We start from the raw sequence: 72089 nt of genomic DNA on the forward strand, positions 1-72089 counted from the left end.
TGACGTGGAAATATTATACGTCGTTCATTTTGGAGGGTTGAACAAAAGGACAGAGTTTTATATCAACAGTAAAAAGCTACAGAAGACGAATTGAGTTGAGGTACTTGTGCATGAAACATCGAAAGCTAGCACAAAAGTGCAACCAGTAACCAGGAAGGCAAATGGAATTATGGCCCATATTTCAAGGGGTTTGGAGTATCAGTGTAAGGAAGCCTTACTGCACTGTATATGGTGCTGGTGAGACCGTGGCTGGAGTACTGTGTACAGTTTTCAGCCTGTTATTGAGGAAAAAAAAAATCAGAAGCAATTCAGAGAAGAAACATCAGTATGATCACAAGTGTGGATGAACTGTGTTATGAACTAAAATTACACAGATTGGGAGTCCACTCACTGGAGCGTAGAATAATGAGTGGTGAGCTTATTGAGATGTATTGGATTCTTAAGGAGCTTGACCAGGTAAATGCTGGAGGATCATTCCCCTCGTGGGTGTTGTTTGGCTGTTTCTGCTTTCACCTGAAAATTGGACCACAAGCTATTCTAATAGAAATTCAAAATGAAATTCTCCTTCTCATCATTGTAATCCTTGAAATTCCTGATTAAACTTGTTGTGACATTTTTCCTGTCTGTTCGCTTATGAAATGTCCCAGAGAGAATACTCAAATAGTAAAGGAGTGATGAATTAATTCTGAGATGAGGAGGAATTTGTTCCCTGAGTGGCTTGTGAGTGTTTGGAACTTCTTGCCACAGAGAGAGCTGTGGAGGCAGAATCCTCATTATGTTTCACACTGAGACACACAGATTCTCAATGGCAGTGGCAGACAATTCTCACATTTCAAAATGTCAACTTTTTTGATGGAAGTAAACCACAGAAGAGGAGAATGGGAACATATGAATGAGAAGCTGGAATGGGCCAATTGGTGCTTTGAACTGCTTCCACCTTTCAGAGCGACCATGGTTTGAGTGATCTCCACTGTCCTGCCTGCATTCCATAGCCCTTGAATCCCTTGTGTGTCCAAAATGTATCTAACTCAGTCTTCTAGATTCAGCCACAACTATGTGTACGGGAGGAGGATTCCATGTAATAACCAACCTCTGAGAGAGTGAAAATTTCCTTATCCCTGTTTGTAAGGGGGAATTGCTTATTCTGAAACTGTGTCCTCAATTTTAATCTCCTCCCTCAAGAGAAAACCACTTCCATGTGTTCCACTTTATCCAGTTCCCTCAAGTTGTTAAATGTTTCAATGAGATCACCTCACATCCTTCTGAATTTGACTGGATACAGGCATAAACTTTCTTCACAAAACAAGACCGTAATCCACTTGTGAGACAGGTAAATCCTTTATGATGAAGGGTCTAGGACCGAAACGTCAGCTTTTGTGCTCCTGAGATGCTGCTGGCCCTGCTGTGTTCATCCAGCCTCACATTTCATTATCTTGGATTCTCCAGCATCTGCAGTTCCCATTATCACTAAATCTTCTCTGATCTGTTTCTAAATGAGAAAAAAAAAGTTCGACTGAAATCTGGAGACCAAATGGTGCAAAATCACCTTCTAATTAATTCCAAAACATAGAAAATGCGTTGCTGACGGCACGATGTATCATTGTTATCCAAGACTCTAATTACCAGCAGCATCTCAGAGACTTGCAATTGCTCACCTCATTGGTGCACATATCTGTTGATCGTTCTTTCTTTTTTCAGCGAACCTGACGACACTGTTGATTCTTTCTCAAGGGAAGTGTGGCCTTTTCCAAAGAATCTCTTGCTACATGAGGGCCATGGCAACGGCAGATTTGATGGTACTTGTCTTCACTGTGATTGTGAGCCAGATCATCAGGCATCATTTCCCAGGCTCGCCGATGAACTACACTCCCATCTGCCGACTCAACGCTTTCCTACAAGGGCTGAGCCTCCAGCTCTCCATCTGGTTCACCATAGCCTTCACCTTTGACCGCTTTGCAGAAATTTGCTGCCACAGATTGAAGGTGAGGTATTGCACTGAAAGAACGGCCAATGTGGTCATATCCACTGTGAGCGTGGTTAACATTATAATCAACATTCCCTTACCTTTTCGCTATGAGGCTGCTTATGTTGTGAACAGTGTACAGTGGGGCTGCCACACCATCACCAGTTATCACACTTCACCAGGCTGGGCAGCTCACCGGTGGGTCACCAACATCTCAAACATGTTTCTTCCTATTCCCCTGCTCCTGTTGTTGAATTCTCTCACTGCCCGGCACATCCTAGTGGCCAGCAGATCTCACCGAGCCCTGAAAAGCAGCAGCAGTGGTGGTGCTGGGAAGCTGGGAAGAGACCCCGAGCTGAAGAGCAGGAGGACGTCCATCATTCTGCTCTTCACCATCTCTGGGTGTTTCATACTGCTGTCGATGCCCATCACTGTGATCCATATCTGTGTCGGTGTCACCCAGACAGTGGCATTTGAAGGATCACACTCAGTCTATTTGGCAATCAGGGCGACATTTCTGATGATGTGCACCAGCTCCTGCACAAACACGTGTATTTATGCACTGACCCAGAGGAGGTTCAGTGAGGAGATGAAGAAACTGGTCAAAACTCCCTGTTCTATTCTCTGTAAGCTACATATGTAATTTTCATTTACGGAGGAGTTGATGGTGTAATTATAACGTCACTGGACCAACAATCCAAAATCCAAAAGCTAATATTCTAGGTTCTGAGTCCAAATCCCGCCATGACAAACTTGCATTCATAAAACAAAACTCACCCAACAGTGGCTATGCAGCCATTATTGGCTCTTAAGCTGGAATGTTACTTGCTATCTGAGAACTAACATTGTAAAGGAATTCTATCTTCTTTACCTGCTCTGTCCCACATGCGACACCAGGCCTACAGCCATGTTTTGGACTCTTAACTGCCCTCTGGTCAATAGATGCCAATCTCGCTAATATCTAAATGAACAAAATGTATGTGTCTCTGCATTGAAGCCATCTGACAAACTGTGATCTCCAGCATCTGAGATAGTAGAAGCTGCAGATGCTGGAGAATCTGAGATAACAAGGTGTAGAGCTGGATGAACACAGCAGGCCAAGCAACACCAGAGGAGCAGGAAAGCTGACGTTTTGGGGCTGGACCCTTCTTCAAAAATGGAGGAGTGGAAGGGGTTTCTGAAATGAATAGGGAGAGAGGGGGAGGCGGATATAAGATGAATAGAGGAGAAGACAGATGGAGAGGAGACAGACAGGTCAAAGAGGCGGGGATGGAGCCAGTGAAGATGAATGTATTTGGGGAGTTATGGGGGTGATAGGTTTGCCCAGGGGGAATGGATACATCAAGGGAGTGGGATGAGGCAAGTATGTAGGAGAGGGTGATGGGTCTTGAGGTGGGAGGAGGGGATAGATAGGAGGAAGGACAGGTTAAGGAGGCAGGGACAAGCTGATTTTGGTATACGGTAGGGGGAGGGGAGATTTTGAAGCTTGTGTAAGTTCACATTGATACCATTATGCTGCAGATTTTCCAAGCAAAATATGTGGTGCTGTTCCTGCACACTTCGGGGGCATTGTTGTGGCACTGCAGGAAGCCCAGAATGGACATTTGAGTTTGATAGACGAAGGTTACAGAAATCACTAGCCAGGCTTCGGTACTAAACAAGAAACTACGAATCATTGCAAAGAAATCAGTGTAATCACAGGAAACCAACATATGAAGAATCAAATTATAATTAGTCAGTTCAAATTCTAGCTTTCTCAATCTGTGAAGAGTGGCTTTGATAGGGTAGCTTGTTTGTCAATGTCTTTTTTTCTCAATGCCGTTGCCACCAAACAGCTTTTCAATCATCAGCTCCTTTTTGCCAGCAGTGACTGCGATATATGGACGCGCCTGCAGCAACTCATTAGATTCATCTCGTCCATGTGGATCAATGGAAGATCTTTTGAAGCTTTCTCTCTTTCTCTGTATATTTGCCCCTGTCTTTCTCACCCTCTCTCCCCCTCCGAATGCTCCTCTGTTTCCCTTTATCTTTCTGTCTCTCTATGACCTCACCCACACCTTTGTCCCTCTCCACCTTTTATTTCTTTTCCACTCTCTGTCCTGCACTCTCTGCTGTACCATTTAAACTCCCCTCAGAGTCTCGCTCTCTCCTCTACCTCCTTGAAACACAGAGGCTTCCTGACCTGATGTTTGTTTCTGATATTTTGCCAAAGCGAACTAATCCGAATGTAGAAACAGCATGATTGCCTCCTGAAACATCTGCTCAATGTTTAGCACGAGGTGAACTTCTTCTTCAGGCATCTTCAGCATATTGTAAACCTGTCTATGGAATTAATTTTAACCTGAGTCAAAATAACACACTAAACAAACTGCAGCATTTCTGATTTTTCAACTTTTCCTTCTCGTCAGCGAAAGTGTATCCAAGTTACAGCTGACTTTATGACCTTTTCAAGTCACTTTAGCTGAAAGAAGTGTTCATTTTCCCACAATTGTGAGAATATCATTTATTTTGTTAAAGAATCCAAAGCAGCTCTGAAGGGAGAGAAGCAACTTTCCAACAGATAGGTGAATGCACAATGTCATTGACAAGGTACGGTCATATTATTGAGAGCTTTTCCGAAGAATGTTCACAGAATAGAACGGGAGATGTGAGTATGTCACTTCGTCATCAGCATATACGTAGGCTTTACTGAACTACAAGAAGTGGTGGTCCTTTTTCTGATAAAAATCTGGGATATAAATGCCACACTGGACTAACGAAACGGCAATCTAGTCTCATTAATTTCAGACTCATCGTGAAGGTTAAAGATCCTACATTCAACTTATCTTCCTAATGCCTTGCAAACCTGAAGAATACCATTTATCAAGGTGTACGCAAGAACAATCATATCACTCTGTATCTCAGAACTCCACCAACTCATCATTTATAAAAGATAGTATTTCTCATTCTTGTTGATGAAAGTGACATTCTCTCATGCTCTGTGTGTGGACTTTTACAATGAGGTTATTAAATAGCCCTTTCTTGTTGCATGATGAGGGTGCAAAATAACCTCACCTCTTAGATGTTTTCTCAGAAACGGCTCCAGAAGTCCATCTCATGCACATTCCACAGAGTAATGTGGTAATGTCACGGGAAAGTCATTGAACAAATAACATAGGTTCCTAAATTAATGTTCTGGGTTCAGATATTCCAATTCCCAAATGGCAGTTGTTGTCATTTGAATTCAATAAAAATATACCCTAATTGCAAAGAGATGAGTTCTTCTGACCATTCGGTTCACCGATCTCCTTTAGATATCTGGTACAGCCTACATTTGACCCAGATTGACAGCAGTAGGACTGACTCTAAAAATGGCCATCAAGATAGTCTGTCCATGGACAATTTGTGATAAGTAATAATTCTGGGCCAGCCAGCATTCGACAAATGCATAAAATAAAAATTCCAAGTGTTTGACTCCATTCTGTTGGTATTCATTTGACTTACCCAGGCTGTACATAAATTATCATCAGCCAATATTGTTGCATTCCTTTAGAAACATGTACTTCATGTCCTAAATTAATTTCCTCTGAAACTAGCACTGCTATTTTCTGTTCCATGAGCTCTCCAAACAATTATTATTGCTTATCGTGGTTATGTAGCATTGATACTCCACATCTTTACCTTCTGTTACAAGACCCTCAGTTTCCAACTTGGTCACCCTGCAACCATGTCTCCTTTATGCCAATCAGATCACACATATTTATTCTAAGTGCGCCAGCAATTTACCTGTTTTGCTGCAAATATCGTATTTATTTTACCTCATATTACTGTATATTATGAACCTATTTAATGTTGGAATCCTCGAGAAGAAAATCAGAGGATTAGACTTACACAGCATGGAAACAGACCCTTCAGCCCAACAGTTCCTGCGGCCTAAAATCTCAAATTAAAATAGTCCTATCTGTTTTTGATTGACCAATATCCTTGCAAATATTTCTTATTCATACACTTATTCAAATGACTTTTAAACCTTACAACTGCCCTCTTCACCTCTTCCTCTGTAAGTTCATGCCACATACAAGGCATTGAATGCATCTCAAAAAACCCCAATGTACCTCCTGAAGATGAGGAACGGCTTGGAGTTTTAGATTAAGATTAGGATTGACATTTGTTGGTGGGTCAGGCCCAAGGTTTGTACAAATTAGATTGTCAACATGCATTCTTGGGAGGTCTTGGGGAAAACTGTTTTTTGAGGGGCATCATGGTGAAACGATTATTCAGTTCTGATTCTGTCAGATCATTTGGAATCCAGACCTACTGAAATACTTGATTGGGATATAAATAACTGAATGGCACTCTCATGACCCACTGGGAAAGTGATCTGATGATCAAACTCTGCTGGCGCTGTTTTAGTCCAAAGTTTAAAGGTTTAAACAAACTAGCAAAAAGTTCTCAGTTTGCTTTTCTCATAAACTCACGTTAATAGAAAACACTGAATAGATTTTTGTAGATAATAAGAAACTCCTGTTCATTGTGACGAAATCGGATCTAATCAAGGGAAACCTAAACATAAAGCATCAATTTACCATGTATCAGTTGGAACTCTAGCCCTCTTCTTAATGCACTACACACACATGTACAACAAACAAAGAAAGTGCTCAGGGCATTGAACCCCAATGAATTGCTGTTCACTCCCTGCTCTTATTTGACTGATAAGAGCGCAAGCATTTCCCTTCTGTGAGTTTACACACATTCATCAGACATGCTTCTCTCCATCAGTCCCTCTCTCTCTCATCAGGGGATACGCACAGAAGCTAAGTCTGAAAAAATAAACTGTTACATTTTCCCAGCTGTACTTACACGCGCTGCTACTACAGCTTTTGTCCCAAGTTTGATGACCTGGCTACTGTTAAATCTGTATTTCTTCTGCTGGTACACATGTTTTCTCTTCGAGCTGGACCTCCTCGGGTTCTCTCATAATCAACCTTAATCTGGGTTTTAAATCATTAATTAAGCGCTCAAGCTGAAGTTTAACTTCGTCAGATAGCACGTCTGGTCATTTTGCTTAAGTCGCATGATTTCTCAGAAATGTTTCTTGGTCCATAATTCCAATAAATGATTCTCTGACACTTTGTCTTAGCAAACCACCTTCACAGAATAGAAAACCCAAAACCCAAAATCGTTTAGCTCTTCCTTCCAACTCAATGTGCCCAGATATTAGTGATGCTTTTTCAACATTCCTGACAGGCTCATCAGAAGTCTCAATCTTGATTTGAAGCAGGGCGCACTTTCAAAATAACTAAGTGCGGGTGCTGGAGATCCGAAATGAAAGCAGAGATCGCTGGAGATACTCAGTAGATCTGGCTGTACATTGGGAGAGAAAGCACAGGTAAAATTTCAGGGCCAGTGACCCTTTTCCAGACACTTCTTCAATGGTGGAACTTGTCTGTCAATGCCTTGCTTGTCACTGCCTTTCCACGTAACAGCCATTCCATCAATCACCCAATTTGGTAGCAGAAATTATGATTTTTGAACTATCCTGCTGCAGTTCACTGAAATTCATTCTGATCAATGTGGAAAAATGAAAGATATGATGAATTTTTCACTGTCTTTCTCTCTGTAATGTTGACCCACTTTGCCGCTTCCAGTGTTCACCTGTCATTCTTTCTTGCTTTCTCTGTGTCACTATCGTGCTCTCCCATTACTTATCTATGCTGGATTCCACTGTCTGTCTCTCTCTTTCTTTCTGTCTTCCTTTCTCTTTCTCTTTCTCTGCATCTCTATGTCCTTCTCTCTCTCTCTCTCTCTCTCTCTCTCAGTGTCAACCCGCTCTCTCTCTCTCCATGATGCTTCATAACCTGTGATGTATATATGATATTTTCTGTCGTTATTTCAGATTTTGGTCATTTCACTTTTGTGTAAATTCAACTAATCCGAAAGCAGTAATATATTGCAAATGCTCCAGAAAACACTATTCAATGTTTCACAACTGGCTGAACTTTCTCACTTTTTCAGTCAGCTCGTAGAATTTGGAAATCTGTTTTCCAAAGTGATTGTAACTACAGTCAAAACTACTTAATGAATGAATTTAAGCATTTCTCATTTTTCAACCGTCCCTCCTCATGAGCAAATGCAAATTCTAAGTTACAAATGAGTTTAAAGGCGTTTTCAAATATTTAATGGTGTAATATTCTGATCAGTTGCCACTCTGCATTCAAATTCCCTTGCAATAGAAGAATTATTTTCTTCCCCTACTGGGCCTTGCTTTATGGGAATGCCACTATTTTCAAATTCATATGCTTCCACACCCAAATCCCGCTGCATCTCAGAGCTCTGTCATCTCATTAGAAAGGATGAGATCATTCTTCATTCCTCTTGCCAACACTGACATTTTGAAAGACTTTCATGTAATACTCTGTCTTCTATTTCCGTTGCTTGAGCTTAATTTATCTTTGTAGACTTCTTCTGTCCTAACAATAACTTTTTCTATCTATTTTGGTGAAGCAGCAAAAATAGAAATTGTAAATTTTGTTCATTTTTCAGCAAGTGATTTCTGTAATTTATGAATATTTGAGGCCTCAGAGCTTCTCTCATGATGGACCACTTGTCATAAATTGCCACAACAAAAATATCTATTTATGTCTTCCGCCTGTTTCCAATCAGCCAGATAATCTATTTGTGTGTCAATACGTTATCCACGGCACCATGAGCTTTCATTTTCTGCAGCAGCCTTTGATGTAGCACCTGACCAAATATTTCCTGGCTACTGAAACACAGTATGATCATTAGGATCGCTTCATGGCACAAAATCTTTTTGCAAAGAAGGCCATAAGTTGCTGAAACATGACTTCATTGTCCGAAGCCTGCTTGGATTCTGCACGATCATTTTGAGCTTTTCAATCTGTTGAAATAAAAACGTGCATAAGAATAACTTTTAACGTTCTCTCACATCCGAAGATCCGTGTCTTTGTTCTCAAAGTGTTTAAGATGGCCCTAATTTCCTCATTAATGCTAGTTTTTGAAATAATGAATCCAAGGATTTGTTCTGACTTGGTATCTAAATAGGCTGTTTGGTGTAACTCTCTCAATTCAGGTCCTGAATTTCTATTAGCAAAGATGAACTAAACACGTCAGCCATTCTCTCTTTTCCATCAGCTTCTGTTCTGAGGTTTTTGTTTGATGATTGTGTCAAGGAACTGAATTTCCAATTCATCTCCCTTGTCTGAAGACTCCTCCCCTTCGTTTCTAATTCTATTAAACTAAGGTATAGTTGCAACATCGTCAAGAAGCATCTCAGGTGTTCTTACTTCGACCATTTCACCCTCAGTCAGTCCAAAATATTTGAAACAGCCAGGTCACTTTGTAAGATGCAATCAATCGGGTTACACTATTTCCAGGGTAAATTCACCATTTAAGGTGGCTGTCTGAAAGAAGGCAGAGAGTTCGGATAAAAGGCTCTTTTTCGGAATGGCAACTGGTGACGAGTGGTGTCCCACAGGGTACAATGAAGGAACTGGGGGCATTCTGGCGAAGTTTGCCGATGATACGAAGACAGGTGGACAGGCAGGTAGTACTGAGGAGGTGGGGAAGCTGCAGAAAGATTGAGACATTTCAGGGGAGTGGTCCAGGAAATGGCTAATGAAATTCAATGTGAGTAAATGTGAGGTTTTGCACGTTGGAAAAAAGATTACAGGCATGGACTATTTTCTAAACTGTGAGAAAATTCGCAAATCAGAAGTGCAAAGGGATCTGGAAGTGTTGGTCCTGGATTCTCTAAAGGTTAAATTGCAGGTAGAGTCCGTAATTAAGAAAGCGAATGTAATGTTGTCATTTATCTCAAGAGAGTTGGAATGTAAAAGCAGTGATGTGCTTCTGATGCTTCATAAGGCTCTAGTTAGGCCCCATGTAGAATACTGTGTCAATTTTGGGCCCCACACTTCAGGAAGGACATACTAGCCCCGGAGCGTGTACAGCGGAAATTCACACAGATGATCCCTGGAATGGTAGGTTTCATGTATGATGAACGGATAAGGATCCTGGGATTGTGTTCATTAGAGTTGAGAATGTAGAGGGGAGATTTAATAGAAACTTACAAGATAATGTATGGTTTAAAAGGGGTGGACACTAGGCAGTTGTTTCCGTTAGAAAGGGAGACTAGGACCAGTGGGCACAGCCTTAAAATTAGAGGGGGTAAATTTAAAACTGAAATGAGACGACATTTCTTCAGCCAGAGAGTGGTGGGCTTGTGGAATTCATTGCCACAGAGTGCAGTGGAGCCCGGGACGTTGGATGCCTTCAAAGCAGAGATCGACAAATTCTTGATCTCAAAAGGAAACAAGGACTACGGGGAGAGTGCAGGGAAGTGGTGTTGAAATGCCCATCAGCCATGATTTAAATGGTGGAGTGGACTTGATGGGCCGAATGGCCTTACTTCGACTCCTATGTCTTATGGTCTTATTTAATGATTCCCTCTTTAATGCATCTCAACAAAAAACGATTCGATTGAAGCTGTCTGTTCATCACCCATTCACATTTCTTCTTCCACCCCAGAGGATCAGTGGAATCATCAGTCAACATTACTGACTGATTTGATGCTCTTTTCTTTCTTTACTTTCTTGGTTTAGGGAATTAAGAAAGTCCTCTTGTTTTGAAATAAACATAAAATGCAAACCCATTATTCTTCTGATTCTTTGTATCAACTGACAAGGGAGAATATGCCCTGAACAACACACTTGTGATTTTAATGCCCATTTCCTTCCGAGATACACAGTTTTTGGACGATCCATCTGTCTTTCCCATAACTACAATTGGTGTCCCACTTAAAAGCTAACAATCGGGATCTGTAAACCCAGCATTATTTCAACGGATCCAATCCTTTGTATCATTTTAAGTCGGGGACTTTCAGCTTCATGTCTTTTGCATCCATCTATTTGGTCTCTAAAGCTCATTCAATTCCCAGATATTCTATGCCACCAATCTCCTTCTGATTTCCCACGAGACAAAACACCTACATCCCCTCCATGTGAGACATCATAGGCATCTGCCAAAACTGCAGCTTTGTGGATCTTTGAAACTTGAATTGACGCTTTAGAAAGCAGGCTCAGACGGGATATTTCCTCATGTTGGGCAATCTTGATCAATCACAGTTTCACAGAAGTGACAGCAGGATGAAACCTTGGATGAGGAGAAATTTCTTCCCACAAGGGTCATCATTCAGTAGAATGCACAGAGGATCCTGGGGAATTGAGAATATTTACAGAAAGGACGGACAGATTTTTAATTCGGAACGGCTTCAGGTGTTATGGTCTTTCTGGTGTCTAAGACAAAATACAAAGTTCCATGATATGTTGACAGTCATGGACTTTATCGGACTTTCATTCTAAATTACAGCAGTGCAGGGGCCCCTTACAGAAAAGTATTAAGAAAGGAAAAAATATCAGAATGAACATAGGAGTGGTCGAGGGACATCATGCTTCTTATGCAGAGATCTCTTGGGAAAAAGACGTATTCCTCGACCTTAAAACTACAGGTGTACGCTGATGAGAACAATTTTCATCGACAATGTCAGCAGCAAATATGAATTAAACCAATGTAAGATAAAATACCCTGACTTAAACTCATTTGAATAAAATTTCCTTACTATGCAAGCATTTTAATTTGTATATGTATGTATAATAATCCTCATGGTGTATAGCATCGAAATCATGACAGAAAGAGTGTTCTGCTGGAAAATGGAAAATGTCTCTTTAAGAATGCTTTTATCATTAGTTACTGAATGTATATATTCCAGGTAGGAACAGAAGGGCAATGTTAGAAAGAAGAAATTTGGGCTAATGTTGCACAGCTGTAGGATTCCTCTCTCTGGGCTACAAAGCCTGGGTTGGAATCCCATTTCTTCAGATCCATGTCGCAACAAAGGTTGATTGAAAAGGGTGAAACTTGATTCTTACAATCTACCTCCTGGGCCACGTGATGCCCTGCACCCGACTAGGGTCAGGCCGAGAGAATCAGATCTCTCGTGGCTCTCTCAGAAGTCAGATCTCAAGAGCATGAAAGGCACTGGCCCAAGTTCTTTGGGGATCACAGAGTTCATTGTAAATCCTGCTCAATGTCAGGACATGTTAACTTGTTTTTTTTTCAACATGTTGAGCCTAATGAGATCTGGTCACGTTCCCATGAGACTATTAGCTTGTGTATAAATTGGGTTCTATTCAACATATTGCCTCATTTTGACTGTTTCTGTGTTCAGCCAAAAATGGGATCAGAAGAGCTTCCAATAGAAATTCTCTACCCGATTCTTGCAATCTTTGGAATTCCTGGTAAGTAACGAGGAGAGGCTGTAACATTTTTCTGACCTGTTTTGTTTTGAATTTCTTCTCTTCAACTTGGCAAAATGCCCCCTGAAAGGCAATCCTGCTTATTGCCGAGTTCACCCGTTCTTCATTCCATTGGTTTTGCTCTGAGCTCAGCTCGTCCTGTCCCAACTAACTTGGTTGGAACAATATATCTATTGACTCATTAAAAAAATACGAAAATAGCAGAAGAATTAAACAGATATTTTGCACCAGATTATATGACAGAAGATACTTTGAACATTATATTAATTATAAAGAATGTAGTGGAGGAATTAAGACCCTTCACCATAACCGAGGCAAGTGTATTTGTCAAACTAATAGGGTTAAAGGTGAATATGCTTTCTGCTGTGATGGCTGACAACCTCGGATTGTAAAACAGGCAGCTACACAGGTCGTGGATGCAATCTCTGTAATTTACAAAAATACTAAGATTTGGATTTGGAAAACTGACAGTGTGAAACTATTCTTTAATAAAAAGTGAGGCAAAGTAGATGTGACAAAATCTATTGTTGAAAATGGAATGGAATTAATCAATAGGAATAGGATAAAAAAATTAAGAAAATATTCATCTCATCAAACAGAGTCAGTACCACATAATCAAGTGGAATCGTGTCTGACTAATTTCTGTGAATTCTTTGCAGAAGTCTCAACTAAAATGCATAGAAGGGGATCAATGGATGTGTTGTTTTTGGTTTTTACGAAGGCTTTCAATAAGCTACCTCACAAACAAGTATACCACAAGATCAGAGCTCATGGTGATGGAGGTTTCTTATTGGGACCCATGACCGGTCGGGTTCCATAGGGATCAGTGGTGGTATTGCTACTCTCTACAATATATATTCAAAGCTTGGAGGAAGGGAGTGAATGTACTGTAGCTGAATTTGCAGATGACACCGAATACAGAGGTGAGGGTACATTGTGAGACGGATAGCAGGCGTTTACAGAGATATTGGCAGGTCAAGTAAACGGTCAAAAAGTTGGTAAATGTGGTATAATTGTGGGAAAATATGAAGTAGTTCATATTGGAAGGTAGTACAAAAGAAGAGATTTATTTAAATGGTGAAAAGCTGCAAAAACTGAAACACAAAGGAGCATACGGACAAAAAAAAAGAAAGCTAGTGCACAGGTGCAGCCAGTAATTAGGAAGGCTCATGGAATGTTGGCCTCTTATTTCAAGAGAGTTGGAGCTGAAGAGTAGGGAAGACATACTGCAAATGTACAAGGTGCAAATGCGATCACAGCTGGAGTACTGTGAGCAGTTTTGGTGTGTTCCTGAAGGAGAGTGAAGGATCATCAAAAGGCTGATCACAGGCATGGGGTGACTGCCGTGTGCACAGCAATCAAAGTTTGAGATTCAACCCACTGGAGTTTAGAACAGTGAGAGGTGAAATCATTTACACGTATAGAATTCTTAACGGGATCAACAGGATAAATACCGAGAGGATGTTTCCCCTAATGGGAGAGTCTGCCCGAAACGTCAGCTTTTGTGCTCCTGAGATGCTGCTTGGCCTGCTGTGTTCATCCAGCTCCACACTTTGTTATGTTCTGATTGTTTCTGCTTTGTCCTGAAAATGAGAGCACAGTGTTGTAGAGCCAGCCCCCATTACACTCACAGGAAGGCGATTCCATAAAATAACCAACTTCTGGGAGAGTGGAAGTCTCCTTATTTCTGAATGAAAAAGGAAACTGTTCATTCCTACATTGTATCCCCTTGTTTTTGATCCCTCTCAAGAGGAAACTACTTTCTGGCGTTCCGTTTTATCCTGTCTCATACGATCTGACATGTTTTAATGAGACCACCTCACATTCTTCTGGTACAAAATCAAAGTTGCTGGAAAAGCTCAGCAGGTCTGGCAGTATATCTGAAAGGAAAAACAGAGTTAACTTCTTGGGCCTTCGATGGCCCTTCCTCAGAATGCCACCGGGCCCGAAACGTTAACTCCGTTTTTGCCTTCACAGATGCTGCTTGGCCGGATGAGCTTTTCCAGCAACAATGTTTTTGTTCCTGATTTACAACATCTGCAGTCCTTTCATTTTTCACATTCTTCTCAACTCGAAAGACCTTAATCCCAGGACTCAGGCAAATGAATCCTCACTAGGTTGCTTCTGAAGCAATAATATTTCTTTAAAGGAAATAGTGTAACCACGTGGTGCAATGTGACAAACAAGTGTCTGTACTGATCATGAAAACCCCTGCTGTATCATTTCCATGACAGAGACAATGTGTTACCAATGAGATTTCACTGTCTTCCATTGTTGTTCAAGTCTGGAATTAGCAGCAACACCATCTAGAATTGTTATTATCCCTTTTGACATCCCATACTTCATCCTTGTGCATCTCTGATGGACACTTTGATACCACTCACCATCCGATTTTTTTTCAGCAAACCTGATGACAGAGTTGATTCTTTCCCAAGGGAAGTGCGGCCTTTCCAAAGGAATCACTTGCTGCATGAGAGCCTTGTCAACGGCAGATCTGATGGTCCTTTTCTTCAATGTGATTGTGGGTCAAATCATCAGGTAACACTTGCCAGGCGCGCTGTTAAGCTACACTCCCATCTGCCGGCTTGATGATTTCCTGCAAGGACTGAGCCTGCACGTCTCCATCTAGTTCACCATAGTCATCAATTTTGACCACTTTGTTGCAATTCGCTGCAACAGACTGAAGCCAAGGTACTGCACTAAAAGAACTGCCACAGTGGTCATATCTATTGTGAGCGCTCTTAACATTCTGGTCACCATTCCCTTGCCTTTTCTGTATGAGCCCCATTACATTGTGAATAATGTACAGTGGGGCTGCCGCACTGTCGCCGATTATCACACTTCACCAGTCTGGGCAGCTCGCCGGATGATCATCAACATTTCAAACACATTTCTTCCTATTCCTCTGCTGCTGCTATTGAATTCTCTCCACACCCGGCATATTATAGTGGCCAACAGAGCTCGCCAGGCCCTGAAGAGCTGTAGCAGTGGGACTGGAGACACAGGGAAAGACACCGAGCTGAAGAGCACGAAGACCTCCATCATTCTGCTCTTTGTCATCTCCGCCTACTTTGTGGTCCTGTCGGCTCCCATCACAATCCTTCACACCTGTATTGGCTCTACCCAGGTGGTGGGTTACCAAGGTACAAATTCACTCTATTTAGCACTCAGGCTGACACCCTGCTGTTGTGCACCAGCACTTGCACAAACACTTGTATTTACGCATTGCTCCAGAGGAGATTCAGAGAGGAGATGAAGAATGCGATAAAATCTCACTACTCACTGCCCTGCAAGCGCTGGCAGCCGAGATGACTAGTGATGTAATGATAACGTTCCCGAGTCACTGATCCAGACATTGTCCTGGGATTCAAGTTGAAATTACACTATGCCAAGTGGAGAAATTTCCATTCAATAAAAACCAATCCACAGGGTGATATTTTGCCAATAGTCATTGTCAAATCTGTCCACATAACGGAAAACATGCATCTTATTGCGCCTTTTTTAATATAATTCTCAGCGCCACACATATTATGGTTTTAACAGACCATGCGGTTTCTGAATTTCCCAAATGATTTGAACAATTTGAAATCGGGGGAGGAAACCTGCCAGATATAGATGTGGAGATTAGGGTGATTTATTTCAGTGGCAATGAACATACCTATGATCCTGAAGGAGTGGGCTGAATACCTATTTGCTTCACAGTTGTGTTAGAGCACATCTGCATCGATATATCATTATACATCGTTAAAGTATCGATAAATGTTCAGTCTTAGAATAAATCTGCAACAGACATTGGAGGAACAGAATTGCAGAATTTGATGTTTTCAGAATTACATTGACAGGGTGGATGTAATACTGAGTGCGTAGAAGAGATTCAATGGAGTAATAACAGATGCAAATTCATGTCACGATAAGCAGGTCCTAACACATTTGTTCTTGAATTCAAAGAAAGCTAATTGTACAGATTTGAAAAGAATGCTCAGTTACGTTGATTTAGAAACTGTCCTGCAGGCTGTGGCAGCAAATAAACCGTGGAAAGCATTTAATGAAATAATCCACAAATCAGTGACATGGAAATGTGAGTTGAATGTGACTCTCCTCGATGTCCAGGTTACATTTTTCTAACTGTGAAAATAAAGAACTTGAGCTAAATTTGACTTAATAGTGCTCAGGGGGGAATCCCTGGATGAGCATAGCACAAGGTGGTTCTGGTTGTTGGAGGTCAGTCATCTCAGCTCCAGGACATTTCCGCAGGAAATCCTCAGTCGAGTGGCAAGTAAGATTTGTGCCACACACATCTTAGGTAATCATTATTTGACCCTCCGATATCTAAGTGGAGGACTTGTCATATGACCTTGTGACTCAGAGGTGAGAGGACAGGATCAGCCGTCGCTGTGTTTTAGTTTTAGCAAGTATCTGAAACTGAGGTAGAGGTCTTGGGAAAAATCCAAGGCACAAAAAGAAATCTGTTTATCAAGCTTCTGAGGGAAAGTCTGAAGAACTGTCAGTGGTTCGCATTTCATTATTATTTCATGTGGAACATATCTGATGCTGGCATAGTGATTGGGAAAGTTTCAACAGAAAGGGCGATAGATGCTGCTTGAACAGTAACATTCAGAAGGGCAGATAACAGGAAAGGAGAGACTTGACTCCAGCGATGATGTACTAAATATGGCAATGTTTCAAAGAGCTTCTTCAAATGCAATGTGTTCAAATGGCCCCATCTCCGTGATCCAATTTGAAAAAAAAACCGTGACTGTCTACTGGAAAGTATCAAATTAAATAACCTGGATTTGAGTAACCATCAAGCAAGACCAATGTCATTCACAGCATTGTTTTTCAAGGACAGTATTACAGTTGCAGAAAGGATGTTTGGGGACTCGTCAACTGAGGTAGTATGGGCTGAGGATAGAAACAGGAAAGGAGGGGTCACCCTGATGGGAGTTTTCTATAGGCCTTCGAATAGTTCCAGAGATGTAGAGGAAAGAATAGCAAAGATGATTCTTGATAGGAGTGAGAGAGACAGGGTAGTTGTCATGGGGGACTTCAACTTTCCAAATATTGACACGGAACGCTGTAGTTCGAGTACTATAGATGGGTCGGTTTTTGTCCAGAGTGTGCAGGAGGGCTTCCTGACACACTATGTAGATAGGCCAACAAGGAGCAAAGCCACATTAGATTTGGTACTGTGTAATGAGCCTGGCCAGGTGTTAGATTTGGAAGTAGGTGAGCACTTTTGTGATAGTGATCACAATTCTGTCATGTTTACTTTAGTGATGGAAAGGGATAGGTGTATACCACTGGGCAAGAGTTATAGCTGGGTGAAAGGCAATTACGATGAGATTAGGCAAGATTTAGGGAGCATAGGATGGGGAAGGAAACTGCAGGGGATGGGCACATTAGAAATGTGGAGCTTATTCAAGGAAAAACTCCTGTGTGTCCTAGATAAGTATGTACCTGTCAGGCAGGGAGGAAGCTGTAGAGTGCGGGAGCCATGGTTTACAAAGGAGGTGGAATCTCTGGTCAAGAGGAAGAAGAAGGCTTATGTTAGGATGAGATGTGAAGGCTCAGTTAGCGCACTTGAGGGCTACGAGGTAGCCAGGAAAGACCTAAAGGGAGAGCTCAGGAGAGCCAGGACGAGACATGAGAAGTTGTTGGCGGATAGGATCAGGGTAAACCCTCAGGCTTTCTATAGGTATTTAAAGAATAAAAGAATGATGAACGTAAGATTAGGCCCAATCAAGGATAGTAGTGGTAAGTTGTGTGTGGAGTCAGATGAGATAGGGGAAGCGCTAAATGAATATTTTTCAACAGTATTCACTCTAGAAAACCACAATGTTGTCAAGGAGAATACTGAGATACAGGCTACTAGACGAGGTGGGATTGAGGTTCACAAGGAAGAGGTATTAGAAATCCTTCAGACGGTGAAGATAGCTAAGTCCCCTGGGCGGATGAGATTTATCCTTGGATCCTCTGGGAAGCCAGGGAGGAGATTGCCAAGCATTTGGCATTGATCTTTAACTCGTCATTGTCTACAGGAATAGTGCCAGATGCCTGGAGGATTGCAAATGTGATTCCCCTGTTCAACAAGGGGAGTAGAGACAACCCTGGTAATTATAGACCAGTGAGCCTTACCTCAGTTGTTGGTAAAGTATTGGAAAAGGTTATAAGGGATAGGATTTATAATCATCCAGAAAAGAATAAATTGATTAGGGATAGTCAGCACAGTTTTGTGAAGGGAAGGTTGTCCCTCACAAACCTTATTGAGTTCTCTGAGAAGGTGACCAAACAGGTAGATGAGAGAAAACCGGTTGATGTGGTGCATATGGTTTTCAGCAAGGCGTTCGATAAGGTTCCCCACAATAGGCTATTGTACAAAATGCGGAGGAATGGAATTGTGGGAGATATAGCAGTTTGGATCAGAAATTGGCTTGCTGAAAGAAGACAGAGGTGGTAGTTGATGGGAAATGTTCATCCTGGAGACCAGTTACTAGTGGTGTACCACAAGGGTCGGTGTTGGGTCCACTGCTGTTTGTCATTTTTCTAAATGACCTGGATGAGGGCGTAGAAGGATGGGATAGTAAATTTGCAGACGACACTCAGTTCGGTGGAGTTGTGGATAGTGACGAAGGATGCTGTAGTTTGCAGAAAGACATAGATAAGCTGCAGAGCTGGGCTGAGAGGTGGCAAATGGAGTTTAATTCAGACAGGTGTGAGGTGATGCACTTTGGTAGCAGTAACCAGAAGGCAAAGTACAGGGCTAATGGTAAGATTCTTAGCAGTGTAGATGAGCAGAGAGATCTCGGTGTCCATGTACACAGATCCTTGAAAGTTGGCACCCAGGGTTGACATGGAAAAAAATGAAACATCCTGAAGTTCTCAAGGTGGTCAAAGTGGTGCAGCTGGTATGTGTTGCTGATTTGGGAGTGTCACTGCATCTGTCCCAGCCTTTTGAGGTTAAAGTTGCAATTCCCACTCTCGGCCCGAAATGCTAATAATGGTGAGCTCTGAAAATGCCCAAACAGGTTGATTATTAGTCTGTTTATCCTTCTGACAAATGCCAACAGCAGTCATTCAGGTTAGGAGCTGCTCCCATATCAGCTGGAGCCTCAGCCACCCCGTCCATTGTTACAAACAGCAACAAGCCTGGGCAAACTTATAGAACAAAGCACAAAACCTGCTGGCAATATGGGGAACTGTCCTGACCAATGGGTCACTGACTTTAAACATTGACTCTGTTTCTCTCTCTTTCTCTGCATATACTGAGTTTCTCCAGCACTTTCTGTTTTCGTTCAGATGACAGGCACCCACAGTTCTGCGTTTTTTAAAATTTGATATGTTTATGTTGTCACAGCGACTGTGAGTTCAGAGCAAACAGTGGAATATTGCGATGTGACATGAATTCCTGTCCTTAGAAACAATGTGGAGTCAGTAAATTAAATTATATTTTTCGATCCTAGATGCAACTTCATCCGTCCCCAAGTGAGAGTCTCATAATTACTCAAATCTCAGGTGCAGTGTCGCTAATGCCTTGTACAGCTGCAGCAACAATACCCTTGCGAGTTTTGAGAGGATTTGTAGCTCAGGTTAAGGTTCTGGATGTGAGTTTGCTCGCTGAGCTAGAAGGTTCGTTTTCAGACGTTTCATCACCATTCTAGGTAACATCATCAGTGAGCCTCCGACGAAGCGCTGGTGTTATGTCTCGCTTTTTATTTACCTGGTTAGATTTCCTTGTGTTGGTGATGTCATTTCCTGCGTTGGTGATGTCATTTCCTGTTCTTTTTCTCAGGGGATGGCAGATTGGCTCTAAGTCAATGGGTTTGTTGATGGAGTTCCAGTTGGAATGCCATGCTTCTAGGAATTCTCGTGCGTGTCTCTGTTTGGCTTGTCCTCGGATGGATGTGTTGTCCCAATCAAAGTGGTGTCCTTCCTCAACTGTCTGTAAGGATACGAGTGATAGTGGGTCATGTCGTTTTGTGTCTAGTTGATGTTCATGTATCCTGGTGGCTAGCTTTCTGCCAGTTTGTCCAATGTAGTGTTTGTCACACTTCTTGCAAGGTATTTTGTAAATGACGTTCGTTTTATTTGTTGTCTGGATAGGGTCTTTTAAGTTCATTAGCTGCTTCCTGCCTCCACAGTGTCCAATCCCTTAATAATCTTATACGTCTCAATAGATCCCCTCTCATCCTTCTAAACTCAAGAGTATACAAGCCCAGTCACTCCAATCTTTCAACATATCATAGTCCCGCCATTCCGGGAATTGACCTTGTGAACCTACGCTGCACTCCCTCAATAGCAAGAATGTCCTTCCTCAAATTGGGAGACCAAAACTGCACACAATACTCCAGGTATAGTCTCAACAGGGCCCTGTACAGCTGCAGAAGGACCTCTTTGCTCCTATACTCAATTCCTCTCGTGATGAAGGCCAGCATGCTATTAGCTTTCTTCACTACCTGCTGTCTGCATGCTTGCTTTCTTTGACTGATGTACAAGAACACCTAGATCTCGTTGTGCTTCCCCTTTACCTAACTTGACTCCATTGAGATAGTAATCTGCCTTCCTGTTCTCGCCACCAAAGTGTATAACCACACATTTATCCACATTAAACTGCATCTGCCATGCATCCGTCCACTCACCCAGCCTGTCCAAGTCACCCTGTACTCTAATAACATCCTCCTCACATTTCACACTGCCACCCAACTTTGTGTCATCAGCAAATTTGCTAATATTACTTCTAATGCCTTCGTCTATATCATTAATATATATCGTAAACAGCTGCGGTCCCAGCACTGAACCTTGTGGTACCCCACTGGTCACTGCCTGCCATTCCGAAAGGGACCCATTTATCACAACACTTTGCTTCCTGTCAGCCTGCCAATTTTCAATCCAACTCAGTATTTTGCCTCCAATACCATGTGCCCTAATTTTGTTCACCAATCTCCTATGCGGGACTTTATCAAAGGCTTTCTAAAAGTCCAGGTACGCTACATCCACTGGGTCTCCCTTATCCATCTTCATAGATACATCCTCAAATAATTCCAGATTAGTCAAGCACGATTTCCCCTTCGTAAATCCATGCTGAAACTGACCTATTCTGTTACTGCTATCCAAATGAATCGTAATTTCATCTTTTATAATTGACTCCAGCATCTTTCCCACCACTGACGTCAGGCTAACCGGTCTGGAATTTCCTGTTTTCTCTCTCATCCTTTCTTGAAAAAAGAAGCCTTGCTGCTACTGTACTTGGTGCTGATGAGACCACCCCTGGAGTACTGTGTGCAGGTTTCAGTCTGTTATTGAGGAAAAGAAAAAAAAATCAGAAGCAATTCAGACAAGGACCATCAGAATGATCACAAGTGTGGAGGAAATGTATTATGAGCAAAAATTAAACAGATTGGGACTCTACTCACTGGAGTGTAGAAGAATGAGAGGTGACCGAATTGAGACATACTGGATTATAAAGGCACTTGACCAGGTAAATGTTGGATGATTGCTACCCTCATGGGAGTTCTTCGGCTGATTCTGCTTTCACCTGAAAATGGGGCCACAAGATGTTCTCATAGAAATTCTAATGGAAATTCTCCTTCCCGTCATTTTAATCCTTGAAATTCCTGATTATACCTGTTGTGACATTTTTCCTGCCTGTTCTCTTATGAAATGTCCCAGAGAGAATACTCAAATAGTCAAGGAGTGATGAATTAATTCTGAGATTAGGAGGAGTTTGTTCCCTCAGTGGGTTGTGTGTTTGGAATTTCTTGCCACAGACAGAGCTGTGGAGGCAGAATCCTCATTTACTGTTTCACACTGAGATACACCAATTCTCGATGACAGTGGCAGACATTTCAGACATTTCAAAATGTCACTTTTTTGATGGAAGTAAACCACAGAAGAGGAGAATGGGAACATATGAATGAGAAGCGGAAATGGGCCAATTGGAGCTTTGAAATGCTTCCACCTTTCAGCAGGACCATGATTTGAGTTATCTCCACAGTCCTGCCTGCATTCCATAGCCCTTGAATCCCTTGTGTGTCCAAAATGTATCTGACTCAGTCTTCTAGATTCAGCCACAACCATGTGTACGGGAAGAGGATTCCATATAATAACCAACCTCTGAGAGAGTAAAAATTTCCTTATCCCTGTTTGAAAGGGGGAATTGCTTATTCTGAAACTGTGTCCTCAATTTTAATCTCCTCCCTCAAGAGAAAACCACTTCCAGGTGTTACACTTTATCCAGTTTCCTCAAGTTCTTAAATGTTTCAATGAGATCACCTCACATCCTTCTGAATTCGAATGGATACAGGCATAATCTTTCTTCACAAAACAAGAACTTTATCCACTTGTGAGGCAGGTAAATGTTCTCTGATCTGTTTCTAAATGAGAAAAAAAAAAGTTCTCCTGAAATTTGGAGAGCAAATGGTGCAAAATCACCTTCTAATTAATCCCACAATACAGACAATGTGTTCCTGGTGGCACGATGTATCATTGTTATACCAGTCTCTAATTACCAGCAGCATCCCAGAGACTTGCAATTACTGACCTCATCTGTGCACATATCTACTGATCATTCTTTCTGTTTTCAGCGAACCTGTTGACACTGTTGATTCTTTCTCAAGGGAAGTGTGGCCTTTCCCAAGGAGTCACTTGCTACATGAAGGCCATGGCAACGGCAGATTTGATGGTACTTGTCTTCAATGTGATTGTAAGCCAGATCATCAGGAATCATTTCCCAGGATCGCCAATGAACTACACTTCCATCTGCCAACTCAATGCTTTCCTGCAAGGGCTGAGCCTCCAGCTCTCCATCTGGTTCACCATAGCCTTCACCTTTGACCGCTTTGCAGTAATTTGCTGCCACAGATTGAAGGCGAGATATTGCACTGAAAGAACGGCCAATGTGGTCATATCCACTGTGAGCGTACTTAACATTATAATCAACATTCCCTTACCTTTTCGCTATGAGGCTGCTTATGTTGTGAACAGTGTACAGTGGGGCTGCCACACCATCACCAGTTATCACACTTCACCGGGCTGGGCAGCTCACCGGTGGGTCACCAACATCTCAAACATGTTTCTTCCTATTCCCCTGCTCCTGCTGTTGAATTCTCTCACTGCCCGGCACATCCTAGTGGCCAGCAGAGCTCGCCGAGTCCTGAAGCGCAGTGGTGGTGCTGGGTGGGTGGACAGAGACCCCGAGCTGAAGAGCAGGAAGACCTCCATCATTCTGCTCTTCACCATCTCTGGGTGCTTCATGGTGCTGTCAATGCCCATCACTGTGATCCATATCTGTGTCGGTGTCACCCAGACAGTGGCATTTGAAGGTTCACACTCACTCTATTTGGCAATCAGGGCGACATTTCTGATGATGTGCACCAGCTCCTGCACAAACACGTGTATTTATGCACTGACCCAGAGGAGGTTCAGAGAGGAGATGAAGAAACTGATCAAATATCCCTGTTCTGTGTTCTGTAAGCTACAGATGTAATTTTCATTTACAGAGGAGTTGATGGTGAACTGATAACCTCACTGGACCAACAATCCAAAATCCGGGGCCAAATCCCTCCATGACAAACTTCCATTCAATAAAAATAAACTCACCTAATGGTGACCATGCAGCCATTATTGATTCTTAAGCTCAGAAGTTACTTGCCATCTCAGAACTAACATCCGCAGGGAATTTTATCATCTTTGCTTGGTCTGTTCCACCTGCGACATCAAGCCTGCAGCCATGTTTTGGACTCGTAATTGCCCTCTGGTCAATAGATGACAATCTCGCTAATGTCCCAATGAACAAAATTTATGTGTCTCTGCATGCAAGCCACGTGAGAAACTGTGATCTCCAGCATCTGAGACAGTAAGGGAACTGCAGATGCTGGAGAATCTGAGATAACAAGGTGCAGAGCTGGATGAGCACAGCAGGCCAAGCAACACCAGAGGAGTAGGAAAGCTGATGTTCTTGGCCTAGACCCTTCTTCAGAAATGGGGGAGGCAAAGGGGGTTCTGAAATGAATAAGGAGAGAGCGGGAGGTGGACATAAGGTGTGTAGAGGAGGAGATTGGTGGAGAGGAGACAGACAGGTCAAAGAGGCGGGGATGGAGCCAGTAAAGGTAAGTGTAGTTGTGGAGTTATGGAGAGGATAGGTTAGCCCAGGAAGGACAGGTACGACAAAAGGGTGGGATGAGTCTAGTAGGTAGGAGATGGTGGTGGGGCTTGAGGTGGAAGGAGGGGATAGGGAGGATGAAGGAAATGTTAGGGAGGCAGGGACAAACTGGGTTGGTTTCGGGATGCAGTAGGGGGAGAGGATATTTTGAAGCTTGTGAAGTCCACATTGAAGCCATTGGGCTGCAGGGTTCCCAAGCAAAATATGAGGTGCTATTCCTCGAAATGTCAGGTGGCATCATTGTGGCACTGCAGGAGGCCCAGGATGGATATTTGAGTTTGATAAACTAATGTTACAGAAATCACTGACCAGGTTTCAGGACTGAAAAAGAAACTATGAATCATTGCAAAGAAATCAGCTGTAATCACAGGAAACCAAAATATTAAGTATCAATTTATAATGAATCGGTTCAAATTGGAGCTGAGTCAATCTGTGAAGAGTGGCTTTGATAGGGTACCTTGTTTGTCAATGTCTTTTTTTTAAATCAAGCCGTTGCCACCAAACAGCTGTTCAGTCAACAGCTCCTTTTGCCAGCAGCGACTGCGATATATGGACGCGCCTGCAGCAACTCATTTAGATTCATCTCGTCCATGTGGTTCAATGGAAGATCTTTTAAAACTTTCTCTCTTTCTCTGTATATTTGCCCCTGTCTTTCTCACCCTCTCTCCCCCTCCGAATGCTCCTCTGTTTCTCTTTACCTTTCTGTCTCTCTGTGACCTCACCCACATCTTTGCCCCCGACTACGTTTTTTCCCTTTTCCATTCTCTGTCCTGCACTCTCTGCTGTACCATTTAAACCCCCTCAGAGTCTCACGCTCTCCTCTACCCCCTTGAAACACAGAGGCTTCCTGACCTGATGTTTGTTTATGATATTTTATGTCATTATTTCAGATTCTTGTGAATTTTGATTTTTGCAAAATTTAACTCATCTGAATGCAATGACATAACGATAGCATCGTAAAACATCTGCTCAATGTTTAGCACGAGGTGAACTTCTTCTTCAGGCAGCTTCTGCATATTGTAGACCTGTCTGTGGAATTAATTTTAACCAGAGTCAAAACAACACACTAAACCAACTGTAGCATTTCTGATTTTTCACCTTTCCCTTCGCCTGAGCAAAAGTACGTCCAAGTTACAGCTGATTTTATGGCTTTTTCAAGCCATCTTAGCCAAAAGAAGTGCTCATTTTTTCCCATAATTTGTGCGGGTAACGTTTATTTTGTTAAAGAATCCAAAGTAGCTCTGACAGGACATTAGAAACCTTGCAACAGATAGGTGAATGTACAGTGTCATCGACAAGTACGGTCATGTTATTGAGAACTTGTCCAAGGCATGATCACAGATTAGAACTCGAGACGTGACTGTGTCACTCTGTCATCAGCAAAACCATAGGCTTTGTTGAACTATAAAAAGTGGTGGTTCTTTTTCTGATAAAAATCTGGGATGTAAATGTCACACTGGTATAATGAACCGGCAATCGAGTTCCATAAATCTCAGTCTCATCGCGAAGGTTAAAAATACTTCCTTCAACTTATCTTGCAAATGCCTTGTAAACCTGAAGTATACCATTTATCAAGTTGTACGCAAGGAGAACCATATTCCTCTGCATCTCAGAGCTCTCCCAACTCATCATTTAGAAAAGATGGTCTTTCTCATTCTTGCTGCCGAAATTAACAACTTCTCATGCTCTGTCTGTCAAAGTCTGTTTTCCTTTCATTGCCAGAGCTTAATTTATCAACATTTCTTTGTGGCCTTCTTATACCCTCAAAACAGCTTATTTTTATTCCTTTTTTTTAGGAAAAGCAAGGATGACAACAATAACTGTGGTCCATTTCACCAATTCGTTTATATAAGTCATGAACAGTTGAGGCCTCAGAACTGATCCCAGTGGTGCACCTCTTGTCAAATATTGACACCCAGAAAAATACCTATTTATGTCGACTCTCTACTTTCCTGTTAGCCAGTCAATCTTCTGTCTATATCAATGTTAATCCCGCCAACATGAGCTTTCTTTTTCTGCACAAACGTTGTTGTAGCATCTTATCAAATATCTCCTGAATATCAAAATGCAGTAAAACTCTTCATAGCACACCGCCCTTTCTTAATGAAATCCAACAAGTTCTGAAAGCATGATGGCTTTGTCCCTAACCATCTTGGTTCTGCCCAATCACTTTCATCTTTTCTATCTGTTTTGCAAAAATGTAAATAATCCTAACTTCTAACATTATCTCCCACGCAATGGTTTGTGGCTTCGTCCTCATGGTACTTAAGATGCAATTCATTTCCTCAGTAACACTTTGTCAAAGAATAGCACTTCGGGATTTGTTCTGACTCAGCATCTGAGTGGGCACTTTGGTGAAAGTGTCTCAATTCAGGATCTGAATTTCCATCAGCAAAATGAATTAAGTTGTGTCAGCATCTCCCTCTCTCTCTATCTCTCTCTCTCTCTTCCACATCTGATGTTATGAATTTGTCATTGAAAATTGCCAGAGAACTCAATTTCCAAGTCATCTACCTTTTCTGAAGACACTGCGCCCCTCCCCGCTCCCCCCCACCACCACCACTCCATGTTTAATTCTATTGGCCTGACATATCATCACAATACAGTCAGGAAGCATTTCAAGTGATCTTATTTCTTTGGGTTCAACCTTAGTCGGGCCATTATTTTTGAACCAGCCAGGCCATTTTGCGAGATTGAATCAAGAGGGATTTCTTGTTCTATTCCCATGACAAATTCACCATTTGCCTAGTCACTCTTTACTTCAATTCTATATAATGGGATTAATTTGTAATCTCCACGATTGTCTCCAATTCACATTTTCTCTTTCACGAACCCGACTGGAAGATAAGTTGTATCATCAGTCAACATTAGTGATCGAACAGCTCCGGTTTTTAAGCTTATTGATGTGCCGTAGAAAAAGAAAGTCCCTTTTTGTAATAACAGATGCAAACCCTCCATTCTTCTGGTTCTTTTTGCAAACAGCTGAAAAATAATGTGTCTAGTGTAACAGCCTTGTGGTTTCAACACTCATTTCTTTTCTATATTCACCACACTCTGAATATTCCTTAGATATTCTCACCACTGCAACTGGTTTCCAAATTAAAGTCCAATAAAATCTTTTGCATGCTGTGCACTATTTCAATGGATACAATGTGTTTCTTTTATGGCATTGTAGGTTCATGATTTTCAGCTTTCTGGTCTTTGCATCCTTCCTGGTGCTCATTTAAACTCATTCTATTCCCAGATATGCCATCCCTCCAATATCCTTCTGATTTCCCACATGACCAAGTCCCCATATTTAACAGTCAGGATGAGACATCATAATTGGCATGTGCAAAAACTGCTGTTTCTTGAATTTTTGAAGCTTGACACAATAGTTTCCTCATGTGGGGCTATCTAGAATGAGGTGTCACCGTCTTCAGGTAAGTATGGTGGCTCAGAGTTTCATACTGCTTGTTAAACAGCACCAGGGAACCAGTTTTGATTCCAGCCTTGGGCAATTGTCTGTGTGGAGTTTGCACATTCTCCATGTGTCTGCACAGATTCGTCTCGGTGCTCTGGCCTTGTCGCACAGTCCAAAGTTATGCACGTCAGCTGGTTTGACCGTGCTAAATTGCCCAATCGTCTGGAGTGGGTCTGGGCAGGATGCTCTTTGGAGGGTCAGTGTGGACTCGATGAGCCAAATGGCCTGCTTTCACATTGCAGGCCTTCTTTGAAAATTAGTAGCAGAGGGTGAAAACAGAGATGAGGAGATTTTTTTTACCACAACGGGAATGAATCTGTGCAATGTGTGATGCATGCTGCAACATTAAATAAATTAGTGAGGACATAGACAGATTGTTTGATTAGTAACGGGTTAAAACGTTAGACTTTTCCTGGTTCCTAAGGTGAAAAGCAATTTTCTTTTTAAACACAAATAGATTTTATCAGAAGTTCATCCTTAACTTCAACACGGACGTGGCTCCTTCCAGAAATGTGTTGGAAAAAAGGAAATCCATTTGAGTGAACACAGGAATGTGAGAGGGGGTGTGATAACTTGAAACTTCTGTTGACAATCACATTTGCTCTCAGCAAATTTAAGTTTTGAGAAGCCATGCAAAGTGACTTCTGATGCCAGCAAAAATTGATGGGAGTGTCATTTTCCAGAGATAGAAGCAGTCACAATGCCAAAAGCATTATAGCACAGAAGAAGACCCAGTGGTCCAACTCCTCCATGCCAATCAGATTGCCTAATCTTTACTAGTTCCATTTGCATGCATTTGGCCCATATCCCACTAAAGCTTTCCGAATTCAATTGCCTGTTCAAGTCTCTTTTCAAAGTTTGTAATTTTACTCGCTGTTCATCATCACCTGCTCTGGCCAAAATATGGTTGACTCCGGACTGACATCGAGGTTATAAATGCTGGCCCAGCCCTCATCCTTAACTGAACAAAGAGGAAAAAAGAACTCTTCAACACAATCTGTATTACCCTGAAACTGCCAAAACCACATCAAACTCTGCAAATGTTGTCTCATTAACATCAGGTATAAAATTACTGGAAGTGTCAATATTTTCAGATAGTTGAACCAGCCTGGTCATCTGTATAACACTACAACTGTGAAACAAGTGGAGCTTAGTCCAAGCTTTCACGATCAGATGTGTTGCATCAAAAATTATTTTTTAAAAAATGCTGTAAAAATGTATTTTTTTCATTTGGAGACATTGTCATGACTGACGAGCTTGCTATTTATTGGGCCCGATGTCACGGGTGTGTAGACCAAACTGAGACAGCAGAATTTCTTCCCGAAAGGGCATTAATTCTGAGATGACAATTAACTTTCAGTCTTGACGATCACAATTGACAATTAACATTTGCGTCTCCAATGCCAGGCAAAGCGATCTTCAGCAAAGCACAATCTAACCACCATCCCCTGAATTTCAACAGCAATACCGTCGCTGAATATTCGCTATCAACACCCTCGGGGTTACCATTGACAATATTTTCAACTGGGCTCACCATAACCATTCTAACATACACACCGTGGCCACAAGAGCCAGTCAGAATCTAGAATACTATGGGAACTAACTCACCTCCAGATTCCCCAAAGCCTGTCCACGTCTAAAAGTTACAAGTCAGGAGTGTGATGGATTATTACCACTTTCAGATGCAAAAACAATCAAGAAGCTCAACATCACCCAAGACAAAGTGGCCCATTCATTGGCATCATACACACAAGCACCCAGTCCCCCCAAACACCGACACTCAGAAGCAGAAGTGCGGACTATCTACAAGATGAACTGCAGAAATGTCAACATCTTGGAACTCCCTCCCGAACAGCATTATGGATGCCCTGCATCTCAGTGACTGCAGTAGGTCAAGCAGGCAGCACAACGCCACGTTCTTCAGGCTAGGTATTGATGCGTAATATATGGTGGGCGAGTTTTAAATACTTGACATTGCATGAATGAATAAAAATAAAACAACATTAACCTGAAGAGGATATAATGTTTAATCTTGCTGTAAGACTCTCAGACGTTCCCTCAATATTGTACAAGAGTTCCACATTTCATCAATGGGTTGAATGTGTCAATGACTTGTGACTCAGAAGAGAGAGGACTGTGTCAGCTGGCAATGTGCTTTATTTTCATGAAGTATTTCAAGGGAAGGGACAGGTAAGATGAAAATTCAGGATGAGAAAGGAAGTCATTTTATCCACCTTCAAACTGAAATGCAAAAGCCCATCAGTTGCCCTCATTGGATGATTATTACATGTTGAACATGTCTGATGGTAACATAGTGATTGGGAAAGTTTTAACAGAAAGGGTGATGATCCCTGCTTAAACAGCAAGTTTCAGAAAGGCAGGTAACTGGAAAGGATAGACTTGGCTGCAGCAATGAGGCATTAAATATGTCGACTTTTCAAACAGCTTTGACAGACACAATGTGTTCAAATGGTCTGCTCAGTCTTGCAATTTTTGAAAATCTGTAAGTTTGTCCTGCGAAGTATTAAATTAAAAATCCTGGATCTGAATATTAAGCATGCCACATGTCTGTGTGTGGAAGGAATAACTGAAAATGATTCGTATCGGGGGCAGGGAGATAATCGTTGACCATGATTTTGACATCACCTCCACATTGCTGAATATCTTGATAATCCTTCATCCACTTTATAATCAAGAATCTACCTTTCTGCAGTTTAAAAACAGTTTAAGATTCTGCATCCACTGCTTTTAGAGGAAGGGGATCTCAAAGGCTGTCAACCCTCCGAGAGAAATCTTTTGTTGTCATCTCTGTCTTAAATGTGCAAAGCCTTAATTTTAAGCTATGGATCCAAGCTCTGGTGTGATGGTCAGGGTGTTTTAGGGCCATTCAGTAATTTTGGGAAGAATACTTTCTCATTTCTCACTGGATACATAACTAAAGGGAGGAAGAGAAGGATAAGATTGGAGTGGTGCGATTGTGGGCTCATGTACCATTGTGTTATGATTTCTTTTCCCGGGCTAGAAGGCATGGGTTGAAGTATCACATTCACCAGAGTCGCACAGTTTGATTTAAAAGTGTGAAATCTGTTTCTTTGTACCTCCCTCCTGGATTACCTTAAGGTCTACAATTAATTAAGGTCAGACCAGGCTGCCAGGTCCCTCATGACCCTCTGAAAGTCAGAGCTGTTGAACCTGCAGACACTGGCCCTGATTCTCTGGTGATTACAAGGCCTATTGTAAATATTGCTCAAGGATGTGAGATATTAGCTTGTTTGTTAAAAATGCTCTGTTGAATGAGATCTGTTCACTCTTTCACTGGAGGATTGGCTTGTGTTATAAATTGAGTGTGTTTCAATGCATTGCCTCATTTTGAATGTTCCTACTTTCACCTGAAAATGACACCAGAGGCACTTCCAGTAGAAATTCTCTTTCCCATTCTTGCGATCTTTGGAATTCCTGGTAAGTCGGTAAAAGCCGCTGGGACATTACTCTTACCTGTTCGGTTTTGAATTGAGTCTCTGCAATTTGCACACCCACCAATCAAATGGATATCCTGCTTGTTGTTGAGTTGTCCGGCTCTTCATTGCCATCACTTTCAGATTGAGAGCAACTAGTCCTGGCTGGGTTGTAAACTACTGTGCGTAATCTAAATAAAGAATACGAGAAAATGGCAGAGGAGTTAAACAGGTATTTTGCATCAGTCCTTACGTTTGAAGATGCTTTTGAGCATCTTACAATGCGACAGAGTATGATGGAGTATGTCAGCCCCATCTGCATCACTGAAGAAGGAATATTTGGAAAATGAAGGGAGTTAAAGGCAAATATGTTCCCTGCCCCGACACAATAAGAGATAGCTACAGAGATACTGAAGTCATTGGCTGTAATTTATTAAAAATCCTTGAATAATGCAGAATTAGCAGAGGTTTGGAAATCTGACAATGTGATACTGCTATTCCAAAAGAGCATTACTTTGTAGATTGTTGAAAATATTTTGGAATCAATTAATAAAGATGAGATAGCGGACCATTTGGAAAATCTTAATCTCATCAAGCAGCGTCCGCACAGCTTCATGAGAGGAAAATTATGAGTAATTTATTGGAATTTTTTCAGGCAGTCTTAACTAGAATGGAGAGAGCGGAATCACTAGATGTGTTTCAATTGGGATGTGAGAAGGTGTTCAACAATAGTCCTCACAAAAGGCTGAGTCATAAGAGCCCATGCTCTTGGAGGTGACTTATTGGTCTGGATTGAGATTTGTCCAATGGCCAGGAGACTGCGAGTGCTGATAAAGTATTTGTTTATAGCTTAACCATCCGTGACCGATGTAGTTCCACAGAGGTCAGTGCTGGGATTGCTATTGTTTACAATATATATTGACAATGCTGTGGATGGAAATGAATGTACTGTAGCTAAATTTGCAGATGATGCCAAACATGGGTGGAAATGGAGATTGTGAGAAGATACTGCAATTTGTAGGGAGATATTGATAGGTGAAGTGAAATATTAGCAAATTCAGAGACATGTGGAAATATATCACATTGTTCATCTTGGAAGTTTAACAAAAGAACAGAGTTTTATTCAAACAGAAAAAAGCTGCAGAAAGCTGGAACACAAAGATAGTTAACGTACTTGTGCATGAAACATGGAAAGCTAGCACAAATGTGCAGCCACTAATCAGGAAAGCTAACAGAATGTTGGTCTATATTTCAAGGTTGTTTGAGCATCAGTGTAAGGAAGCCTTCCTGCAAATGTGTATGGTACTGGTGAGACCACACCTGGAGTACTGTATGCAGTCTTCGAACTGTTATTGAGGAAAAGAAAGTAAAAACCTTCAGAAGCAATTCAGACAAGGAACATCAGGATGATGACAATTGTGGAGGGACTATGTTATGAGCAAAGATTAAACAGATTGTGACTCTACTCACTGGAGTGTAGGAGAATGAGATGTAACCTCATTGACACATATTAGATTCATAATGGGCTTGACAGGGTAAATACTGGATTTCCCCTCATGGGAGTTCTTTGGCTGTTTCTGCTTTCACCTGAAAATGTGACAACAAGCAGTTCTAATAGAAATTCTCCTTCCCATCATTGAAATCCTTGAAAATCCTGATCATTTTTTTGTGACATTTTCCTTGCCTGTTCAGTCATGGAATGCCCCAAGGAGAATAATCAAAGAATAAAGGAGTAATGAATTGATTCTGAGATGAGGAGGAATTTGTTCTCTCAGTGGGTTGTGAGTGTTGGAACTTCTTGCCACAAACTGAACTGTGCAGGCTGGATCCACATTTATATTTGACCCTGAGTCACAGAGATTCTTGATGGCAGTGGCAGACATTTTAGACATTTCAAAAGGGCAACATTTTTGACAGAAGTTAGCTGTAGAAGAGAAGAATTGGAACATATGATTGAGAAGCAAGAATAGGTTATTTGGCCCTTTGAACACCCCCCACCTTTCAGTGTGATCCTGGCTGATCTGAGAGATCTCCGCTATCCTACCTGCATTTCATCGCCCTTGAAACCCAGGTGTATCCAAATGGTACTGAACGTGGCCTTCTAGACTCAGCTGCAACTATGTTTAGGTGAAAAGGATTCCATATACTAACCACCCTATGAGAGAATAAAAATCTCCATATCACGGTTTGAAAATGGGAAACTGCTCATTCCTAAACTGTGTCCTCTAGTTTTAATCCTCTCCCTCAAGAGAACATCACCTCCAGGTGTTCCACTTTATCCACTGCCCTTGTAATCTTAGATGTTTCAATGATATCACTTCACATCCTTCTGGACTCAAATGGATACAGGCATCACCTGTCTTCACCAGAAAAGACATTAATCCCAGGAATGAGGCAGGTGAATCTTGTGTGATCAGCTACGAAGTTTGAAAAAAAATGGAGTCCAAGCCGTATAAAATCACCTTCTAATTAATTCCACGGCACAGACAATGCATTGCCTCTGAGAGGCCACTGTTTTTCATTTTTGCACAAGTCTAGAATTACCAGCAGCATCCCTGACCTCATCCATGCACATATCTACTGAAAGTTTGGTATGTCTCATGTCTGGATTTTTTTTTCAGCGAACCTGGTGACACTGTTGATTCTTTCTCAAGGGAAATGTGGCATTCCCCAAGGAATCACTCACTACATGAGGGCCATGGCAACGGCAGATTTGATGGTACTTGTCTTCATTGTGATTGTGAGCCAGATCGTCATGAATCATTTCCCAGGCTCGCCGTTGAACTACACTGCCATCTGTCGATTCATTGTTTTCCTGAGAGGGCCAAACATCCAACTCTCCATCTGGCTTACATTAGCCTTCACCTTTGACAGCTTTGTAGCAATTTGCTGCCACAGATTGAAGGCGAGGTATTGCACTGGGAGAATGGCCAAGTTGGTCATATCCACTGTGAGCGTGGTTAACATTATAATCAACATTCCCTTACCTTTTCGCTGTGAGGCTGCTTATGTTGTGAACAGTGTACAGTGGGGCTGCCATACCATCACCAGTTATCACACTTCACCGGGCTGGGCAGCTCACTGGTGGGTCACCAGCATCTCAAACGTATTTCTTTCATTTCCCTGCTCCTGTGTTTGAATTCTCTTACTGCCCGGCACATCCCAGTGTTCAGCAGAGCTCGCCAAGCCCTGAAGAGCAGCAGCAGTGGTAGTGCTGGGAAGTTGGGCAGAGACCCCGTGCTGAAGAGCAGGAGGATCTCCATCATTCTGCTCTTCACCATCTCTGGGTGCTTCGTAGTGCTGTCGGTTCCCATCAGTGTGATCAATATCTGTGTTGGTGTCACCCAGACAATGGGTTTCCAAGGATCAAAGTCACTCTATTTGGCAATCAATGCAACATTCCTGATGATGTGCTCCAGCTCCTGCACAAACACTTGTATTTCAGCACTGACCCAGAGGAGGTTCAGAGAGGAGATGAAGGATCTGGTCAAATCTCCCTCTTTTGTGCTTTGTAAGCTACATAAATAATGTCTATTTATGAGGGACCTGATGGTGTAATGATATCCTCACTGGGCCAACAATCCAAAATCCAAAGCTAGTATCCTGGGTTCCAGGGCCAAAGCCCGCCATGACAAACTGAAGTTTCCATTCAATAAAAAAGCTCACCTAATGGTGACCAGGCAGACATTATTGATTATTAAACTTGAAAGTTACTTGCCATCTAAGAACTAGCGTACTAAAGGAATTCTACCATCTTTACCTGGTTTGTCCTACATGCGACATGAGACCTACAGTCGTGACTGTGACTGTTAACAGCCCTGCGGTCTATAGATGGCAACCTAGCTAATGCCCAAATGAACAAAATAAACGTGTGTCATGCATGATATCTGACAGTCTGTGATCTCCGGTATCTACTGTTTTCAGTACAAATTCCTTGTGTCTACAATAATTTTATCAAAAAATACATGCGTACTGGGTCTATTTCTGTTTTTATAATTCTCTGTGCAATACATCTTTGGTTCAGGAGACCCTTTTGGTTTCTTAATTCTCCAAAAAATTTGAACAATTATAAGTGGTGTGTGGAGAGGTATAAGATGTATATGTTGTGCATTGAAATTGTACCTATCTTTTATCCTGAAGGCCTGGGCTAAACCTCATCTGTTTCAGAGATGCATTATAACACAGCAGACACAGTTGTTTCAAGGATTTATATATTCTGGGACTTCTACTAAATTGACACCAACTGTTAGTAAGATTACAGTTGCAGAGTATAGTGTAGTTTTGGGAGTCACATCGACAGGCTGGGGTTAATACTGACGGTGTAGAAGAGTTTCACTGGGAAAATGCTAAATACAAATCCGTGTAACTATGAAGCAGAATCTGACACATTGTGTTTCTTTTCAGTCTTAATCCAAGTGACCAAGTGATAGAGGCAGATAGAACGATAGAGGGTTAGCTCAGAGTGGATAGGAGCCATGATTTATTGGTCTAGAAGCAGGGGACGTTGACGTGGAGATGATTGGAAGGACATCTGGCTGACAACAGATGATCTTGGTGACTATTGATCAACTGAAACTGCGAGATAGAATGTCAGAGTTATTGAGAGAAACAGTGACAGACCAATGTTGAGAATGAGTGAAGACTGAGAAAGCGATATTTCTTGATTGGGTGACATTGAAGGATTGGCAATATATTTCCAAGCCAGTTCGTATGGTTTGAAAGGGAGTTTACAGCAGAGGTGTTCTCTAATATCAGCTGTCCTTTATCATTTGAAATGGCAGATTTTTTTAGATGCTGTCCTAGGAGCCTTGTTAAGTTGTTGCAGTGCATCTTGTAGATTGTATATATTTCAACTCGTGCTATGGTGGGAGATGGAGTGAATGTTGAACATTTTAGATGATGCCTCATTGCTTGGCTCTTATCAGGAGAAGCTTCAATGTTGTAAAACTCTTGTTACAGATTAACATGAGTGGCACATGGAACTTCATTTAGAGAGATGCGAGGAATTGCATTGAGGTAAGATGGCCACGGTAGGACTTATGCATTTAATTATCGGACTCTAGTCAATGACCTCAAACAGCGAGCCTGAGGGGGTGACCTAATACGGGTTTATGAAATCATGAGGGGTGTAGCTTGGTTGAATAGATGAGGTCTTTTCAACAGCATAGACTCGAGGGCATAGGTTTAAGGAGAGAAGGCCTTAAAGCGGCTTGAGGGCAACATTTTCACACAGAGGGTGGTACGTATATGAAACCAACTACCAGACGAAGTGGGAGAGCTCAGTACAATTACAATTACAACAACAAGCAGGATATCCATTTGATTGGTGGGTGTGCAAATTGCAGAGACTCAATTCAAAACCGAACAGGGAAGAGTAATGTCCCAGCGGCTTTTACCGACTTACCAGGAATTCCAAAGATCACAAGAATGGGATAGAGAATTTCTACTGGAAGTGCCTCTGGTATCATTTCCAGGTGAAAGTAGGAGCATTCAAAATGAGGTAATGCATTGAAACACGCTCAATTTATACACAAGCCAATCCTCCAGTGAAAGAGTGAACAGATCTCATTCAACAGAGCATTTTTAACAAACAAGCTAATATACTCACATCCTTGAGCAATATTTACAATAGGCCTTGTAATCACCAGAGAATCAGGGCCAGTGTCTGCAGGTTCAACAGCTCTGACTTTCAGAGGGTCATGAGGGACCTGGCAGCCTGGTCTGATCTTAATTAATTATAGATCTTAAGGTAATCCAGGAGGGAGGTACAAAGCAACAGATTTCACTCTTTTAAATCAAGCTGTGCGACTCTCGTGAATGTGGGACTTCAACCTATGCCTTCTAGCCCGGGAAAAGAAATCATAACACAATGGCACATGAGCCCACAATCGCACCACTCCAATCTTATCCTTCTCTTCCTCCCTTTAGTTATGTATCCAGTGAGAAATGAGAAAGTATTCTTCCCAAAATTACTGAATGGCCCTAAAATACCCTGACCATCACACCAGAGCTTGGATCCATTGCTTAAAATTAAGGCTTTGCACATGTAAGACAGAGATGACAACAAAAGATTTCTCTCGGAGAGTTGACAGACTTTGAGATCCCCTTCCTCTAAAAGCAGTGGATGCAGAATCTTAAACTGTTTTCAAACTGCAGAAAGGTAGATTCTTGATTATAAAGTGGATGAAGGATTATCAAGGATATTCAGGAATGTGGAGGTGATGTCAAAATCATGGTCAACAATTATCTCCCTGCGCCCGATACGAATCATTTTCAGTTATTCCTTCCACACACGGACATGTGACATGCTTAATATTCAGATCCAGGATTTTTAATTTAATACTTCGCAGGACAAACTTACAGATTTTCAAAAATTGCAACACAGAGCAGACCTTTTGAAGACATTGTGTCTGTCAAAGCTGTTTGAAAAGTCGACATATTTAATGCCTCATTGCTGCAGCCAAGTCTATCCTTTCCAGTTACCTGCCTTTCTGAAACTTGCTGTTTAAGCAGGGATCATCACCCTTTCTGTTAAAACTTTCCCAATCACTATGTTACCATCAGACATGTTCAACATGTAATAATCATCCAATGAGGGCAACTGATGGGCTTTTGCATTTCAGTTTGAAGGTGGATAAAATGACTTCCTTTCTCATCCTGAATTTTCATCTTACCTGTCCCTTCCCTTGAAATACTTCATGAAAATAAAGCACATTGCCAGCTGACAAAGTCCTCTCTCTTCTGAGTCACAAGTCATTGACACATTCAACCCATTGATGAAATGTGGAACTCTTGTACAATATTGAGGGAACGTCTGAGAGTCTTAAAGCAAGATTAAACGTTATATCCTCTTCAGGTTAATGTTGTTTTATTTTTATTCATTCATGCAATGTCAAGTATTTAAAACTCGCCCACCATATATTACACATCAATACTTAGCCTGAAGAACGTGGCGTTGAGCTGCCTGCTTGACCTACTGCAGTCACTGAGATGCAGGGCATCCATAATGCTGTTCGGGAGGGAGTTCCAAGACGTTGACATTTCTGCAGTTCATCTTGTAGATAGTCCGCACTTCTGCTTCTGAATGTCGGTGTTTGGGGGGACTGGGTGCTTGTGTGTATGATGCCAATGAATGGGCCACTTTGTCTTGGGTGATGTTGAGCTTCTTGATTGTTTTTGCATCTGAAAGTGGTAATAATCCATCACACTCCTGACTTGTAACTTTTAGACGTGGACAGGCTTTGGGGAATCTGGAGGTGAGTTAGTTCCCATAGTATTCTAGATTCTGACTGGCTCTTGTGGCCACGGTGTGTATGTTAGAATGGTTATGGTGAGCCCAGTTGAAAATATTGTCAATGGTAACCCTGAGGGTGTTGATAGTGAATATTCAGCTTCGGTATTGCTGTTGAATGTCAGGGGATGGTGGTTAGATTTTGCTTTACTGGAGATCGCATTTGCAGAGTTTGATGTGGTTTTGGCAGTTTCAGGGTAATACAGATTGTGTTGAAGAGTTCTTTTTTCCTCTTTGTTCAGTTAAAGATGAGGGCTGGGCCAGCATTTATCACCCAGACGTCAGTCCGGAGTCAACCATATTTCAGCCAGAGCAGGTGATGATGAACAGCGAGTAAAATTACAAACTTTGAAAAGAGACTTGAACAGGCAATTGAATTCGGAAAGCTTCAGTGGGATATGGGCCAAATGCATGCAAATGGAGCTAGTCAAGATTAGGCAACCTGATTGGCATGGGGGAGTTGGACCAATGGGTGTTCTTCTGTAGTATAATGCTTTTTGGCATTGTGACTGCTTCTATTTCTGGAAAATGACACTTCCATCAATTTTTGCTGGCATCAGAAGTCACTTTGCATGGCTTCTTGAAATTTAAATTTCCTGAGAGCAAATGTGATTGTCAACAGAAGTTTCAAGTTATCACACCCCCTCTCACATTCCTGTGTTCACTCAAATGGTTTTCCTTTTTCCAATGCATTTCTGGAAGGAGCCACGTCCGTGTTGATGTTCAGGATGAACTTCTGTTAGAATCAATTTGTGTTTAAAAAGAAAATTGCTTTTCACCTTACGTACCAGGAAAAGTCTAACGCTTTAACCCATTACAAATTAAACAACCTGCCTATGTCCTCACTAATTTATTTAATGTTGCAGCATGCATCACACATTGCACAGATTCATTCCCGTTGTGGTAAAAAAATTCTCCTTATCTCTGTTTTCACCCTCTGCTACTAATTTTCAAAGAAGGCCTGCAATGTGAAAGCAGGCCATTTGGCTCATCGAGTCCACACTGACCCTCAAAAGAGCATCCTGCCCAGACCCACTCCAGACAATTGGGCAATTTACGACAGCCAAACCAGCTGACATGCATAACTTTGGACTGTGCGACAAGGCCAGAGCACCCAGACGAATCTGTGCAGACACATGGAAAATGTGCAAACTCTACACAGACAATTGCCCAAGGCTGGAATCAAAACTGGGTCCTGTTGCTGTTTAACAAGCAGTATGAAACTCTGAGCCACCATGCTTATCTTAAGACGATGACACCTCATTCTAGATAGCCGCACATGAGGAAACTATTTTGTCAAGCTTCAAAGATTCAAGAAACAGCAGTTTTTGCACGTGCCAATGATGATGCCTCATCCTGACTGTTAAATGTGGGGACTTGGTCATGTGGGAAATCAGAAGGATATTGGAGGGATGGCATATCTGGGAATAGAATGAGTTTAAATGAGCACCAGGAAGGATGCAAAGACCAGAAAGCTGAAAATTATGAACCGACAATGCCAGAAAAGAAACACATTGTATCCATACAAAATAATGCACAGCATGCAAAAGATTTTGTTTGACTTTAATTTGGAAACCAGTTGCAGTGGTGAGAATATCTAAGGAATATTCAGAGTGTGGTGAATATAGAAAAGAAATGAGCATTGAAACCACAAGGCTGTTACACTAGACACATTATTTTTCAGCTGTTTGCAAAAAGAACCAGAAGAATGGAGGGATTGCATCTGTTATTACAAAAAGGGACTTTCTTTTTATATGGCAAATCAGTAAGCTAAACAACGGGAGCTGTTCGATCACTAATGTCGACTGGTGATTCGACTTATCTTACAATCGGCTTTGTGAAAGAGAAAATGTGAATTGGAGGCAAACATGGAGATTACAAGTTAATCCCATTATATAGAATTGGAGCAAAGAGTGACTCGGCAAATGGCGAATTTGTCCCGGGAATAGTACAACGAATCCCTCTTGATTCAATCTTGCAAACTGGCCTGGCTGGTTCAAAAATATTGGCCCGACTGAGCTTGAACCCAAAGAAATAAGATCACCTGAAAAGCTTCTTGACTGTATTGTGATGATATCTCAGGCCAATAGAATTAAACAGGGAGTGGTGGTTGGCGGGGTGGGGGGGGGGGGTGCGCAGTGTCTTCAGAAAAGGTAGATGACTTGGAAATTGAGTTCTCTGGCAATTTTCTATGACAAATTCACAACATAAGATGTGGAAGAGAGAGAGAGAGAGAGAGAGGGAGGTGCTGACACAACTTAATTCATTTTGCTGATGGAAATTCAGATCCTGAATTGAGACAAACAGCACACTCAGATGCTGAGTCAGAACAAATCCCTAAGGGCTATTCTTTGACAAGTGTTACTGAGGAAATGAATTGCATCTTAAGTACCATGAGGACGAAGCCACAAACCATTGCGTGGGAGATAATGTTAGAAGTTAGGATTATTTACATTTTTGCAAAACAGATAGAAAAGATGAAAGTGATTGGGCAGAACCAAGATGGTTAGGGACAAAGCCATCATGCTTTCAGAACTTGTTGGATTTCATTAAGAAAGGGCGGTGTGCTATGAAGAGTTTTACTGCATTTTGATATTCAGGAGATATTTGATAAGATGCTGCAACAAAGTTTGTGCAGAAAAGGAAAGCTCATGTTGGCAGGATTAACATTGATATAGACAGAAGATTGACTGGCTAACAGGAAAGTAGAGAGTAGACATAAATAGGTATTTTTCTGGGTGTCAATATTTGACAAGAGGTGCACCACTGGGATCAGTTCTGAGGCCTCAACTGTTCATGACTTATATAAACGAATTGGTGAAATGGACCACAGTTATTGTTGTCATCCTTGCTTTTCCTAAAAAAAAGGAATAAAAATAAGCTGTTTTGAGGGTATAAGAAGGCCACAAAGAAATGTTGATAAATTAAGCTCTGGCAACGAAAGGAAAACAGACTTTGACAGACAGAGCATGAGAAGTTGTCAATTTCGGCAGCAAGAATGAGAAAGACCATCTTTTCTAAATGATGAGTTGGGAGAGCTCTGAGATGCAGAGGAATATGGTTCTCCTTGCGTACAAATTGATAAATGGTATAATTCAGGTTTGCAAGGCATTTGCAAGATAAGTTGAAGGAAGTATTTTTAACCTTCGCGATGAGACTGAGATTTATGGAACTCGATTGCCGGTTCATTATACCAGTGTGACATTTACATCCCAGATTTTTATCAGAAAAAGAACCACCACTTTTTATAGTTCAACAAAGCCTATGGTTTTGCTGATGACAGAGTGACACTGTCACGTCTCGAGTTCTAATCTGTGATCATGCCTTGGACAAGTTCTCAATAACATGACTGTACTTGTCGATGACACTGTACATTCACCTATCTGTTGCAAGGTTTCTACTGCCCTGTCAGAGCTACTTTGGATTCTTTAACAAAATAAACGTTATCCACACAAATTATGGGAAAAATGAGCACTTCTTTCGGCTAAGATGGCTTGAAAAAGCCATAAAATCAGCTGTAACTTGGACGTACTTTTGTTCAGGCGAAGGGAAAGGTGAAAAGTCAGTAATGCTAAAGTTTGTTTTGTGTGTTGTTTTGACTCTGGTTAAAATTAATTCCACAGACAGGTCTACAATATGCAGAAGCTGCCTGAAGAAGAAGTTCACCTCGTGCGAAACATTGAGCAGATGTTTCATGACGCTATCGTTATGTCATTGCATTCAGATGAGTTAAATTTTGCAAAAATCAAAATTCACAAGAATCTGAAATAATGACATAAAATATCATAAACAAACATCAGGTCAGGAAGCCTCTGTGTTTCAAGGGGGTAGAGGAGAGAGTGAGACTGTGAAGGGGTTTAAATGGTGCAGCAGAGAGTGCAGGACAGAGAATGGGAAAGGGAAAAAAGAACCTAGAGGGGGGGCAAAGATGTGGGTGAGGTCACAGAGAGACAGAAAGGTAAAGAGAAACAGAGGAGCATTCGGAGGGGGAGAGAGGGTGAGAAAGACAGGGGCAAATATACAGAGAAAGAGAGAAAGTTTCAAAAGATCTTCCATTGAACCACATGGACGAGATGAATCTAAATGAGTTGCTGCAGGCGCGCCCATATATCGCAGTCGCTGCTGGCAAAAAGGAGCTGTTGACTGAACAGCTGTTTGGTGGCAACGGCTTGATTTAAAAAAAAGACATTGACAAACAAGGTACCCTATCAAAGCCACTCTTCACAGATTGACTCAGCTCCAATTTGAACCGATTCATTATAAATTGATACTTAATATTTTGGTTTCCTGTGATTACAGCTGATTTCTTTGCAATGATTCATAGTTTCTTGTTCAGTACTGAAACCTGGTCAGTGATTTCTGTAACATTAGTTTATCAAACTCAAATGTCCATCCTGGGCCTCCTGCAGTGCCACAATGATGCCACCTGACATTTCGAGGAATAGCACCTCATATTTTGCTTGGGAACCCTGCAGCCCAATGGCTTCAATGTGGACTTCACAAGCTTCAAAATAACCTCTCCCCCACCGCATCCCGAAACCAACCCAGTTGTCCCTGCCTCCCTAACCTTTCCTACATCCTCCCTATCTCTTCCTCCCACCTCAAGCCCCACCACCATCTCCTACCTACTAGACTCATCCCACCCGCTTGACATACCTGTCCTTCCTGGGCTAACCTATCCTCTCCATAACTCCACAACTACACTTACCTTTACTGGCTCCATCCCCGCATCGTTGACCTGTCTGTCTCCTTTCCACCTATCTCCTACTCTACCGATCTTATATCCACCTCCCCCTCTCTCCTTATTCATTTCAGAACCCCCTATGCCGCCCACCCCCCATTTCTGAAGAAGGGTCTAGGCCCAAAAAGTCAGCTTTCCTACTCCTCTGGTGTTGCTTGGCCTGCTGTGTTCATCCTGCTCTCCACCTTGTAATCTCAGGTTCTCTAGCATCTGCAGTTCCTACTGTCTCAGATGCTGGAGATCACAGTTTCTCAGATGGCTTTCATGCAGAGACACATACATTTTGTTCATTTGGACATAAGCAAGATTGGCATCTATTGACCAGAGGGCAATTACGAGTCCAAAACATGGTTGCAGGCTTGATGTCGCAGGTGGAACAGACCAAGCAAAGATGATAAAATTCCCTGCGGATGTTAGTTCTGAGATGGCAAGTAACTTCTGAGCTTAAGAATCAATAATGGCTGCATGGTCACCATTAGGTGAGTTTATTTTTATTGAATGGAAGTTTGTCATGGAGGGATTTGGCCCCGGATTTTGGATTGTTGGTCCAGTGAGGTTATCAGTTCACCATCAACTCCTCTGTAAATGAAAATTACGTCTGTAGCTTACAGAGCACAGAACAGGGATATTTGATCAGTTTCTTCATCTCCTCTCTGAACCTTCTTTGGGTCAGTGCATAAATACACGTGTTTGTGCAGGAGCTGGTGCACATCATCAGAAATGTCGCCCTGATTGCCAAATAGTGTGAGTTTGATCCTTGGAATGTCATTGTCTGGGTGACACCGACACAGATATGGATCGCAGTGATGGGCATCGACAGCACCACGAAGTACCCAGAGATGGTGAAGAGCAGAATGATGGAGGTCCTCCTGCTATTCAGCTCGGGGTCACTGCCCAGCTTCCCAGAACCGCCAGTGCTGCTAACTTTCAGGGCTCGGCGAGCTCTGCTGGCCACTAGGGTGTGCCGGGCAGTGAGAGAATTCAACAACAGGAGCAGGGGAATAGGAAGAAACATGTTTGAGATGTTGGTGACCCACCGGTGAGCTGCCCAGCCCGGTGAAGTGTGATAACTGGTGATGGTATGGCAGCCCCACTGTACACTGTTCACAACATAAGCAGCCTCATAGCGAAAAGGTAAGGGAATGTTGATTATAATGTTAACCACGCTCACAGTGGATATGAGCACATTGGCCGTTCTTTCAGTGCAATACTTCGCCTTCAATCTGTGGCAGCAAATTGCTGCAAAGCGGTCAAAGGTGAAGGCTGTGGTGAACCAGATGGAGAGCTGGAGGCTCAGCCCTTGCAGGAAAATGATGAGTTGGCAGATGGGTGTGTAGTTCATTGGCGAGCCTGGGAAATGATTCCTGATGATCTGGCTCACAATCACATTGAAGACAAGTACCATCAAATCTGCTGTTGCCTTGGCCCTCATGTAGCAAGTGACTCCTTGGGAAAGGCCACATTTCCCTTGAGAAAGAATCAACAGTGTCAACAGGTTCGCTGAAAACAGAAAGAACAATCTATAGATATGTGCACCAATGACGTGAGTAATTGCAAGACTCTGTGATGCTGCTGGTAATTTGAGACTTGTTTAACAATGATACATCGTGCCATCAGCAACACATTTTCTGTGCTGTGGGATTAATTAGAAGGTGATTTTGCACCGCTTGGTCTCCAAACTTCAAGAGAACTTTTTTTTTTCTCATGTAGAAATAGATCAGAGAAGATTTCCCTGTCTCACAAGTTGATTACGGCCTTGTTTTGTGAAGAAAGTTTATGCCTCTATCTACTCAACTTCAGTAGGATGTGAGGTGACCTCATTTAAACATTTAAGATCTTGAGGGAACTGGATAAAGTGGAACACATGAAAGTGGTTTTCTCTTGAGGGAGGAGATTAAAATTGAGGACACACTTTAGGAATATGCAATTCCCCCTTTCAAATAGAAATAAGGAAATTTTTACTCTCTCAGAGGTTGGTTATTATATGGAAACCTCTTCCCCTACACATGGTTGTGGCTGAATCTAGAAGACTGAGTCAGATAGATTTTGGACACACAGGAGATTCAAGGGCTATGGAATGCAGGCAGGACAGTGGAGATCACTCAAACCATGGTCCTGCTGAAAGGTGGAAGCAGGTCAAAGTGCCAATTGGCCCATTCCAGCTTCTCATTCATATGTTCCCATTCTCTTCTTCGGTGGTATACTTCCATCAAAAAAAATGTCATTTTGAAATGTCTGAAAAGTCTGCCGCTGCCATTGAGAATCTGTGTATCTCAGTGTGAAACATTAAATAAGGATTCTGCCCCCACAGCTCTGTTTGTGGCAGGAAGTTCCAAACTCACAACCCACTGAGGGAACAAATTCCTCCTCATCTCAGAATTAATTCATCACTCCTTTACTATTTGATTATTTGCTCTGGCACATTTCGTGACTGATCAGGCAAGAAAAATATCACGACAGGTTTAACCAGGAATTTCAAGAGTTACAATGAGAGGAAGGAGATTATCTGTTAGAATTTCTATCAGAACAGGTTGTGGTCCCATTTTCAGGGGAAAGCAGAAACAGCCAAAGAACTCCCATGAGGGGAATGATCCTCCAGCACTTATCTGGTCAAGCTCCTTAAGACTCCAATATGTCTCAATGAGGTCAACTCTCATTCTTCTACATTGCAGTGAGTAGAGTCCCAATCTGTTTAATTTTTGCTCATAACACAGCTCCTCCACACTTGTGATCATCCTGATGCTCCTTGTCTGAATTGCTTCTGATGTTTTTTTTTAACTTTTCCTCAATAACAGGCCGAAACTTGCACACAGTACCCCAGGGGTGTAATCTATGGGTTGAAATATGGTCCAATATTGCGTGACCCTTCCAGTTGACTGGTTGCACCTTTGTGCTAGCTTTTGATGTTTCATGAGCAAGTACCTCAACTCAATTCGTCTTCCAGCTTTCTGTAGCTTTCTACTGTTGACATAAAACTCTGTCCTTTTGCTCTCCCCTCCAAAATGAACAACATGACATGTTTCCACATTACTCTCCATTTGACAATGATTTGTTTAACCTATCAATAAATTTCTGTAAAACATTGTACCTTCTCACAATCTACTTTTCCTAGTATGCTTGATGTCACCTGAAAATTTAGCTGCAGTACATTCATTTCTTCCTCCAAGTTGTGAATATGTACTGTAAACAGTAGCAAACCCAACAATGATACCTGTGGTATCCCACAGATCATGGATGGCAGAACTGTAAATGAGTACATCATCAACTCTCGCTGTCTCTTGGACAATTGTCCATCTTAACCAATAAGCTACCTTCCAAGAAAATTGGCTGTTATGACTCGATCTTCTGTGAGGATCATTGTTGAAAACCTTCGCAAATCCCAGTTAAAACACATCTCCTGATTTCCCTCTATCCATCTAGATGAGGCTTCATTTTCCAATAAATTTGACAGTCACAATATTCCTTTCATGGAGCTGTACTGACTCTGCCTGATCAGATTAATATTTTCCAAACGGTACGCGATCTCATCTTTATGAATTGATTCCAATGTATTTTCAACAATCGATATAATAACCCATGTTTTGCCTTCCTTTCTTTTGGAATGGCAGTGTCACGTTTTCAGTTTTCCAAACCTCTGGTAATTCTCCACAACCCAAGGATTTTAGGAAATTACAGCCAAAGCATCCAGTATCTCTTTTTGGATCAGACCCAGGAACATATTTTTCTTTAGCTCCAATAATTTTTCAAATATTCCTTCTTCAGCAATGGAGATAGGACTTAAATAATGCACCATACTCTGTAGCAATGGTAAGAGGCTCAAAGTATCATCCATCGTAAGGAATGATGCAAAATATCTGTTTCAGTCCTCTGTCATTTTCTTGTATTCTTCATTGAGGTTAAGCACAGTCATTTCCAACCCAGGCAGGACGAATTGCTCTCAAACTGAAACTGATGGTAATGAAGAGCAGACAAACTCAATAATCAGGAGGAGATTCATTTGGTTGGAGTAGGTCCAAATTGCAGAGACTCAATTCAAAACCGAACAGGCAAGAATAATGTCATAACGGCTTTTACCGACTTACCAGGATTTCCAAAGATTGCAAGAATGGGAAAGAGAATTTCTATTGGAAGTGCCCCAGGTGCCATTTTCAGGTGAAAGCCGGAACAGTCACAATGAGGCAATGCCTTGAAACGCGTTCAATTTGTGCACAAGACAATCCTCCACTGAATTTCATTCATTAAGAATTCATTAATCTCAGAATTTTTAACAAACAAGTTAATATCTCACATCCTTGAGCAGTATTTACGCTGAGCACTGTGACCACCAGAGAATTAGGGTCATGATCTCTCCGCTTTGGCTTCTCAGAGGGCCATGAGGGAGCTGCCTGCCTCGGCGTGACCTTAATTGATTGTGAAGAGTAAGTTAATCCAGGAGGGAGGGACACAGCTTCGAGTTTCACCCATTTCAATCAAACTGTGTTACGATTTGAACCTGGATAATGTGGTACTATAACCCAGTCCTTCTTGCTCTGGAAGAGAAATCATACAACAATGCCACATGAGCCCACAATCACAACATTCTAATCTTACCCTCCTCTTCCTCCCTTTCATTCAGTATCCAGTGAGAAATGAGAACGTATTCTGAACAAAGTTACTGACTGGCCTTAACCCACCCTCACCCTCACACCAGAACTAGGTCCATTGCTTAAATGTAAGATTTTGCCGATTTAAGACAGAGAGGACAACAAAAGATTTCTCTCAGAGGGTTGACAGCCCTTGAGATTCCCTTCCTCAAAAAGCAGTGGATGCAGAATCTTAAATTATTTCCAACTACAGGTCGGTAGATTCTTGATTATAAAGTGGATTACAGATTATCGACGCCATTCAGGAATATCGAGGTGATGTGAAAATCATGATCAACGATTATCTCACTGAGCAGCAGGACAGACTGAAAGGGCAAGTGGCCAACTCTTTTATTTATGCTTGTATTTTCAATTCCAATCTCACATTCACGTGGTAAAATGATTCAAGTCAATTCGCTGACATCAATAAGCAGTGAGAACTTCTCATTCTCATGACAAGTGTGGTTGTCCACGCAACTTCCAAGCTGTCAACATCCCTCTAACACTCCTGTTTCATTCAAGTAGCTTTCCGTTCTTCAAGAAATTTCTGGAAGGAGCCACCACCTTACAGAACATTAGAATAAAGTTCTGGTAAAACCAATACATGGCAATGTATCACAGAATTTTACTTTTTGTCTTAGGCACCAGGAAAACCATAACACTTTATACGATTACTGATTTAAAATGTGTTCAACTCTTTTGAACATTTCCTCGATCAGCATTCACTGCACATTCCTCAGATACCCTTGTGGGAAGAAATGTCTCTTCATCTCTGTTTTCAATCTGTGACCTGTTATTCTAAAATGATGAGTCTTGTTCTGGATTTCCACACATGAGAAAACACTGTTTCTGTGTCTACTTTGTCAAGTATCAAGCCGTGTGTCAAATATACATGATGCAGTAGTTTTAGCAGGTGCCGATGATGTGTCACATACGTCATTACATGTTGCCTGATGGTTAGGTTGGAATTCCGAAGTAGGTAGGAGGGCCAGAATATCTGGGGATGGGATGAGTGTTTGGGAGAAAACTGAAGGATGCAAAGCTCATAAAACTGAAAATTCTAAACCAAAATTGACATCAAGAAGATGACATGCATCCATTGAAATGATGCTTGAAATACAACTGTTGGAGTTTCAGTGGGACACCAATTGTAGTGTTGGGAATTTTGAAAGAATCCTCAGAAAAGAGGGCAGTTGGAAATGAGATAGTTATTGAAACCCGTAAGTGTGTTAAACATATTTTTCCTCAATTATTGATAAACGGAATCAAAGGAATCAAGGTTTTTGCAGCTCTTATTTCAAAGTCAAGAGCTCCTGAAATGATAGAAAAACATCAGATGTGAAATGCAACAGGCCTGGAGTGATCCCAAAATCTTGATTGGAGTGAACTGGAAGCTGCAGGCAATAGGAGGAAGAAGAACAAAAGTGGAGGAGAACTAAGGAGCCCAGCACTGCTTCCATTATTTTCAGGAACGACGTGCTGATTATGAACAGACCATTGTACAGAGCTGTCACTGAAGCATCAGATAAAGGTGACTGGTGGGACAACAATATGAATATTCTCATGAACAGTGCTGAGGAGGTTCCACAGCAGCCCATCATTTTGCAGAAGACTGTGCTTCTGGAGCATTTTTTGTTTGTTCGCTGCTGTAAGATGCGAATTGGTGGCTAAATCCTCCAAGAAAATATGTAGAATTCCACTGGAGGAAATGTAGAGTTTTGGCAGAATTATCTCTGAAAGTTGTGCTCCAAATGGTGAGTGGACTGTTCAGTAAATGTGTTGGAGAAGTCAATGTTGCATGTGTTCCTTCATGCCTAACAACAACTGTGTACATCGTGATTTGCAAGTGAATTTGTATTACATTTGGTTTCGATGTGAGGAAATAATTGTTAAAGTGTGATTTATTGTTCATTTCACATTGTGTCATTAAGTGAACTCCTTTCTTTTGACATCCTAACCTCTACGTAATTCAAAACAGCACATTCAGTGATAGTTCTTCAGTTTAAAATTGCAGTCATTTTGAAATTCTGGGAATCACAATTTTATCCACCTCAGGATCCCTTTCTTGCTTTCCCCTGACACTGCTTGATCCCTGTATCCCTATGAACAAAATTAATTTCTACTTGAGGACACTTGATGTTTTCACCTCAACCTGTTCCTGTTGCAGGGAATTATAGAAGCTCACCACTCTTTAGGTGAAGAGGTTTCTCATCATCTCAGACCTGAATACTCTACTCTGTTTCCTAAGACTGTGACGACAGCCTCTGGACTCCCTGATCTTGAGAGCATTACTCCTATGCTTGCTTTGAGCAGTCTTTTTAGAGCTTTATATAATTTTTAGATATATGTACACCGTACTCTGCCTTTCCTATAGGCTCCGGCGAATATACATTTGAACGATCTAATCTGTCTTCATAGATCAGCCCTGCCATCCAAACAGCTGGTTAAAATTCTCAATACTCCCTCCATCGTTAAAACATCATTCAGCAAATGAAGAGTCCAATACTTCACCAATAGTTTCAGTGTGGTCGCACCAAGGATTTAGACAATTGTAGCAAGACATCCCTGTCACAATATTCAAATACTCCCGCTCTGTCAACGTCATTTTATTTCCTTTCTTCACTACCTGCTGCTCCTGCATTCTTACTTTCAGGAATTAGTTGACAAGGGCATCCAGGAAGTTTTGCAACTCCTTACTGCAAATGTATCACCATTCAGATAATAATCCATCTGCCTTTTCATTTTATCAAATTGGATAACCTCACTTTGATCCACCCGCCATCTCAATCCACCATGCATTTGCCTATCCTCACAACATAGAAACATAGAACATAAGACATTGAACTGTACAGCACAGCAGCGGGGTCTTTGCCCCATGATCTTGTGCCGAACAGGACACCATTTTAAGCTAGCCCTTTCTGCTGGCCCTTGGTCTGTACCCTTCCACCGCTTGTCTGTTTGTGTGCTTATCTAAAAGTCCCTTTAATGCCCCTATTGTATCTATCTCGACCACCTCCCCTGGCAGTGCGTTGCAGATTCCTGCAATTCTCTGTGTAAAACAACGTGCCCATCATATCCCCTTTGAACTTGCCCCCAACCTTCAATGCACGCCCCCCAGTATTAGACATTCCAACTCTGATATAAAGATTCTGAACGTGAGCCCTATCGATGCATTTTAGAATTTTATACACTCCTAACCAACCACAGCAATCAGATTGGTAAAATGTCTTGCATGACCTCCACAGCTAGAACGTCCCTCATCTGATTATAACTAGGAGCAGTATTTTAAGATTGGCCTCACAGCTACCCAATGCAGCCACACTATGACATTACAATTGTTATACTCAGTGCTCTGACTAATGAAAAAAACACATGCCAAACATCTTCTTTACCATGTTGTCTACTTTGAACTCCACTGTCAAAGAACTGTCCAGCCGCACCCCCCGAGGTCGCTTTGTTCAGGAAGAAAGAGGCTGATATCAAGTCTGCATTTGTCTGACTGTGGAATCAAAGAGCGCAAGAAAAATGTAATCCATGAGTCTCAGAGGGCAAACATTCTGGTAGTTGGAGATGTACCAGACACAGAGGAAGGTCGTCATAGTTGTTGAAGGTCAGTTGCCTCAGCTCCAGGAGACCTCTGCAGGAGTTACTCAGGATTGAGTCTGAGGCCCGACCATCTTCAGCTGCTTCAGCAATGACCGTCCTACAATCTTAAGATTAGAAGTGGGGATGTCTATCAATGATTCCACAGGGTTCTCAAGTGGAATATGTGGTGCTGTTCCTGCAGGTGGCATCGATGTGGCACTGCAGGATGCCCAGGATGGACAGGTCATCTGAGGAATGGGAGGGGTAGTTGAAATGGTTTCGCGACTTGGAGGTGCAGTTGTTTATTGTGAACCGAGCGGAGGTATTCCCCCAGCAGTCCCCAAGCCTCCACTTGGTTTCCCCGATATCGAGGAGGCCACAATGAGAACAGTGGATGCGCTAACCACACTAGCAGATGTGCAGGTGCTTGATGTGGAAAATCTTCCGGGGGTCATGGCTGGGGGTGAGGAGGGAGGTGCAGGGACAGGTGTAGCACTTCCTGCAGTTTAAAGGAAAAGTGGTGGGTGTGGTGGGGCTGAAGGGGTGTGTGGAGCGGACAAGGGAGTCATGGAGAGAATGGTCCATCTGGAAAGCATATGAGGGCGGGAGGGAATAATGCTTTTTGTGGTGGCGTCGAATTGCAGATCGCGGAAGTGTTGGAAGATGATGTGTTGGATCTGGAGGTTGCTGGGGTTGTACATCCGGATGAGGGGTATTCTGTTTTGTTTGTTATTGTGGGGATCGGATGTGAAGAATGGTTTATGAGAACTGCAGGAGACACTTTCAAGGGCATTCTCCACCACTGATGGGGGGAAGTTGTGGTCCTTGAAAAACGAGGACATCTGAGATGTACAGGAGTGGAATTCCTCATCCTGGGAGCAGGTGCGGCAGAGGTGAAGGAATTGGGAATGGGGGCGACATTTTTGCTGGAAGGTGCGTGGGAGGAGGTGCATTCTCAGTAGCTGTGGGAGTCGGTGGGCTTAAAATGGATATTGGTATCTAGATGATTTCCAGAGACAGAAACATAGAGTTCCAGGAAGGAGACAGAGGGATTAGAAATGACCCAGGTGAACATAAAGTTGGGGTGGAAGGAGTTGTGAAGTGAATGAACTGTTTGAGCTCCTTGTGGGAGCATGAGGCGGTATCAATACAGTCATCAATGTAACGGAGGAAGAGATGGGGTTTAGGGCCAATGTTGCTGCCGAAGAGGGATTTTTCCACGTAATCTACAAAGAGGCAGGCATAGCTTGGGCCCATGCGAGTACGCATGGGCACACCCTTTGCCTGTCGGAAGTGGGAGGAATTGAAAGAGAAGTTGTTGAGGTTGAGGATGGGTTTGGCTCAGCATGTGAGTGTGTCAATGTTCAGGCTTGCGGGACAGGAAGAAGCGGAGGGGCTTAAGGCCAAGTGTGTGGGGAATGCAGGTGTATAGGGACTGGATTTCCATGGGAAAGAGGAGGTGTTGGGGACCGCGGAACTGGAAGTTCTGGAGGGTTTGGAGGGGGTAGGTAGTGTCATGGATATAGGTAGTGAGTTTCTGGACCAAGGGGGACAAAACAGAACTTTTCTCTGTCTTGATTACAGCCAGAAGCTGGGGATTCTCTCTGCTGTGGCATTACCTGTGAAAAGAATCTTTTTTTTTGGAATTTGCTTTTTTTTCCAAAGGGTGTTGCTATGTTGGAACATTAATAATTCATACTGTATCTATCACTCTGTGAAGATTTCCAAGAGATTTAATCTATTCTAACTTCTTTCTTTGGTTATATTTTAAAAACAGCATATAAAAGAATTGTATCGCTTAACATTGAGTAGATGGACTAATCACATTGCATCTGGAACTTCACTTTTGTCTTGAAAAACAGAAAAAGTTAGGTTTCTGGCTACCTTCTTAAAATATTTTGAGGAGGTCTGGTCTGGTCCATAACATGTCATGCAGCTTTGAAACAGACCCTTTGGCCCAAATCATCGATGACAACCAGGTTTTCTCAACGGAATGAGCTCATTTGGCCGACATTGGGTCCAGATCCGTCTAAAACATTCTCATTGAAGGGTGTGCCCAAAGGTCTTTTAAATCTTGCAGTTGCATTGATCTCTACCATTTCATCTGGGAGTTGGTTCCATAGACATGCTGCCCTCTGTGAAAATGTTGCCCGCCGGTCGCTTTTAATTCTTTCTCCTCTCTCCTTAAACCGATGCTGTTGAGTTTTGGGCTCCCACGTCCTGGTGGAAAGCCCTCATCTACTCACCCGAGCTACACTGCTCCTGATTTTATAAACCTGTATGAGGTCACCCGCCAGCCTTCTGGAGTCCAGGGGAAAATGGCTGTGTCCATCCAACTTCTCTTTAACTCGAAACTTCCAGTCTTGGTAACATCATGGTAAAACTTTTCTGCACATTTCTTCTTTTCTACAGATTCTACTTTTGCACAGCAAACAGAATTGTATGCAATATTCCTAATGTGCCCTTAGAGTTTAGATGACATCCTATCACAGATACTCAATGTTCTGATCAGTGAAGAAAAGCCGGCTTCAGTGAAATATCTATCTGTGATTCCACATTGAAGAGACTATGTACCTGCACCCCTACGGTCTCTGTTCAACGACATTGCCCAGGGACATATCATTAAATGTGCAAGTCCTGTTTTGGCCTCTCTTACGACATGTAATTCCTCACATCCATCTAAATTAAATTCCATGTGTCACTCCATGTCAATATGTAGCAAGAGCTGGACAACATTGAAACTTTGACTGCAAAGTGGCAGGTATTGATGCATCATCAAAAACTTTCAACAATCACTCCTCCTACCACGATGGCACATGTGCAGCAATGTGCACCATCTACAAGATTCACTGCAACAACTTTCCAAGGCTCCCAGCACAGCATCTTCCAAGCCGGCCATTGGAAATGACAAGGACAGCAGATGCAAGGAAATGCCACTGCTACAAGCTGCCTTTCAAACCATACAATCCTCACTTGGCAAGATATTGTCATTCCTTCACTGTTACCTGATCAATATATCTCCTTGACTCAGTCTTCGCTCATTCTCAATATTGGTCTGGCTGTTGCTTCCCTCAATAATTCTGACAACCTATCCCGCAGTTTCAGATAGCCAATTGTCACCACGTTCATCTATTGTCTGCCAGATGTCCTTCCACTCATCTTCACATCAATGTCCACTCCGTCCAGACCAATAAATCATTGTTCCTCTGCACACTGACCTAACCCTCTATCATTCTAACTGCCTCTGTCAATGTTGTCACTTGGATCAAGAATGAAATGAAACACAATGTGCCAGATTCTGCTTCATTGTTACAGGGATTTGTATTCAGTATTTTCCCAGTGAAACTCTTCTACACCCTCAGTATTCATCCCAGCCTGTTGACGTGACTCCCAAAACCACTCCAAATTCTGCAACTGCAGTCTCATGATCATTTGGTGCCAATTTACCATAAGTCCCAAAACATACAGATGCTTGAACCAACCCAATCAGCTGTGTGAAAATACATCTCCGAAACAGGTGACGTTGAGCCCAGTCCTTCAGAATAATTGATAGGGGCAATACCACTGCACACCATGAACACTACCACGACATTTACATCTTCTAACTCTCGCCACCCCTAATAATTCAAGTCTTTTGGGGAATTCGTAAATCAAGTGGGCACTTCTAAACTGTAAGTTGTTGCATTGAGAATTACAAAAACTAACATAGACACAGAACAAATGTATTTTTGAAACAAATTACGGCAGATGCTGGAAACTGTACTCTGAGCAACAAATGCTGGAGATCGCAGTGTATCAGATGGCATCCATGCAGAGACACATGTATTGTTAGAGTCAAAAACATGGCCATAGGTCTGATGTCACATACAGGACAGACCAGCGAAAGATGGTAGAATTCCTTTGGGACATTAGTTCTTTGATGGCAAGTAACTTTCAAACTTAGCAATCAATAATGGCTACATGGTCATTCTGAGGTGAGCATTTTATTGAATAGATAATTCACTGTTTGTATGGTGCGATTTGACTCTGTAACCCAGGGTATTAGCTTTGCATTTTGGATTGCTGTTCCAGTGAGTTTATCCTTCCACCGGGAGCTCCCCGGTAAATGTAACTTACTTGTGTAGGTTACAGAGCAGAGAATAAGGAGATTTTGCCAAATTCTTCATCTCCTCTCTGAATCTTCTCTGGGTCAGTGCATAAATACAAGTGTTTGTGCAGGAGTTAGTGCATGCCATCAGGAATGTCACCCTGATTGCCAAATAGAGTGAGTTCAAATCCTGGAATCTCAATGTCTGGGTGACACCGACACACATATCGATCACAGTGATGGGTGCCGAAAGTATCACAAAGCATCCAGAGATGGTAAAGAGTAGAACGATGGAGGTCTTCCTGCTCTTCAACTCGGGGTCACTGCCCATCTTCACAGCACCAGCACTGCTGCTGCTCTTCAGGGCTCGGCGAGCTCTGCTGGCCACTAGGATGTGCCGGGTGGTGAGAGAATTCATCAACAGGAGCAGGGGAATAGGAACAAACGAGTTTGAGATGTTGGTGACCCACCGGTGAGCTGCCCAGCCTGGTGAAGTGTGATAATTGGTAATGGCATGGCAGCCCCACTGTACACTGTTCACAACATAAGCAGCCTCGTAGCGAAAAGGTAAGGGAATGTTGATCATAATGTTGACCACGGTCACAGTGGTTATGACCACATTGGCCATTCTTTCAGTGCAATATCTCGCCTTCAATTTGTGGCAGCAAATTGCGACAAAACGGTCAAAGGTGAAGGTTATGGTGAACCAGACGGTGAGATGGAGGCTCAGCCCTTGCAGGAAAATATTGAGTTGGCAGATAGGAGTGTAGTTCAACGGCGAGCCTGGGAAATGATTCCTGATGATCTGGCTCACAAGCACAGTGAAGACAAGGACCATCAGATTTGCCGTTGCCATGGCCTTCATGTAGCAAGTGATTCCATGGGAAAGGCCACAATTACCTCGAGAAAGAATCAACACTGTCATCAGGTTCGCTGAAAAATAAAGAAAAAAGGCAGATCATGAGATGTACCAAACGCTCAGTAGATATGTGCATGGATACGGTCAGGAATTGCAAGACATTTGGAAGCTGCTGATAATTTTAGATTTGCACAACAATGAAAGACAGTGCCAGCTTATTGGCAACGCATTGTCTGTATTGTGGAATTAATCGGAAGGTGATTTTGCACTGCACGGATTCCATATTTTAGGACAACACTTTTTTTTTTCTAATTTAGGAGCAGATCAGAAAGAAATTACCTGCCTCACCCCTGGGAATCATGTCTTGTTTGGTGAAGAAAGGTTAAGCCTAAATTCATTTGAGTCCAAGAGGATGTGAGGTCATCGCATTGAAATATTTAAGATCTTGAGGGCACTGGACAAAGTGGATAATTGGAGTTCTCTTGAGGTGAAGATTATAACTAGAGGGCGCAATTTAGGAACAAGCAATTTGCCATTTCAAACAGAGATAAGGAGATTTTTATTCCCTAAGAGGGTGGTTAGTACATGGAAAACCCTCTTCCCTTCAACATCGTGGCAGCTGAGTCTCGAAAATTTAGTTCAATATATTTTGGATACAGGTGGGATTCAAGGGCAATGAAATGCAGGAAGAACAGCGGAGATCTCTCAGATCAGCCATGATCCTCCTGAAAGATGGCAGGTGTTCAAAGGGCCAACTGCTTTTCATTCCGATGTTCCGATTCTCCTCTTCTATGGCTAACTTCTGTCAAAAATGTTGTCATTTTGAAATGTCTAAAATTTCTGCCACTGCCATCAAGAATCTGTCTGCCTCAGCGTTAAATATCAATGAGGATTCTGCCTTCACAGCTCTGTCTGTGGCAAGAACCACCAAACATTCACAACCCACTGAGAAAACAAATTCCTCCTCATCTCAGAATTAATTCATTACTCCTTTATGATTATTCTCTCTGGGACATTTCAGAACAGAACAGGCAAGAAAATGTCACAACAGCTTTTTCTTTCAAAAATTTCAAGGATTACAATGATGGGAAGGAGAATTTCTCTTTGAGCTGCTGGTGGTCCCATTTTCTGTTGAAAGCAGAAACAGCCAAAGCACACCCATGAGGGGAATCTTCGTCCAGCAATTACCTGGCCAAGCCCCGAAAGAATCCAATATGTCTCAATGAGGTCACCTCTCATTCTCCTACACTCCAGTGAGTAGAGTCCCAATCTGTTTATTTTTTGCTCATCAGACAGTCCCTCCAAATGTGCAATCATCCCGATGCTCCTTGTCTGAATTGTGTTCCAAGATTTTATTATTTTTTTTCTTTTCCTTAATAGCAGGCCAAAACTGCACACAATACTTCAAGTGTGGTCTTACCATCACCATGGACAGTTGCAATAAGACTTCCATAAACTGATATTCCAATCCTCTTGAAAGACGTACCAACATTCCATAAGTCTTCTTGGTTGCTGGCTGCAGCTTTGTGCTTGCTTTCTCTGTTTCGTACAAAATACCTTAACTCCCTTTGTTTTCCAGCTTTCTGCAGCCTTTGTTTTCTGTTTAAGTAAAACTGTTCTTTTGATCTACCTTCCAAAATGCACAATGTGACATTTAACCACACGACTTTTGACAATGTTTCACTTCACCTTTCAATATTTCTCTGTAAACCGCTGTACCTTCTCACAAGAGATAACAAGGTGTTGAGCTGGATTAACACAGCAGGTCAAGCAGCATCGAAGGAGCAGAATCTGCTTTTCCACCTGTGTTTGGTGTCATTTGCAAATTTGGCTCCAGTACATTTATTTCTTTTCTCCAGGTTGATAATATTTATAACAACCAGGAGCAATTCCAGCACTGATCCCTGTGGAACCTCAAAGGCCATGGATGGCTATGCTGTAAATGAATACCTTATCAATACTGACTGTCTCCAGGCCATTGGAAAATTCTCTATCCAGACCAATAAGTTACGTCCAACAGCATGGGCTCTTATGACTCAACCTTCTGTGAACACCTTCTCAAAGCCTAATTAAAACACGTCTACTGATTTCCCTCTGTCCATTCCGGTTGAGACTTCCTTCAAATTTTCCATTAAATTAGTCAGTCACAATTTTCCTTTCACGGGCCTGGGCTGACTCTGCTTGATGAGATTAATATTTGCCAAATGACACACGATCTCATCTTTAACAATTGATTCCAATATATTTTCGACAATCGAGGTACTAACCCATGTTTGACATCACTTGCTTTTGGAAAAGCAGTGTCATTTTGTCGATTTTCCAAGCATCTGATAGTTCTTCACAATCCAAGGATTTTAGTAAATTACAGTCAATATATCCAGTATCCCTGTATCTGTCTCTTTTTTTTTAAGATCAGGGCCTTTAGCCCCATTAGTTTTTTGAATATTCCTTCTTGAGGAATGGAAATAGAACTTAAATCATCTACCGTTTTGAAATGTCAGCTTTCCTGCTCCTCTGATGCTGCCTGGCCTGATGCCTCCATGCAGCTCCACACCTTATTATCACATGACTGTTGAAACTGCAACCTCCATTACTGAACTGCCATCAGAAAGTCTTTCTGCAACCACCTTCGATTTTGACCTCGTTTCTATCTCAACTGGCACTGTTCGACAGGCTGAGCAGTCAAGTATTTTCTGCTCACACACACCTCCGTGCTCATTCCTTTGGACAAGGGTTCACTCCCCATCCCACGGACCTCTTTGCCCAACTCCAACATTCGCCCTCCACCTGTACACCTCCCTCCAGCCATTTACCAGCACTTGATCTGCATTGAGAACTGTCGACTTGACATTACACCCAGCCATATCACTGTCCCCTCAACAAATCCAACCGAACTCTCTCCGAACTGATTGCACTCCATGCACTCAGATCGAACCCTCACGTTGTCATCAAGCCTGCGGATGAGGGTGGTGCTGTTGGAGTCTGGCGTACTGACCTCTACCTTGCTGTTTCCATGTTGTATTACTCTCAGAAACTCTCACCTTTCTTGATAGGAATTCCTTCAGGTAATATCAAGCAGTGAGAGATTGTGTGATATTTCCAGCCATGTCGGTGCATTGGTGACACAAATAGAATAAACAATTTTGAACTGATTGCCATAACGGAGTGTGACCAAGATAGGAAACTGAACTTTCTGCAACAACGGATCAGGGTGATTACTATGAATCCTACAGAACGGTAAAGGGTAAGAATAATTGATTGGAGGTGGCAATGTTGCAAATGTGATCCCACTGCATAAAAAGATTGGAGAGTGATAGCACAGAACACCATTTATTTTTAAACTGATACGAGTGGTCAGGAAAATCCAAGCATATACTTCAAACAATATGAAGATTGGGCTGTATCACCAGAGATCTATGGAAATCACTTTCACAAAGTAATCGAGCTATTTGAGGATGTTGCCAGCAGATTGGCGAAGCAGGGTTGTGAACAGCTGGCTGTTTTTTGATGCAGATTTATCAGATTATGAATGGCATGGGGATAGAGGAAAGTATTAAGCACTTCCCCAGGGTGGAGGGGTCAATTACGAGGGGACGCAGGTTGCAGGTGCGGGGGCAGGGTGGGGGAATCTTTCACACAAATGGTGGTGAGTGCCTGGAACACACTGCCATAGTACGTAGTGGAAGGAAGCACAAAAGTCTCATTCACAGATGAACCTGGAAGAATACGTGAACAGTAATGCAAGAGAGAGACACAGCTCCTGTGAGTGAAGGAAGGGCAAAGGTGTTGGCGCAGGCTTCAGGGACTGAAGGGCCTGTTCCTGTGCTTTATTTTTCTTTGTTCTTTGTTCAGTGATGCTAGCACTGGGCCATTCATCTAGAGGCAAAGACAATGTTATTCAATGTTTAAAAACAAGTCTGAAATGGAATTTCTAACCAAGACAAAGAATCCATTGTCTATTGTTTGAAAGGCTCATTTGTTTTGACTAATGACCTTCAGGGATGCACCTTGTTGTTCTTCAAGATCTGGCTTACATGTGACTCCAGATGTGGCTGCCTCTCAACTACCCTTTTGGCAATAAAGGATAAACAATAAATGCTGGCCTGGACAGTCATTCCCACATCCTGGAGTAATTCTAACACTCAATGCAGTGCATCGTCATTTTTAGAATGCTTTTTGATAAATTCTATTTGAGTTTAGAGCAAATCTACAGCACATGGTTGAAGAAGGTGGATTGAGGATTGCTCAGTTAAAAGGGAACAGACAACAGAACTGTGATAACAAGGCATAGAGCTGGATGAACACAGCAGGCCAAGCAGCATCAGAGGAGCAGGAAGGCTGACGTTTTGGGCCTGGGCCCTTTTCCATAAAATGGCATATCAGACAATAGAACTGTAAGGGCCATTCTCAGATTTGCAAGCTGTGATGAGTTATGTACTGCAAGGAATACATCGTGGATCCCAGCTGTTCATAATCTATGATTTGGATTTGAAGGAATGTATTGAATACAATCGACAATAGGTGCAGGAGTAGGCCATCTGGCCCCTTGATCCTGCCCTGCCATTCAATAAGATCATGGCTGATCTTTTTGAGACTCAGCTCCACTTACCCGCCCACTCACCATCACCCTCAATTCCCTTACTGTTCAAAAATTTATCTAGCCTTGCCTTAAAAACATTCAGTGAGGTAGCTTTAGCCGCTTTACTGGGCAGGGAATTCCACAGATGCACAAACACTTGGGTGAAGAAGTTCGTTCTGACCTCAGTCCTACATCTGCTTCCCTTTATTTTGAGGTTATGCCCCCAAGTGTTAGTTTCACCTGCTGGTGGAAACAACCTCCCTGCTTCCAGCTTGTCTGTTCCCTTCATAATCTTCCCTGTTTCTAAAAGATCTCCCTTCATTCTTCTGAATTCCAATGAGTATAATCCCAGCCTACCCAGTCTCTCTTCATAATCTAACCCTTTCAACTCTAAAATCAACGAGTGAATCGTCTCTGCTCCCCTTCCAGTGCTAGTATGTCACTTCTCAAGTAAGGAGAGCAAAACTGCACACAGTACTCCAGGTGTGGCCTCACCAGGATCCTCTGCAGCTGCAGCATAGCCTCCCTGTTTTTAAACTCCATCCCGAGAGCAATGACAGACAAAATACCATTTGCCTTTTTTTATTGACTTGCTGCACCTGCAGTCCTACTTTTAGCGATTCATGCACGTGGACTCCCAAGTCCCTCTGCAAAGTAGCGTGCTGCAAAATGGATGACCTCACACTTATCAGCTTTGTACTCCATCTGCCAAGTTTGATCAACTTGTTTGAAAACCTTCAGAACTCACCATCGTTAGTTCTGTGTCTGAGAGTAGGACTTGAGCCTCAAATGTCTGGAGTAGAGGCAGTGCCACTGATGTCTCTGCCTTTTTCGCCCACTCTGAGACATTTGAAAATTTGTCTGAGAATGTGAAACTGTATCGCAGGATGTGGTCTGGGTTAGGGACTTAGTGACGCTATCATTACACCACTTGTCACCTCCCCAACCAGCCCAAGAAATTCAAATATTGAGTTAGTTTACAGATCAGAAAATGGGGAGATTTCACCACATTCTTCATCCCCTGTCTGCATCTCCTCTGGAACAGTGCGTAAATGCAAGTGTTTGTGCAGGTGCTGGTTCAACACAGCGGGGACGTTGCCCTGAATGGTCAGTAGAGTGAGTTTGAGCCTCGGTAATCAACCACTTGAGTAAAGCCAAGACAGATGTGAAGGATAATGATGGGCATCGACAGGACCACGAAGTAGCTGGAGATGACAAAGAGCAGAACGATGGTGGCCTTCCTACTCTTCTATTCGGGATATCTCCCTGTCTCTCCAGTCCCACTGCTGCTGCTCTTCACGGCCCGACGCATTCTGTTGGCTACTAGAATGTGCCCAGTGATGAGACAATTCAAAAGAAAGAGCAGTGAAATAGGCAGAAACTTGTTTGAGATGTTGTTGATCAACCGGTGAGCTGCCTAGACTGGTGAAGTCTGATAATCAGCAACGATGCGGCAGCCCCACTGCACATTATTCACAATGTTATAGGGTTCAGAAAGAAAAGATAAGCGAAAGTTGACCAAAATATTCAGAGCGCTCACCATGGAGATGACAAGGATGGCTGTTCTTTTAATGCAATGTCACGCCTTCAATCTGTTGCAGTAAATTGCAAAAATGCAGTCAAAAGTGAAGCCTATGGTGAACCAGATGGAGACTTGAAGGCTCAGTCCATCCAGGAAGGCATCGAGACAGCAGGTGGCAGTGTAGCTCAAAGGCGAGCCTGGGAAATGATGCCTGATGCTTTGCCCTCCAATTCCATTGGAGACAAGGACCTTCAGACCTGCCGTTGCCATGGCCCTCATGCAGCAAGTTACTCCTTTGTATCTAAGATATCAATTGGATCACCCACTGGATCTTTAGGCTTGGAGGTAAAATGGCTTTATTCGTGATGTCATGGGGAGCCAACAAAAGTTCAGGTCAGTAGCCCCCCCGAGTACAAAATCAAGGCAATACATATATGTGATGTTATATTTTGACACAGTTGTTGCAAGCAGATAAGCATGTACACAGTTCAACACATCCCCTTAAGGAAGGCCCTATGCCATGTTGTACATCATGACTCCACATTTGCAGTTGCTGACATGTTATCTTTAAGCAGAACATGTCCAGGGCTTTGGTTGAACATTGAACAACAGGCTCTAAGCTTTCTACAGATGGGCAACAATTTGTCGCATATCTCTGACGACTTATTTCGCCATCATTCCAACCTTCTAATTTTAAGCTTCAGCTGCATTCTACAACTAATTTCTATTGGCACTCTAATTATCCTTCCACACTTTGGAAAGTCCTCACTTAGCTTGGAAAAGAATCAACACTGACTTCAGGTTGGCTGAAAAAAACATCAGATCGTGAGATGAATCAAAATGTCCAGCAGAGATGCACAAGGATGAAGTCTGGGATTCCAAAAGGAGGAATAACAAGACTGTATGGTTTGGTGGTAATTCCAGACTTGAACAACAATGGAAAACAGTGAAATCTCATTGGCAGCCCATTGTCTCTGTCATGGAAATGATACAGAATTGGATTTCAGGGGCAGTATGCACAATTGTTGTCACATTACACCATGTGGTTGCACTGTTACCAGAAAAGAAATATTATTGCGTCAGAAGCAACGGAAAGAGGATTCACTTGCCTGAGTCCTGGGATTAAGATCTTTCGAGTTGAGAAGAATGTAAAAAATGAAAGGACTGCAGATGATGTAAATCAGGAACAGAAACAAAGTTGCTGGAAAAGCTCATCTGGCTGGGCAGCACCTGTGAAGACAAAAACGGAGTTAATGTCTCAGGCCCCGTGACATTCTGAGGAAGGGCCATTGGACCCAAAACATTAACTCTGTTTTTCCCTTCACATCTGCTGCCAGACCTGCTGAGCTTTTCCAGCAACTGAGATTTTGTACCAGAAGAATGTGATGTGGCCTCATTGAAATGTATCAGATCATGTGGAGACAGGATAAAATGGAACACCAGAAAGTAGTTTCCTCTTGAGAGGGAGAAAAAAACAAGGAAATACAATGTAAGATTGAACAGTTTCCCTTTTCAATCAGAAATAAGGAGATTTCTATTCTCCCAGAAGGTGGTTACTGTATGGAATTGTCTTCCTGTGAGTTTAATGGGGGCTGGCTGTCCAACACTGCTCCCATTTTCAGGACAAAGCAGAAACAATCAAAAGACTCTCCCATTAGGGAAAACATCCTCTCAGCATTTATCCTGTTGATCCCGTTAAGAATTCTATACGTCAAAATGACATCAGCTCTCACTGTTCTAAACTCCAGTGTGTTGAGTCTCAAACTTTAATTGCTGTGCACACGGCAGTCACCCCCTGCCTGTGATCATCCTCCTGATGATCCTTCTCTGAACTTTACTCTCCTACAGTAACAGACTAAAACTGCTCACAGTACTCCAGCTGTGACCTCATTTGCACCTTTTGCATTTGCAGTAAGACTTCCCTACTCTTACACTCCAACTCCCTTGAAATAAGAGGCTAACATTTCAGGTGCCTTACTGATTACTGGCTGTACCTGTGTGCTAGCTTTCTTTTTTGTGTTGCATATGGCCCATGTACATTTGTATCAGATTTTCGCAGCTTTTCACCGTTTAAATAAATCTCTGTTCTTTTGTACTACCTTCCAAAATGAATGACTTGATATTTTCCCACAATTATACACCATTTAACAACTTTTTGACCACTTACTTGACTTGTAATATTGATCTGTAAACGACTGATATCCCTCTCACAATGTACCTTTGCCTCTGTATTTGGCGTCATCTGCAAATTCAGCTACAGTACATTCACTCCCTTCCTCCAAGCTTTGAATATATATTGTAGAGAGTAGCAATACCACCACTGATCCCTGTGGAACCCGACAGGTCATGGGTCCCAATAAGAAACCTCCATCACCATGAGCTCTGATCTTGTGGTATACTTGTTTGTGAGGTACCTTATTGAAAGCCTTCGCAAAAACCAAAAACAACACATCTATTGATCCCCTTCTATGTATTTTAGTTGAGACTTCTGCAAAGAATTCACAGAAATTAGTCAGACACAATTACCCTTCGTGAAGCTGTATTGACTCTGCGTGATGAGAATATTTTCTCAACTTGTTTATTCTCCTCTTATGAATGAATTACATTCCTTTTTCAACAATAGATTTTCTCACCTCTACCTTGCCTCGCTTTCTTTTAAAATAGATTTCACAAGTTTCACATTGTCAGTTTTCCAAATCTCTGACACTTCTCCAATATCCAAGGATTTTTGTAAATTACAGAAATTGCATCCACAAACTGTGTAGCTACCTGTTTTACAATCCGAGGTTGTAAGCCATCACAGCAGGAAGCATATTCACCTTTAACCCCACTAGTTGCCCAAATACCCTTTCTTCAGTGATGGTGAAGGGTCTTAATTCCTCCACTACATTCTTTATAATTAATGCAATGTTCAAAGGATCTTCTTTCACAAAATCTGGTGCAAAATATCTGTTTAATTCCTCTGCTATTTTCTTATTTTTTTACTGAGTTTAACAATATTTTCTTCCAACGAAGTTAGTTGGGACAGTGCTCACTGAGCTCAGAGCTAAACCGATGAAATGAAGAACAGGTGAACTCTGCAATACGCAGAATATTCTTTCAGGGGACGTTGGGCCAAATTGGAGAGAAGAAATCCAAAACAAAACAGGTCAGAAAATTGTTACAGCCTCTCCTCGTTACTTACCAGGAATTCCAAAGATTGCAAGAATGGGGTAGAAAATTTCTGTCGGAAGGCCTTGTGATCCCATATTCTGCTGAAAACAGCAGCAGTCAAAATGAGGCAATATGTTGAATAGAGCTCAATTTATTCACAGGCTAATCATCTCATGGGAGCATGAACAGAACTCATTATGCTCAGCATTTTGAAAAAAAAACAAGTTAACATGTCCTGGCATTGAGCAGTATTTAAAATGAACTCTGTGATCCCCAATGAACCCGTGCCAGCGTCTTTCATGCTCGAGAGATCTGACTTCTGAGAGACACACGAGAGATCTGATTCTCTCGGCCTGACCCTAATGTCCAGGAGGTAGATTTAAAGAATCAAGTTTCATCCTTTAAAATCAAACTTGGCTGCAACATGGATCTGAAGAAACTGGGAATCAAACGCAGGCTTTGTAGCCCAGACAGCAAAATCCTACAATTGTGCCACATTAACCCAAGTTTCCTTTTCCTAACATTTTCCTTCTCTTCCTACCTGTAGTGTGTACATCTCGTGACAAATGAAAAAGCATTCTTAAGGAGACATATTTCATTTTCCAGCAGAAAGATCTTTCTACCATGATTTCTATGCTATACACCATGAAGATTATGATATATACATATACAAATTAAAATGTTTGTCATAGTAAGGAAATTTTATTCAAATGTGTTTAAATCAGGGCATTTTATCTTACATTGCCGTTGTCAATGAAAAGTGTTCTCATAAGCGTACACCTATAGTTTTAAACTCCAGGAAAACAATTTTTTTCCCAAGAGATCTCTGCAAAAGAAGCAAAATGTCCCTTACCACTCCTATGTTCTTTCAAAGATTTGAAAATGCCTTTAAACTCATTTGTAACCTGGAATTTGCATTTGCTCATGAGAAGGGAAGGTTGAAAAATAAGGAATGCTTAAATTCATTCATTGAGTAGTTTTGACTCTGGTTACAATCAATTTGGAAAACAGATTTATAATATATGTGAGCTGACCAAAAAGGAAGAAAGTTCAGCCAATGTGAAACATTGAACAGTGTTTTCTGGGATATTCACATTATATTACAGCTTTCGGATTACTTGAATTTACACAAAAGCAAAATCATCAAGGCTCTGAAATAATGACAGAAAATATCGTAAATACACAGCAGGTTAGGAAGCATCATTGGGAGAGAGAGCAGGCTGAGACTGAGAGAGAGAGAGAGAGGAAGCACGACATAGAGAGGCAGGAAGGAAAGACAGAAAGGAAGATGGAAAGAAGGAGAGAGGCAGAGAAAGTGTGTGAGCCAGCATGGAGAAGTAGTGGGAGAGCACAATAGTGATACAGAGAAAGAAAGAAAGAAAGAAAAAATGCCAGGAGATCACAGGAAGGGGAACAGTGGGTCAATGTTAGAGAGAAAGGCAATGAAAAATTCATGACATTTGCCATTTTTCCACATTGATCAGAATGAATTTCAGTGAGCTGCTGCAGGATAATTAAAAAAACAGAATTTCTGCTACCAAATTGTGTTATTTATGGAAGTACTGTTATGTGGAAAGGCCGTGACAAGTAAGGCATTGACAGAAAATTTCCACCATTGAAGAAGTGTCTGGAAAAGGGTCATTGGTCCTGAAATATTACCTGTGCTTTCTCTTCCAATATACAGCCAGATCGACTGAGTATCTGCAGCGATTTCTGCTTTAGTTTCTGATCTCCCTCACCCGCAGATATTTATTTTGAAAGTGAGCCCTGCTTCAAATCAAGATTGAGACTTCTTTTGAGCTTGTGATGAATGTTGATGAAACATCACTAATACCTGGGCACATTGAGTTTGAAGGAAGAGCGAAATGATTTTCGTTTTTTTGTTTTTTTTATTCTGTGAAGGTATTTTGCTAAAGCAAAGCTTCAGAGAATCATTTATTGAGCTTATGGGCAAAGCAACATTTCTGAGAAATCATGTGATTTAAGCTAAATGACCAGACATGCTATCTGGTGAAGTTAAACTTCAGTTTGAGTGCTGAGTTTATGATTTAAAACCCAGATTAAGGTTGATGATGAGAGAACCCCAGGAGGTCAGGCTTGAAGAGAAAAGACATGTACCAGCAGAATGCATATTGATTTGACAGTAACCAGGTCATCAAACTTGGAAAAAAGTCATAAGCTGCATTTGCAGCTCATGTAGATTGAGCTGGGAAAATGTAACAATATCCTTTTACAGATGTAGCTTCTGTGTGTATCCCCTGATGAGAGAGAGAGGGACTGTTGGAGAGAAGCACGTCTGATGAATGTGCGTAAACTCACAGAAGGGAAATGCTTGTGATCTTATCAGTCAAATAAGAGCGGGGAGTGAACATCAATTCATTGGGGTTCAATGCACATCGCACTTTCTTTGTTTGTTGTGCACGTGTGTGTAGAGCAATAAAAAGAGGGCTAGAGTTCCAACTGATACAATTGTAAATTGATGCTTCATATTTTGCTTTCTCTTGATTCAAGCTGATTTCTTCACGATGAAAAGTAATTTCTTATTATCTGCAGAAACCTATTCAGCATTTTCTATTAGCGTGAGTTTATGAGAAAAGCAAATTGAACCCTCTTTGCTACTTTATTTAAACCTTTTAACTTCGTGCTAAACCAGCGTCAGCAGGGTTTGATTGTCAGAATACTTTCCGACTGGGTCATGAGAGTGCCGCGGTTGAATTTCATTCTGTTATCTATATCCCAATCAAGACTTTTAGTCGGTCTCTATTCCAAATGATCTGACAGAATCAGAACTGAATCATCCTTTCACCATTGAATCCCTCAAAAGACATTTTTTCCTCAGACCTTCCAAGAATGCATGTTGACAATCCAATGCGTACAAACCCTGGGCTCGACCCACCAACAAATGTCAATCCTAATCTTAATCTAAAACTGCAAGACTTTCCTCATCGTCATATACATTGGGGTTTTTTGAGGTACATTCAATGCCTTATATGTGGCATGAACTTTCAGAGGAAGAGGTGAAGAGGGCAGTTGTAATATTTAAAAGATATTTGAAGAAGTATATGAATAAGAAATATTTGCAGGGTTATTGGTCAATCAAAAACAGATAGGACTATTTTAATTTTACATTTTAGCTGGCAGGAACTGATTGTGCAGAAGGTTCTGTTTTCATGCTGTGTAACTCTAATCCTAAGGCATTTCTTATTGAGTTTTCCAAAATTAAACAGGTTCAAAACACACAGTAATATTAAATAGACAGAATACGTATGATATTTGCAGCAAAATAGATAAATAGCTGGCATACATAGAATAAATAGGTGTGATTTGATTGGCATAAAGAAGACATGGTTGCAGGGTGACGAAGTTTGAAACTGAGGGTCTTGTAACAGAAGGTAAAGATATGAAGTATCAAACTATTAATCCACAATAAGCAATAACAATTGTTTGGAGAGCTCATAGACCACAAAATAGCAGTGAGTTTGGGAAGGAAATTAATTTAGAACATGAAGTACGTGTGACAAAGGTAATGCAACTATATTGGGTGACAACAATTTATTTCTAACCTGGAAAAATCAAATGAATACCAACACAATGGAAACACACTCTTGGAATGTTTATTTTATGCATTTGTAGAATGCTGGCTGGCCCAGATTTATCGCCTATCACAAACTGTCTGTGGACAGACTGCCTTGTCGGCCATTTTCAGAGTCAGCCATATTGCTGTCAATCTGGGTCAAATGTAGGCTATACAAGATACCTACAGGAGGTCAGTGAACCGAATGGTCAGAAGTACTGGTCTGTTTGCAATTAGGGTATACTTTTAGCGAATTCAAATGACAACAACTGCCATTTGGGATTGGAATCTCTGACATCAGACCATTAATACGGGAATCTATGTATTTTGTTCGATGACTTTACCATGATATTACCACATTCCTCTGTGGAATGTGCATGGGATGGCATTCTGGAGCCGTTTATGAGGAAACAAGTTTGAAGTGAGGTTATTTTACACTCTGCATCATGCAACAAGAAAGGGTTAATTAACAGCCTCGTTGTGAAAGGCTGATTTTACACGAGTGAACATTTAAGACTTGAAGTAATTGCGATGGTGTTTGATGGGCAATGTCCAGTGCTAAAATCATTAGTGTATGGCTTTGTGCAAACATACATTCCTTTGAGGTACTAAAACCCAACAGGGGAATTGAGCCAGCCACATGAAGCCAAATACTTAAAGATGAATTGGACTGTGAAAAAAAATCAATAAATCGACGTCTCTCCCTGATTCAAATATCTTGAACTTCTCCAGCATTTCCATTTTTTATGCAAGTAAAATATGGCATTTGATCAAAAGATCTCAAATTTGCCAAAAATAGTAAGCCTGAGGATGAGGTATATTACAGAATTCGGCAAAGGAAGCCCAAGACATCGGTAAAATAATGAAGTGCAGAATATGTATATAAATGATAAAGAAAGACTCCAAACACTACAGACTTCCTGTAAATAGAAAGCAATTAACACAGACAAACATTGCCAATTAAGGTTGGAGATTAGAGTATTTATAACGAGAAATAGAGAAATGACAGAGATTCAAAATAATTACTGTCAGTCTGTCTGTTCAGAAAATGATATGAGGAGTTTCAGACAAATTATGTCGGTCAAAGGGACTAAAGAACTGAGAAAACTTACTGTTAATGCAAAAAGAAGTCCGAGACAAACTCATGGTGCTGAAGTTTAGCAAATCTCTGGGACCTAAAAGTTGACATTCTAGAGGTTGGAAAGAATTAGTGAGGAAATTCTGGATATAGTGCTGATCATCTCTTAAACTCTCTGGTTTTTGGAATGGTACTGACAGATGGACAATGTTGTAAATGTGATCCCAGAAAACACAGAACTACGATACTCTCAGCCTGATATGAGTGGTAAGAAAAATGCTGAATATATTCCAAACAATGTGGTCACTGCACACACAGTAAGTAATAACATGATTGGACTCAATTGCTGTAGATTTACAACATTTAATTAGTTTTGACAAAGTTTTTGAGCTATTTGGGGATGCTTCCAGCAGAGTAGATATTGGAGGCAGGGAATGGACAGAGTATGGAGCTAATGTCCTTTTCTCGGGGGTGGGGGGTGGAGTCGAAAGCTACTGGGCATAGGTTTAAAGCGAGAGGGGAAATTTTTGAAAAGAACTTGAAAAGTAACATTTTCATGCAGAGGGTGGTGCCTGTATGGAATGAGAAGTGAGATGGAGTGGTGGATGCAGATATGATTCCAACACTTCGAAGGCATAGAACATAAAAGTACAGCACAGTACAGGCCCTTCAGCCCATGATGATGTGCCGAACTTTTACACTACACCTGAGGTCTATCTAACATCCACCCCTATCTTATACTATCATCCATATGCATGTCTAATAGCTGCAACAATGCTCCTAACGTGACTGATTCCACTGCCATCTCTGACAAGGCATGCCAAGCCCCTACCACTCTCTGAATAAAGAACCTACCTCGGATGTCTTCCCTATAACTAACTGGCCCCTTGTAATAGCTACCTTCACCCCAGGAATGAGTCTCTGGCTGTGCACTCTATCTATACCTCTGATCATTTTGTACACCTCTATTAAGTCACCTCTCATCCTTCATCATTCTAAAAAGAAAAGCCCGAGCTCTCTCAACCTTTCCTCATAAGACCTACCCTCCATTCTCGGGAATATCCTGGTAAATCTCCTCTGCACCACTTCCAACTCATCCACATCCTTTCCATAATGAACATAGAACATAGAAAAGTACTGCACAGTACAGGCCCTTCAGCCCACGATGTTGTGCTGTGGAATAATCCCAATCCAAAAATAAAATAACCTAACCAACATTCCCCTAAATTCACTGCTGTCCATGTGCATGTCCAGCAGTCGCTTAAGTGTCACTAATGACTCCGCTTCCACGACTACCACTGGCAAAGTATTCCATGTGCTCACGACTCTCTGGCTATCGACTCTATCCATGCCTCTCATTACCTTGCAGACCTCGATCAGGTCACCTCTCTTCCTCCTTCTCTCCAGAGAGAAGAGTCCGAGCTCAGTCAACCTCTCCTCATAAGACAAGCCCTCCAGTCCACACAGCAACCTGGCAAACCTCCTTTGCACCCTCTCCATAGCCTCCACATCTTTCCTATAATAGGGCACCCAGAACTGGACACAATATTCCAAGTGTGGTCTCACCAGGGTTTTGGAGAGCTGCAGCAAAACCTCGCAGCTCTTAAACTCGATCCCCCTGTTGATGAAACCCAAAACACCATA

Source organism: Stegostoma tigrinum, chromosome 34, assembly GCF_030684315.1.
Source record: "Stegostoma tigrinum isolate sSteTig4 chromosome 34, sSteTig4.hap1, whole genome shotgun sequence".
In the NCBI taxonomy this organism is placed as follows: domain Eukaryota; kingdom Metazoa; phylum Chordata; class Chondrichthyes; order Orectolobiformes; family Stegostomatidae; genus Stegostoma; species Stegostoma tigrinum.